The 53297-nt window shown below is 32.4% G+C and overlaps 4 protein-coding genes across 6 annotated transcripts; 2 read left to right on the forward strand and 2 right to left on the reverse strand.

Moving 5' to 3' along the window:
* Positions 1-1999: 1999 nt before the first annotated feature.
* On the reverse strand, positions 2000-4836 carry LOC118042459 (uncharacterized). Its single transcript, XM_035050143.2, has 6 exons — positions 3875-4836; positions 3535-3697; positions 3178-3354; positions 3004-3087; positions 2834-2915; positions 2000-2723 (listed from the first exon to the last, which is right to left on the reverse strand). Exons 1-6 carry the CDS (start codon positions 4231-4233, stop codon positions 2281-2283), a joined length of 1308 nt encoding a protein of 435 aa, XP_034906034.1. The 5' UTR covers positions 4234-4836; the 3' UTR covers positions 2000-2280.
* A 16746-nt stretch (positions 4837-21582) lies between these two features.
* LOC118042465 (beta-1,6-galactosyltransferase GALT31A) lies at positions 21583-25788 on the reverse strand. The gene is made up of 11 exons (XM_035050148.2): positions 25317-25788; positions 24108-24210; positions 23961-24022; positions 23531-23742; positions 23368-23431; positions 23194-23266; positions 22681-22801; positions 22506-22593; positions 22297-22422; positions 22104-22213; positions 21583-21884 (listed from the first exon to the last, which is right to left on the reverse strand). Exons 1-11 carry the CDS (start codon positions 25418-25420, stop codon positions 21736-21738), a joined length of 1212 nt encoding a protein of 403 aa, XP_034906039.1. The 5' UTR covers positions 25421-25788; the 3' UTR covers positions 21583-21735.
* An 8024-nt stretch (positions 25789-33812) lies between these two features.
* On the forward strand, positions 33813-34724 carry LOC118042461 (uncharacterized). The gene is made up of 4 exons (XM_073407710.1): positions 33813-33877; positions 33966-34086; positions 34208-34425; positions 34505-34724. The coding sequence occupies exons 1-4, from the start codon at positions 33813-33815 to the stop codon at positions 34722-34724; spliced, it is 624 nt and encodes a 207-aa protein (XP_073263811.1).
* Positions 34725-41105: 6381 nt separating this feature from the next.
* LOC118042481 (subtilisin-like protease SBT3.6) lies at positions 41106-44945 on the forward strand. Of its 3 annotated transcripts, XM_035050172.2 has the most exons (10): positions 41106-41413; positions 41524-41615; positions 41697-41794; positions 41952-42107; positions 42187-42860; positions 43014-43099; positions 43185-43427; positions 43511-43625; positions 43996-44188; positions 44303-44945. In XM_035050172.2, the coding sequence occupies exons 1-10, from the start codon at positions 41315-41317 to the stop codon at positions 44872-44874; spliced, it is 2328 nt and encodes a 775-aa protein (XP_034906063.1). In that variant the 5' UTR covers positions 41106-41314; the 3' UTR covers positions 44875-44945. The 3 variants fall into 3 exon arrangements, with proteins under 3 accessions (XP_034906063.1, XP_073267832.1, XP_034906064.1); XM_073411731.1 differs by lacking the exon at positions 41106-41413 and having other exon boundaries at positions 41524-41620; XM_035050173.2 differs by lacking the exons at positions 41106-41413; positions 41524-41615; positions 41697-41794; ... (2 more) ...; positions 43014-43099; positions 43185-43427 and having other exon boundaries at positions 43513-43625; positions 44006-44188.
* The last annotated feature ends 8352 nt before the right edge of the window (positions 44946-53297 follow it).

Raw genomic sequence — 53297 nt, forward strand, 5'->3', positions numbered from 1 at the left:
GTATAGTATAATATTGTTGGGATCTATAAGCATTTTCAAGGAGAGATTATTTGTAGAAGAGGAAACTAGTAATATGATTTTTTAATAATTTAAATATAGTTTTTTTTATTTATGTGCATTGTTTTGGTAAAAATTCATTTAGAAAAGCAAATTATATTTTAATATATTTAATCGACAACTATTTTAACAACTAGATATGATCTGATTGACTTGAGAGATTTAAAAACAAATCGGAAAATTCTAAATTAACTTAATATTAAATGAAAAAAAAAATCTAAGTCAATTCAGGTGAATTTGCTAAACCCATGAAACAAATATTAAGACCAAGGATAATCTCTTAAAAAAACATAGATTAAAAAAAAAAAAAAAAAAACGCCATTGCAATAAATAGTAATTTGATATTTTTATAAAAATATGTAGAAATATCATTTTATTAAAAAAATGTTAAAATAATATTTTATTTAGCACTCCATTCAAAAAATGTAAAATAAGTATTGAAAAATCAAAATAATAATATTAGATGATCTAAGGGGGTGTGGTACCTCTAGGAACCACAACTTTTATCAATTCCACATGTGTTTGTTTTTGTTTTTGTGGTTGAGGTTATGGTTGGGTACAATCTATTTATGCATAAACCTCAACCACAAAAAACTATTTTTACTTGCTTTTTTTTTTTTTTTTAATGGGTCCAACACCTAAACCTCAACCTCCACCTCAAATACAAACACATACGGGAATGTGGAAAAGCAAATTTAGTACAGCAAATGCACAGTGGGGGACCTGTAAATGTCAAGCTCTCTCTCTCTCTCTCTCTCTCTCTCTCTCCCGGTGGACAAACGGAAAATGTCAAACTCGTGCAAGGGCAGAAATTCGTTTAAAATAATGCTTCAACTAATCAAACAGAGTTACTGTAGAATTGTTGACCCAATGAAAGTATATTTATTTATATACAGCACTGGTAGGACCTAATCCCCTTAGTTCAAAGAGTACATGCCTCCACCTACCGAGAGGAGAATGATCATTTCTAGGGCCAGAAAAACAACGCATGGGCAGTGAAGAGTGAAGACCAGTTTAAACGCTTGACATCCAAAATTCTAGCTCAGACATTACAGATTCTTTGATGAGGAATCTCGAGTGAGCTGCATCACTTGCCTGGAAAAGACATCATAGAATTATAGAACTCTTGCCTGATATTATTCACTTAGGAATCCGAATATGTCCTTTGAGCCCTCGAAAGGTAATCTGACTATGAGTTGCCTGTGTTTTTAACATCTGCCATGCATCCACAACCACCATTTCTCTCCGAGGCTTAAATTATTTCTGATGAGAGCATGTCGAACCTTGCTCTTCTAAGCAGAGGATTATCACCGACTCTGTATTCTTTTTATTTAAACGAAAAGGCATTGATCAAAATGTCTTGTCTCTTCAAAAACAACATGGACGGATGTGTGAACTCATTTTGGTCCACAATTAAAAAGTCAAAGCAGCTGTTGGCAGGGTTTTGCTGACTTGTCTATCATAGAAAATTGCTTTCTGCAATGCCTTGTCTGTTTCAGTCGTAAGACTTGCCGAGAACCTCCATGTTTGTTGAATTCTGGGCAAAGAACGTCTCCAGATTGTCATACATGCAATGACAACCATGCTAGTTATGCAGGAGGATTTTGTTTTTGGCCTGGTTATTAGCAAAACTTCTCCTTGAACTAAGTTGTGTTAGCAGAAGAGGTACAGCTTATTTGAAGTTGCGGTATTTTTTGTTTTTGAATTAGTTTTTAAAAATATATTTTACTTTAAAAATGTATGTAAACAATAAACAAATCTACACAACCAAATGATTTTAATATATTTTCATGCAGGAAAGCATTTTTACACCACATTACTAATTTCCGAACATAAAATATAGCATGGAGGGTCAATTACTTTTGGCCCTACATACGGAAAAATGGAACCAAAAATGAAAAATAAAAATAAAAATAACAGCATTACTGAATGAATCATGGCATTTTAAATGAACATGAAAACCACCTTGAATCTTGTTATTTCTGCAGCTTGAGATTCTTTGATGACATTGAATTGCTAAACTTAGTGAATACAACAGTTTAAAGAACTTTACTCGTTTTCCGTAATGAAGCTGCGCTTAAGCTCAAATAGGGAAAAAAGAATGGAAGTTTATATTCCTTCTGAAAGGGTAAGGAGATCAGCAATGGACTATTTCTCACTTCACTGCTTCAGCAATCATCTATGTCCAGTGCTTTCGGAATGAAGTTAGAAAAAAATCATGCATCACATCCTCCTCCCAATTGCAAACCTTCTGGCGACTCCAAATATAAGTGCCTTAGTTGCGAGCCCCCGGTCAAGAGTACAAGCAAGAGCGACAGCCCCACCAATGACTAAAAACTTTGGTATATTATTCCCAACACGTTTCTCAGGTGTTTCCTGAGATTCAATCTCTAACATATCACCACTAGTCCTGCTCTCCAAAGATCTCAGGTAGTCTGCACTCACTTTGGTGTTGATCTGAGCCATGAAAGCACTACGTGAAAGTGGAGCTGCAGATGCTCTATGCTTCTGATATGCACGTAGACCAGGCTCAATCTTCTTCACAGCTCCCCACATACCCTGCCGGACTCCAAGCTTTGCAATTTCCCAAGGAATACCCATGTCTTCATGGTGGAACAGCATCACCTCACAAGCAGTCAGCTGGCCATCCCCTCTTTTTGATTCAACTGGTTCACATCCAACAGAGACATCCCAATCACACAAGGAACATGCTAGGCGACTCATATAAAGAGAAATGTACATACGTGTATAATTTGGAAAACTGAGGATAAGTTACCTGCACGAATGCACCAGCTTGAATAGTACAAATCAACACGCCTTGGTTTGTTGCGCCTTGGCACAGAGGAGCAAGGAACTCCCTGGAACATGAAGAGACATGCTATTAAGTTTCTAAAATGAATAGAAGCAATTAGATTGGAGAGCAACCGGTTTTATCTTTTTTCATACCTTTGTAACACAGTAGTACATTCGACCTGACTCCCAAATTCGACGGCCTATGATGTATTCTCTGTCACTACAAAAGAAAGGAAACTGTGCCAGAAAAACCATAAATTCAGTAAACAAGCCAACACAAACAGAATGCTTCAAAGAAACAAATGATAAAGCGGATGCTCTTCCCACCTTGCGCACCCACTGGACCAACATGGTTCCTGTGGTAGGGCAATCCTCCAAAGTTTCAGCATGTAAGAGCATGTCGTCCCACTTTGCTCGAAATTCATCATCCCAAAAGAAGTCCCTCATCAGTTCAGGTGTGACATCCTCGTAAACAGTTCTGCTCCGATATTGTGGAGGGCCAGTCTAGAAAATTCATTGAAACATAATCCATATCAATCACAAGGGTTGCACAAGTCTAACAAACAGCAACATTGTAAAGCAAGAACTAGCATTGATAACTAAAGGTTTATTACCAAGACAGCACTAACAAGTCCCGTTACGCTAATTCACAAAACAACACCAATTTGACAAAAGGAGACCTACCTCAGGATCTCTGCGCCAAGCTTGATAGCTCATAGTAGGTGTTGAGCGATCCATCATCTGAATCCAAGCAGGACCTCCATCTGTCACTTCCACCAGCTTACTCAAATGCTCCAAATCATCTTCCATCACAAGATCTGGTTTTTCCTTTTTCATTTTTGATGAACTGCCCAGTTAAAGTCAACCATATCAGTTTCTCCCTTCTTTTTCAATTCAATCAAATGCCACAAATTCTAATCATAATCCATAGCTAAGAGCATCATACTAAACACGCAGGCTTAAAATGCAAGTAATCGCAAACAAAAGTCATAAAGACATTTACTTTGAAGCGAAAACAACTGACCTGCATTCAGAATTGAGGGTAGGTGGCACAGAGAGAGAGTCCTTTTGAAACCCACCATCATCAGCAACCCAAGAAACGCAACTTGGCAACTGAAACTTCAAAATATTGAAACTTGGAATCACAGAACTTCTTGTTGTTGCTGAAAATTCTCCTTCTTTTTTAGCCTCCTTTGAAACCTTGGAATCCAACAACATTTCTCTACTCAAATTTCTAGCCCAATTAGGCTTCCATGCCCACCCCACAAGAACCCCAACAGCAACAGCAACCCACAAAGGAATCACAAAAATCAAAATCTCACTCAACACATCCCCAATTGTAGGTCTTTGCAAAATCTCCAATAAAACTGAACCTAAAGCCATCTTTAACCAACAAAAGCAAAAAGCAAAAACAACCCAGAAATCTCCAATTAAACCCTTGAAAATAAAAACCAAACAACAGAAACCCTCGATTTAATCCAAAAGAATAAACCTTTAAAGCACAGGATTATTCAAGGGTTTTCAAAATAAATAAAAAAACCCACAAACCCTCTCCAAAACAACCTCCACGATCCTAAAGAAGATATGGGTTTGCAGAGAAAATGTCAGGGAATTGAAAAAACAAGTTAAAACTCCGCTCTTGTTGTTGGAAAAAGGATAAGGATTCAGAGATAAGCGGTAGAGAGACGTGCTGTTTAGATTATTGTAGGGCCAGCATGATTTTCTTTGTTTTTTTCTACCTTGCACCACACAAACTGTGTTCTTGTAATAATACAAGCAGTTACAACTTACAAAATATCAGGGTTTTTCTCTCCTCTTTCTGGACAAATTAATTTGGAGCAAATGTTGAGAGATAAATGGGCACAGAATGGATAAAATTTTGGAGGCTCTTATCACTAAGCTAGAGAAAGAATGACGAGGATTGGTGTCTTCTGTGTCGTTGTAATGTGTGCGGAGTTTATATGGCCAAGTCTCTACGGAAAGGCCAACGAGTTCCCGTGCTTTGTTTGTTGAAGAGGATATGTGAAGTGGGTGTCGTTTTATATATGTGGAGAAGTGGTCTGTGGTCTGTGGTCTGTGGTCTGTGGGCACGCTGCTAGCTACCGCGTCTGGTTTTTCCACGTCTCATTTATCACGTTTTACTGTTCGTTTTTATGTGGTGTTTTTAGGAAATGTTTTTTATTTTGTAAATATATTAAAATAATTTTTTTATATTTTAAAATTTATTTTTAAATTTCAGTATATCAAAATAATTTAAAATTAAAAAAAATAATTCAAAATATAAAAATTCAAAAACTCTTAAAAACTAGATAGATAAATGGATAATTTTATTCTAAAATTTGGATGAATTTTTGCGTGCTTTTATTATTGAAAGATTGATGTAAATGGATAATATTAAGAGACTTTTGCGTACAACTTAGCCAAAATCCAAAAAACTAGATAGATAAATGGATAATATTGAGAGATTATCATTTGATGCATTAGGATTATGGATCATGGCTTTGATTTGTTGATTTATAATTAAGGTAATTATCTATTAGGTAGTTTGATGGTAAAAGTTTGGGGTCAAAAAATTTATTTTTTTTATAATTTCAAGTTCAAATCATGTGGTTGCTAATATGTTGGTTACTAAAAGTTTATATAATTGTTAATTTTATGGTCCATGAGATTAATCGAGTTGTATGCAAGTTGGTCTGGATATCCATATTAATAAAAAAAAAAATTAGGTAACGTTTGTTTTTATATAGAATTAGTTTAGTATCTTGTATATAATATTTCTTTTCAATTTATAATAATATATGTTACTAAATATAAGCACGATGTTCAAACATATCATGTTATTAAAATTCTCTACCTAAAGTAGTGGATTTTAACATGCGACATAAATATTGCTTCTACAAAACTTTTCTTCCTTTACCGGTCCCTGCATCTCTCATCATGTAAAATAATAATATCAATATAAACAAAAAAAGCTTGGCCTTTCCTTAGCTATTCATCATAGATTGCATTATTCACTGCATCGCAATAAAAAGTTTTTAAAAAGTACAGTCAGGTCCTTCAAGTCTTTTATTTTTACATTATTTGGTCCATTTAGTTTTATATGTTCACGTCTCCCATCCTAAAACTTTTTCTTTTTTTTTTTTAACGTTTTAGTCCTTGCATATTGATCATTAAAAAAAATCAATTTTTCTGTTAATAGGCTCGTCTTGGAAAGTGAAGTTCAATTCTTTACATTATTTGGTCCATTTAGTTTTATATATTTGGATCTCAGTTCTAAACCTTTATTTTTTTATATATATTTTAGTCCTTTTATATTATTCACGAAAAAGATCAATTTTGATTTTAATAAACTTTTTTTGAAAAAAGAAGTTCAATATAAGAGTTTTTGTTTATTTTGTTTGGTTTTTGTTTTATAAAGTTATTAGATGTGTTTTTTTTTAAGCTTGAAATGAATTTATTGAAGGTTTTTATAAATTGTTTTTTTAGCATTTTTCAAGTGAAAATAAATTTAAATTTATATATATAATTGCATAATTTTATGAATAGTTATATATTAACCTAATATATATAATTGTGCTTTAAAAATTTTCTTAAGAATATTTAACGAGAAAAAAATATTTATTTTGTTATTTTTTATTATTAATTTTTTTATATAAATTTAAAATTAATTGTTCTTTTATTTTTTATACATGTAAAAATTACCAAGAACAAATATTTTTTTTAATTACTGCAAAACATGGTCTTGAGGCGTAAGTATGTAAAAACTAGTTATATCCAAGTTTGAAATTTCACATATTCTTAAAAACAAGATGGATCATATTCGCAAGATCTTAACTACCAAATCAATTTATTTTAAAATCAAATAACTTCCTAATTATATTTTTGAATAACTATCAAATATCCATGTATGAATGCAAATCCTATCCAGTGATATGATTTCAAGAATTTGATTTGAAAAAACATACTCAATCATGTTCCAAATAAATCATGATCTCTACAAACATTTAAGAAAGTGTTAAACTCATTAATTCATAAAATATAACCAGAAAATATTCATAAATTTAAAATTTAAGAAAAGCTACAATGAGTGTATATGAGGGTGATTATTTTTTGTTCGATTTAGGTTTTTATAAAAAAAATAACCAAATTGGATTTTTGTTTTTTTTTAAACCGAAACTGGTTCAAACCGACCAGTTTTGATTCGGTTCGGTTTTTAGGATAAAACCCGGTTCAAATTGATTTGGCTCGATTTGACTTGGTTTTGGCTTAGTTTTTTTCCAGTTTGAATTGTTTTTTTTTTTTGTTTTTTTCGGTTTGGGTTCGGTTCAGTTCATTTTTTTTCAGTTTCAGTCTTATAAAACTAAAATCGAAACCGGCCGAACATATGGTTTTTTTAAATTTTAATCGGTTTAATCAGGTTTTTTTCACGTTTTGTTTTTTCAGTTTTTTTGTTTTTATTTTTTTCAATTTAATTATTTTTTTGATTTTTGCTTGCCTAACTGGGAATGTTATATGTGAAAAAAAATATTAAAAATATATTTACAAACAATCATACACATAAATATCCCATAAAGCTACTGGTAATTTTTTGCTGAATACAAAAGCACCTGTTGCCATCAAGATGCAAATTGCATACTGATCAATTGGGTATTTGATTAACTTAGAGAAACACTTTACACTGATTGACGGAGACTAGGATTTAACTTGATCATACTTGTTAGAATGTCTTATTTGACTAATCTGGCTACTCATAAAAGAACGAATCATTAAGCATTTTTGGCGATGAATTGTTCTTGGTCATGGCAATACTGTTCAACGATTTTGACCTGAATGTTTTCATAAGGATTGCTATGGAACATGTTCCATGACTTTTTTTTTTTTTTTGAAAGGGTATTGTAAGATAATTTTTGTGGTTGTAGTTTAAAAAATATAAGTTTAAAAACAGTGTGGTTAATTGTATTTAGATATGTGTTTGTAAAAAATATGGTTAGGTTTATTTGTAGTAAAAAAATATATGTAAAAAGTTTGGTTAGTTGTGTGGTTGTGGTTGTTTTTCAAAGTGTTTTTTACTTGGAAATGCATTAAAATAATATATTTTTATTTTTTAAAAATTATTTTTGATATCAATACATTAAAATAATCAAAAATACTAAAAAAAAACATATTAATTTGAAGTAAAAAAAAAAAAAAAATTATTAAATTTTTTCAAAAATTCTTTTGAAACACAAAAACAAACAGTGTTTTATGAAACGTAATTAAAAAAACATGTAAAAATTACTTCACAAAAATTACGTTTCAAACTCAATATTTTAGTAGGCATTACAGTATAGAAACATAATTTTTTATGGTTATCAAATATTTTATTGTGTTTTTTACACCGCAAATGTAAAAGTAGATAGAAACAAACACCCTAAGTTAGTTTTCACGTGGTAAAAGGATTCAAACTTGAAATTTGAAAGAAAACAAGTCCTCGATTAATAAATCAACCCTCTAAAGTTAAAAAAATATAAAAAAAACTAAGTAACGTGACAATATAATAAATGTTCTTTGATTATCTTTAGTTTAACAAGAGTAACGATGAGTTTTAAATTATTCAATAGGGATAGCTATTTCCTCCTCGTACCTAACTTTCATTCAACTCTTTCAAAAATTTAAACCTAAAATCTTCATGTAGAAATATCAAACTTTAATGGTGATCTTTTCTTGAATGTTCACATGGATAACAATTTAGTTTGAACCCGATGGGATGATGAAGGTAAAATTTAAAGGCAAAATATTGGTTTTTACGTTGATTATGGATATTAATCTATACAACCTGACCTGATCTGAAATAAATAAATAATCATAAAGTTTTTAGAAAAACTACATGCATATCAAATTATAACATTTGAATCTGAATCATATAAATTCTTGATGAGTATCCAAAAACTGTTCAGGCTAAAAAGAGAGAGGTAGGGATTTCATCCGAAGCACGGTGAAAGGTAAAAAAGTTAGATAATAATAAAAACATTAAAAATATATTAATTTTAAGTTAATAAAAAAATAAAAAAAAATTTTAATTTTTTTTAAAAAACATATTTGAAACATATAAACAAAATTAAATCTGAATGAAGACATCGTCAACCGAAGTATTTAAGAAAGACCAGGACAAGCACTTATTTTTCATAGAAAAAAGCTAAGATGATGTGATGATATTGATGATGGGGACATATCTTGCATCTCCGCCGGAAGCCCACCTAATATTCTTTATGTAAAATAAAGAAGTCCATGCCTGAAACCATCGTTCCCAATATCAGAAACACTGAAACCAATACATGGGGTTGTGATCTAGTGGTTGAAGGGACTTGTTCATTTCCTCTACACCAGGGTTCAAGCCCCATTTATATATGTCTGTCACCCCCGCGGTGCCTTACATGCTCACTGGACTTGCAAGATGTTCAGTGAGTCCGGGGATTAGTTGTGGTGCGCGCAAGCTGGCACGGATACCCCAGGTTACCAAAAAAAAAGAAAAAAGAAACACTGAAACCAAAACACGGTGCGTTTTAATTTGTTCTTTAGTGCAAGCTTTTTTACTATATGTTGTGAGAAATTTGAGGAAGATTTCTGGTTTTATTTATTCTCCAATCCATATGCTGGTTCAACTTTATCGTGGCGTGCTGCGGTTCTCATGCAAAGTCTTTTATTACGAGTCCAACATCCTTTTTTTCCTTGTTCAAAGCCATCTATGGGTCAATATAAAACTAGATTTATATTAGATTTCATCTCGCTAGTTTTCTATGTCAACTGCATGGTAAAAATCAAGTTGACTAATTATGTTCTTGGGAGAGACATCACATAAGATGACCATTGAAAAAAAAAAAATTGATTCTTGAAATTTAAGCATATTTTCATATTGTATACTTGGAAATTATTACTAAGCCCTCAAAATATTTCATAATGTTAGTAAAGCCTCGTGATATTTTTGCCTTGGCCCTCCAAGTAATTCAATCCACCCTCTGCCCCTGCGAGGAAGTTGCGTGATAAGAGAAAATTATGTTCATAACTTGGATTCAAATCCAGGTCTCGTAATTTGAATTCTTGGGGTATTAATTACCTAAAGATTGAGTATACGTATTTATTATCTTATTATGTGAATTATATAATTTCAACTTATCTTTTCCAAATTAAACAAGTGATCAACATATACAAGCAATGTTGTGTTCAACCCAAGTAGTAAAAGACGTATGAAGCAGTAGCTAGCACCGTGGCATGGTTCTCTCCCAAGCTTGCTAGGAGACTTTTCTAAGAAACACAAGATATGAACATGGAATAAAAATCAAAGTTGTTAAACTCGAAATCACCTATCACAATATTCAAGTCCCAAATCACAGGTTAGATAAATTAATTAAAATTGATTTAGATCACTCAAAATTAAAGTCAAAGCTAGAAAATAAAATTACAGAGGACCAAGATTTCATTTATTTTACTATTTTAACTAAAACTATACATATTGTTAAGAAAAAAATTGGAAAAACAATTTTCTTATAAAGGTCAGGCCTGCCACCCCCTATCTCCACCACTGCGCCTCAAAACAACATGGTTTACCTGGGGCAGAGTGAGCCGTGCCTAAAAACGTTAAAAATACTTCGTTTTGAAAACAGGTTTTGACCAATTTGCATATTAACTTACTACATTAATTTTTATATTGTTTAATTTAAAATTTTATCTAAACCAGTAAGTCGGGCAGATTTAATATTAATGATAAAAACTGCATCTATCCCGTCACAAAATTAACTAGGGATCTTGCAGAAAATCTCTTGATAGCTACATACATAAAAAAAAAAAAGAAAAAAAAAAGAAAAAAAAAAAAAAGAACTGGCCAGAGACTCAATACATGTGTTCATCATGTAATTAAATTTATGTGTTTGTGATACCGATGTCGTAGTGCTCCTTCAACATGGCTGGAATCTAGAAGAACCTTTTTCCCTTAGTGGAGTTCAACACTTTTATTGCAGCAACATAGTTTTTCTTGTCAGGAATTCCTCATGCTTGCAATGGTCTTCTTCATGCGCTGCTGCTAATGGAGGTTGGGACCCAAAAAGGAAAAAACGGGAGCGTATGTGGACGGTCCCTTAGCCTAACATGCTAATTGAATTGATATGTCCAATGGAAACAGTCTTCTTCTAGGGCTGCCAATCTCCCATTGGAGGCTAATGGAAGCTGAGTTGACATCCAGCGATAGGCCTAACAAGCTCTATGCAAATGATATTAGAGTGTACGCAGATGGTCCCTTGGCCTCCATAGGGAAATCAACCATGGATTTATAATCATTTAGATTCTCAGGAAATGGACAAGAAATATGAAAAAAGTAGGTGTATGAAAAAGATGGTACATAAATGATGCTGAAATTATGGTAAAGGTCGGTTTCGTGATTGTTTTTATTTTTAAAAATATATTAATATATTTTTTTATTTTTAATATTAATACATCAAAATTATTAAAAAAATATTAATTTAATATTTTTTAAAAAATAAAACCAACCCAGAAAACAAGAATATAAATTGCAACATTTAATGGCCTCAATTTATAATCTCCATCATTTCATCGAAGATACATTTCCTAGGATATATAAAGGTGTTGGTTTTTGGTGGGTAATATCCCTAGCTCATCGCTTGATTGAATTTAGAGTGGGATCTCATCACTAGAAAAGCATGTTCAATTAATGAGATTTTCATTCAATTGGTAAGAAATTTAGAAACTTGAATTTGGAGATTTGTTGAATTTTTGTTTTCCTGAATTTCCTTGACAAGTTTTAAACGAGAGTGTATTCAACACTTCTCCTCTCTTAAGATCCAATTTTCATACCCATGAGTGCCTCACCAGAGATCTGGCTTAGAACATTTTTTAAGTTCCATTGATTTTAAACGTGAATATTTTTTTAACATATATATTTTTTTATTTTTATTCGGGTATTCTCACATCCTTTTAAGAAGTGAGACAAGTCTCGTTCGGGGTTCGTAGCTGCCCCTCCCAACAAGTATATTTTTTAAGGATTGAACTTGAATTTTCATCCTTGCAAAGATATAGTAATGCCTTAAACGCTAGACCAACACTTTATTGATATATATTAACACAATCTAATAACAAATAAAATACAACAAATGTATTATTTTTTTTTGTGTTGTCATCTGTGTTTTACTAAAAATATGGGCTATGTCACATGAGTTCATAGAATTTGAGAATGCATACCGTCTTTACAAATGCTCACACACAATGTAAATAAAATAGTTGCATGCCTAAAAAATGTTGATGGAATGAAAGGAGGGATGACGATGAGTATATGTACTATATTCATATTTTATTTATTATTTAACGGGTTAAAGATTTAGATATTTATATTTCATAGTATTCATTATCTAGGTATTGTTGGGTTTCACATATTCGTATAAATATTTATTATCTATATTTATTAGGTTAAGTTTAAATTAAATTTAACAATATTTATATCTTATCCATCACTCATTAAATAAAATAATATTCATTAAATTCTAATAAAATTATCATGATTACTAGAACTTATAAATATTAATATTTTTATTTATTGAGTTTTGCATATTCATGTGTGCATCTATTATTTAAGTATTTTTTATTATTTAACATAAAACATACACACACACATAATTGGAGGAACCAAATAGAAAGATTTGAATATTTTATGGTGTGATGAAAACAAAAAAGCCAAGAATGGCTATGATATATGTTTTATAGGAAAAAAGCATTAAACCATGCATGTTGATAATTTCAGTATGTATATGAAGTATTGAAATCCTAATAGGTCATGCGGAGATGGATTGGGAAGGATATTGGTTGATGTAAGAGTTGTCCCCAATCCAAAGAATGTATGATTTTTTGGATGATGCATGTGGAATATGCTAGTTCGGAGTGTGTTGTATGTAGTTTAAAGTGTTTGAATTTAACAGAGTTTGTAATATCAAGGATGGTGGCCTAGTAGGATTGAAGTTTGGCTAAATTTTGGTATCAGAGTCTATTGAGATCTAAGTAGAAATAATGATTTAATTTATAGAAACCCAAGTTAGAAGAAAGAAACTTAGTTAATAGGTGAATGCTACTGAATGGTGCAAGGCTGGTTGAGCAATTGGGTGTATAGGGCAATAAATCCATATAACTTGTAGCCTATTTTTTAAATTATCTTTTAAATTATGGATTCTGTTTTTTATAGATCTACTTCTATTTTGGCTTCTTATACATATGATACCTCTAAGAATAAAAGGATTGTAAAAAGTGAAGAAATATCAATTATAGATTTAATAAAAAATATTGATGATTGGAAAATTCTAAAGATTTCTCAAACACAGATTTATCAAAAATCCAAATATGATATTTTCAAAACGGATTTCACAATTAAAATTGAAGAAAGAGATATTAAGCTTACAAAACCTTTTAAGACTATCCAACTCCTTTCCTAAAAATCCCTACAAAAACACCTAGCCAGAAATTACAAATACATCCATGTTGGCTTTGTCTAAGTTGGGATAAAACCTCTTACAAAAAAAGGCTTGAACACCTCCATTCTAGTTGTCCTCCAAAATGCTAGATTCCACAACTTCCAAGACTCATTCCTAAGTTCCGTTGAGTCTAGCTTCTACAACAATCCAATATCTTTTGACTATTATCCAAACCTTATTATATCCCCCAAAGGCAAAAACATCTTACAAATCATGTTATTACAGCTCAAGACCCAAATTAGAATATACTTGAAGGATTTATCTTCGTTGCTCTTATATTCAAAATCCATTATAAAGCTATGTTCTTAACTTTTTCCAATAAACATAAATACCAATCCCAAAAAGGAGAAACACTTCTTCTCCAAAAAAATTTATCTCGATCAAACACAATTGTTCCTAAAGCTATCCAATGGAAAGATATAATTCTTCCAGATGATTGGATCCTTGAAGGAACAACCCATCTAGAAATACCACAACCACAACAACCAAATATCCAAATTAAAAACATAACCCAATAAACTGATGGTAAAATCAAGTTGTCTTTCCATCGTCATTCTACAAATTCTAAATTCTCAAAAGAATTTTCTACTTCCAGTACAATAAATCTAGGAAGAATTTCCAAAATACCTTTTGTCATCAACATCCCATACCATGCAAACCCTTCTAGACACTTTACATCAGATATACCATCTACAAGCTTTCAAAATGCATATTACACTATAAATATACCAAAACCAGTGTACATCAACATTGAATAACAATCTCCTCCAACTTCTCCAACCTTTTCTGCAGTCACTGAAAACATCCAAAATGAGCTGAATGTTTTGACTTCAGAAAAACATTTTGTTCTAGATAAAACTCATTTAAAAAATGATTTTTATAGTGATCAAAATTATGAAAAACAATCTTGGTTTTTCAAACACTTCCTCTTACAAAGACATGATATTCAAAACCAGTTTTATGATTACATTAAGATACATAAAGTATGAATTATATTATTCGATTGGTTCGAATTACATTATGAATCTGCACATTATGTTGCATATCCGTTTGCATCATCAAACATGAATGCCCTATTATAACCCGTTCCAAAACACCAGTATGGAACCTTACTAGTGGACTATCAGTTAAGTTTGACCATTTACCTCTAAGAAACATTCAAATAACCCACAAAAACCAGACTATTGATGCAGCTCCCTACAAAATACCCGGTGATGACACCTTTTTAACCACCAAAAACATCATCCACCAAAACAACTTTACAAATACCAACCTCAATACCTTAGGTAAACAACTTACCAGACTGTAAAAATAAATACAAAGATCCAATACTAGTTCAACTGACACCAAAACCTCGGTTGATCTCAAACTAAAAAAAACCTTGTTTGTAAACCATACCAAGTGAAAAAAACTAGTCAAACACATATACAGGAAAATCAAATAGATTTCTTCAAAGCTATCAAGACACATTTACAAAACCTTGATAGTTCCTCTTTAACTATCCCAGACACACCATAAACAACCAACCCTTCCATATTTACAAACCAAGTAAATGCCCTCCAAAATAGCCTTGTACAAACTTCTGATGCAGAAGCGTTTCAAGATCCACCTCTTGAGCTAAACAGACTTACCTGACAACATCCTAAAACAACCATTGCTCTAGATATTACCATATTTTTTGAGCCATCTATCCTAAACCAATATAAATACAATGCCTCTTCCCTCTATAAATGGAACATAAATGGAATATCCAAATACAACATTCTAAACACCTTTCAACAAATGATTATGGCAACTAATGCCTATAAAACCCAAACTGGAACCCTAGACAAAGCAATCCCCGAACTCCTTATCGCTGGTTTCTCTAACCAGTTAACAAGATTGTGGGATTACTGTCTCATCAAAACCGATCACCGACATATCTTAAATTCCTTCCAAATATATGAAGACCAAACACCCATTCTTGACCCATCAGGAAACACCATCAAAGATGATGTGTCACTTTTATCCTCACAATCTCCTTATATTTTGTTGGAGACCCTTCCCATTTGAAAGACAAAAATGTCAAACTTATTTTCAACCTTAGATATAAGAAGCTTAGTGACTTTCAATGGTACAAAAACACATTCCTCACCCACATCATGCTTAAAGAGGATTCAAACCAACCTTTTTAGAAAGAAAAGTTTCTTGCAAGCTTACATATTCTTCTAGGAGAAAAGGTTTGAAACAAAATCAAAGAAACCTTTACAACAAAAATCATACCATATGACCAGCTTACATATAGTAAACTTGTGAGCTTTACCTAAAAAGAAGGTCTCAAGATCTGCCAAGATCTTAAACTTCAAAAACATTTTAAATGGGAAATGAAACGTACTAGATAAGAACTTGGTAGTTCATGTCACCTGTTTGACCTTTCCACCAAAAAACCCTCATGCAGTGGTAACTACTCAAAACCCAAAACTTATCCAAGCCATCACAAACCTCCATACAAAAGGTCATCCCACAAAAACCATAAATAGTTTTACTCCAAACAGGAACAACCCTACTACAAAAAACCTTCCAAGAAATTTACCAAATCTCACAAACCTTCACATTTTCAACCTAAAAAATCATTTGACCTTAAAACCATTACCTGTTTCAAGTGTGGTCAGATATGACATACATCCGCTTTTGTAAGATCAATACCAAACTCCATGAACTCTAAATAGATGAAGACATCATAAACCAAATACAAAACCTCTAAATTGAAGTCTCAAACACAGACTCCTCTACTTTAGACGTTTCTAAAGAAGAATTCCAAATTGATGAAATAACAATTTTCAATTCTAATTCAGATATCTCTACAAACTCCAAACAGATCAATGTCATAACCAGAGATCAAGAATTCATTCTTAAGGCTATTAAAAGATTTGATGATCCTTAGTTACAAAAAGCTACTTAGACAAATTGTTAAACAATTTCAACAAACTACAAACTCCTCAAAACCATCCTTAAAACACATTCTATCTTGCCTACAACCAACACCAACACCTATGTCGTTACAAAAATCCTTAATAAAAAGAAATCCAAAACTATAGCCATCATCCCTAATCTATAAGCTGAAATTAAAACCCTCAAATCCGAGTTACAAACTCTTAAACAACCCCAACAAAAAGATACTGCCATCTTACAACATCTTCTATCTAAAGTTGAGAGTCAGTCTGATATTAAGTCTGACTTGGAAGACTAAACCAATGAATCTCATACACAACATCATGCACTTACAAACATTAAGCATATCCATGATGATTTCTTAAATGTATTAACTCAAATATCTTTAAAAAACTATTTAATTAAAATTATCTTAGTCTTTTTAGATAATTTCAAACTAAACACTATTGTCTTATTTGACACAAGTGCATATCTAAACTGCATAAAAAAAGGTACAGTTCCAAAATGATTTTTACAAACTACCTATGAAAAACTCTCTACTACTAACAATTTAAAATTGCATATTACAGGAAAAAACCAAGCCTCTGTCCTCTGTTTTCAACAAAGGCATTTCTCTTAAAAGATTCTTTGTTGTTACAAAAGATATTAATCATACCATTTTTTTTGGCACTCCATTCATTGACATGATTACTCCATACAAGGCACATCATGATAGTATTACCTTCAAAATCAATAGCATCAAACTTGTTTTCCCATTCTTAGAAAAATATAAGACCATGAATTTAAATTTGATTAAAACATGCTCTATACATACCTATCATATTAATGCATTGATTCATGGAAAACAATTTCATTTACATGATTTACAAAACCATGTTTCTTTTTTTCGTATCGACAAACAATTGCAAGATCCAGTTTTATAATAGAAAATCACTTATTTACAAAGTAAGATTGAACAACAAATCTGTTCAGACTTACCCAATGCCTTTTAGAAAAGAAAACAACATTTTGTTAATCTTTCTTATGAAGATATTTTTTCAGAAAAACATATACCTACAAAAGCAAGACCTATTCAAATGAATGATGATCTCGAATAGCATTACCAACTTGAAATCCAAGATCTTGAGTCTAAAGGTCTTATTCAAAAGTCCAGATATCAACATGGTCGTGTGCAGCCTTCTATGTGAATAAAAACTCCGAAGATTGAAAGATGCACACTAAGACTTGTGATTAACTACAAACCCTTAAATTCTACTTTAAAATGGATTAGATATCCAATCCCAAACAAAAAATATTTATTACAAACATTACATTTTGCATTTATATTTTTCAAATTTGATATGAAATCTAGATTTTGGCAAATCTAGATTGATCCTAAGGACCGATACCAAACTGCATTCACAGTTCCCTTCAGCCAATATGAATGGAATGTCATGCCTTTTGGCTTGAAAATTATACCTTCTGAATTCCAGCGCATTATGAATGACATTTTCAACGCACATTCCAAATTTTTCATTGTTTACATTGATGATGTTCTTATTCTATCTAAACAATTTAAGCATTCCCAATCAATAGATCAACATTTTAAGCATATGCTTACATTCTTTTATGCTGCAAAACAAAATGGATTAATTATTTCAAAATCCAAAATTTCTATGTTTCAAACTCGTGTCCATTTGCTAGGCCATTATATCTGCCAAGGTACTATGACACCTATAGAGAGATATTTATCCTTCACAAAAACATTCCCTGATAAAATTACCAACAAAACCCAATTACAAAGGTTTTTAGGAAGTCTTAACTATGTCTTTAATTGCTATCCAAACATTAGTCGTCTTGCCAAACCTTTACATGATAGGTTAAAGATAAATCCAGTCCAATGGTCTGACCTTCATACCAGCATTGTTAGACAAATTAAACAAGAAGTTCAAGCTATTTCACTTCTCCATTTAGTTAACCTGTTAGCTCCAAAGATAGTCGAGACTGATGCCTCTAACTTAGGTTATGAGGGATTCTTAAAACAGTCCAAAACAACAAAGAACAAATTCTCCAGTACATATCTGCTCATTTGAATGATTGTCAGAAAAACTACTCCACTATAAAAAAGGAGATTCTTTTAATTGTTATTTGCATTACAAAATTTCAAAGTGATTTATTAAATCAAAAATTCCTTCTACGTGTTGATTGCAAATCCACAAAAGAAATTTTACATAAAGATGTACAAAATCTTTATTTGGTGTTGGTTTCAGTTTCACAAGAACCGCAAGAAGGTGAGACAAGAGGTGTGAGCATGTGAGGATGTTTGAGTGTTTGAGTGAAACACGAGTGATGTGAGGATTTTTTTTACCACTAACCAATTTTTACAGGTACTATCATGTTAGATCAAAACAACACACCACGCCCTCCCAATGTAGAACTTAAATTCCAAATGTAAGCCATGCCGAAGATGATGGAAAGAATGAATTTCATGATGGGGAACATGTGTGACAGACTTGAGAAGGTGGAAAAACATGGTAATGTGGCTGGAACATATACCCAAGATGTGAGAAAGGTTGGGGCTGAATTGAAATCAAACCATGATAGTTGGGCTGAAAGGCTAAAGTGGGATGATTATGAGGATTTTGAGGACGACGTTGATGATAATGGTGATGGTGGTTTTAAGGATGAGACCATAGGCTATCGGGAAGGTTTTCGGCAGCCTAGAAAACAAAGAAATTTCATGTATTTTGATGAGGTGTTATGGAAAAAGAAAAGGAGGATTCAAAAGGAAATGTGGTATCAAAGGGAGATAAATAAAGAGATTAATGTTCTAAAAAAAGAATCCATGAGTGTATCTCGTATTCTAAGGGAGATGAAGCAAGAAGTTGATGTGTTAACGACAACAATCAATGTGCAGCAAGCTTTAGAATGAGAGGATAAAAAATGTTGCAATGATGAAATACGAAAGAGAATGGTTGCTACTTTCATCCAAAGTTGTTGGCGACGACACTTGGCAAGAAAAGAACTCCAAAGGCTTCAAAATGAGGCTAAGGAATTTTCCATTCAACTTGTTGGTGATTCGAGGATGAATCATTTTGAAGAGAGAGGGAATGATACGATCTAGGTAAGGTCAAATTCAGATTTTGACGTAAAATATGCAATTATCCAGTTTTACGGCAATAGGCATAATTCTCAATCCTACTGTTGGATCGGGTTGAAATTTTACGTGGAGTCTCCTGGCATGTTGTCATACGTTCGGTTAAAATATCATGTTAATCGGAGTTCAGAAAGGCATCCAAACACGGGTCAACATAGGTTGTACGAGTTTTGTTATTTACTTCCTTTTGACTTGTGGACTTCTTATTTCGCTAGGATTCTTTTCCTAAAAGGATGTGACAGCTTATTTTGGAAATCTCTTAATTCTACAAAAATCTTTAATGGGCTGCAAAATAGTTTTCAAGTTTGGCAAGGATTCATAAATGTTTCAAAATCCTTTTCTTACAAGAATTCCTTATTCATCCTAGCTACAAAAAGGAAAGAAGATTTTAAAATTAATTCCACCTTCAGATTTGATTCTCCTAAAGCATATGAAACTTCTAAAGGGCAACAACTCTGATCCTATCATATTTAGGATATTAAATTCGGATTTATTTATTTTATTATTATTTTCTTCTTATTTTAGGATTTATTTATATTTGTGTTTAATTGTAAACGAGCATCATATAAGTCAACATAAGGGGTCCATTAGGGTTTATTTTAGTTTGGAGTCACTATAAATAAGGGCATAACCAGACAAGTAAGGTTAGACAATTCAGATTAATAAAACTTCTTGTTTGCCGCACTTTATGTGTGTGTGTGTGTGTGTTGGTGAGATAATCTCCCTTTCATGGTTCTCTAAGGAACTGAAAAATGACTTATTGAAGAACAACTGTCTTCGTGGCGTCATCACAAATCAATATTCATTGGGTGGGGGTCTCTGTTTTCAACAGTGCTGGTGCCTAGGTACAAGTTATCTTTGTGTCACACTCCTATTAAACCTAATTTACTTAGCTTTCCGGGAATTGCTGTTTTTGCTTGTGGGTTGTGTGATCACATATACAGACTAGGATTACCAACATGCATGGTTTAATGCCTTTTTCCTACAAAACATAAATCATAGCCATTCTAGCTCTTTTATTTTCATCACGCCATGAAATTTACAAATCTCCCTATTTGGTTCCTTCAATGGTTGGATTATTTTGATTGTCATACCGACTTCCTCAAAGACCATCCCTTGGTTGAAAACAAATATCTCCATTTTAAACAAAATTTTCAACCTTCTCATTCAGAAAGGAAGTTTTCTTCCCTTCTTATTTTTTGTACAAAATTTTTTGTTCCATGGGTATGCTCAAACTGCAGCTCTCCTTGCTTCTGCAATAATTCAAGATGAATATCTCCAGCTCTTGCTGGGAATCATACAAAGCCAAGACCCTAAAACGGTCTTGTCCAAATCTAGCTCCTCTGGCTCGTAATTCTTGCCATATCCCTTGGTGACGATAATAAAGATGACTATTATGGCATTCTGCCACCTATCAAAAGGCATTAAAGATTCTTCAAAACTATCAACAAAAGACAAAAATACTTTCGGTGCAGATTCCTCTTTTCAAAAAGGTGGTCCCCGCCACTACAAAAAGGTGTCTCCCATTTCCAAAAAGTGTTTTCTACTTGGAGTCCACTCATACAAAATGATAAACAACCTTTCAGTGCAAAGACAAACCTCTCGAGGATGTCTCTTCTATATAAAAAGACTCCTTTCCATTGAAAGAGGCAGAACGATATACAACCACATTAAGTTTCTCTGCAGAAGAATCATATAATTCCTCTATATCCACAAATTGTATCAATTTATATTTTCATTTCCAAAAGTGTAACCTCTATCTCTTGCAAATTATCTCCTACTTTTGTTTCAATACAAACTTCAAGATTCATTTCTTTTAAAACTTCTTGTATCTTTACATGTTTGTATTTACATTTTTTTAAATTATTTTACAAATTAAGTATACTCTGTGTTTGATCAAGAATTATAAAATTGATGGTCTCGCCTTATTCATTCGCATCAAAAATTTGTTATTTAAATTTCTTTTTATTTTTCATTCACCTTTGTTTCTTGTTTTGGTATATATATATATATATATATATATAAGATCATGCATCCTGGAGAATATCAGGCTACATTTTATCGTGTTTCATCCACGTCTTGGTAGAATTTGGATATAGTAAGTAATTTTATTTACGTCTGGGTTAGAAGCAAGCTGTGAATCTTTGGAACTACACCATATTTCTTTTCCTGACTTGATAATCTGTATGTGAAGTAATTAATTTAATCATGCACCAAATGTCCGAGGCATCGAAAGCAAAAATCGGGCAGATGGTGTTGTCTAAACCAACAGCTTAAATCACACACAAAAACTATATTACAAGAGGAAAAGTTTCAGAAACTTGTATGCCAGATTGCTCCCTCACCTTCCCCACATCGCTGGTGTACTTCCTCCATTCTTTCCACTGACTTACAAATGCCACTGCAGCTCCAATCAAACGATGCAGCACAAGGATTACCTGCCTGGGCTTTCCACTCACAATCTATCACAATATTTCAACAACATTAGTGAAAAATCTTTTATTCAACTTCGAAGGGACACCATTTTGTGTAACATGCAAGAGTTTTTTGTACAAGGGGTAAACAATCATGCTTGGTATAACAATTTGCTACAGTTAATGTGCGGTAACTGAGGCTATCAAAATATTAAAAGCATGCCATGAAGGAGGGGAACAAAGAATACATATTTGCATTTATCTTACCAGGTGCAGTCCCACAGCAGAGGCTTCGATCATCAATGTGCTCTACGTCAAGACCAATAAACCAAGAACCTAGAGAAACATCTTCATTTGCATATCTATGAAGCATGTGTCTGCAGATTAAAATGTCGTATATCAGCAATATAGAAGGAGGATATTATCTAAATAGAACTGATGGTGCAAAACTCAGGCTTACCGATTCACTGAGATATAGGTGGCTAAGTCTTTAGAAATTGCATATATTTGCCCAGTTGCATGCCGAAAATACTTGTTCCCCTCCTCACCAAATTTCCAATATTCTGGCTCATGGTACTTGACTCCTCTGCAAATAGAATGCAGAAGTAAACGAGTAAAAAGACTTGAACATCATACGGTCAGAAAATTTGCTTCCATTTGAATGCTTACGTCTGTGCTAGTACAGGTCCAGACTTCATACAACCCATATAAACACGAGGCTTTGATCTATGACGGGCCAAGGTAGATCCGACCATGCCTGCCAGATATTAAAATCAGATGAATGCCAGAAGATATCCTTCTGTGCTCCATTTTTGTGAGGTGTAAAGCATTCAAGTAAACTAACCAAGATTTATGTGCACATCATCGTCAACTTTAATATAGAAGTCAGCATCCCACTTAGCAACAGCTGTTGAAAAATATATTTGTGTTTTCGACGATAATTCATGGTAACCTTCTACATGATTCTGCAACAAAGATTACAGTAACTCTGCATAAGCAATTGAAAACTTGTTGCGATTATCATACACCGCCTCCAAATACATTTCAGAAGCTTCTCTCTCCCAAACCAGTAGCTCTGGCTTTTGAAAGGGACCAGCTTCTTCAATAATGTCAAATTTTTTATTTTATTTTTCATCCAAGTGTAGAAAGATTTTTTATCCTTAAATGGGACAGGAACTTGAAGACTAGACAAATGTTTCTGCTTGGTGTTCAAGATACGTAAGGCAAAAAAGGCAATTAACAAAATGATTTTGCAAATAGTTTCATAGCCTTTACTTGGTAGCTGGTTACAAAACATATTATCCTGCATAATGCCTGGTTATCAAACAGGCCCCGCAGAGTTCTAACCATAACATACCAGTCTCAGGAAATCCTTGTGTTGATCATCTTCTGCTTCAATAGCACGGTCCAAAACACCACCAGGAGATGCACTGTCAAATACATAAAAACATTAATCATGCCAGACAGATATATATTGTCAAACTGTTAACACTGAGCTACTAATAACCACATGCCCTTTGAATAAACATACCTGTGTCCTATAACAAACCGTATTATAATACCCTTCTCTGTTTCCAACTTTTTTAACTCCTCTCCTAGAATAAAAAATAATCAATTAAGTGTAAGCATCTACTGACTCGTAACAGCTACTAATGGTTTAGTTCAGACAAGGGTTGGTATGATTTGGATTTAACCTTTGGGCATCCAGGTTTCTCTAATCGAGTCCCTTCGCTTCCTGCTGCTGAATGCAGTCATTATTCCCATAACAAAGAAAACCTTTGGTCGCTCCTTCAAGTGCTCGGTTCCTGATTTTGTGACCATCGGAGATCCATCCTCATTGATAACTTTTGCAGCTCTTGCTGAAGCTAGCTGCATCTCCAATGAGGAAATTGTTTTGTCTAGTGTCCTGTAATAATCATAGTGAGGGTATTATATGAAATGATACTTCAATGCTTCTCTTGAAGATTCCATTCCAAATGTACAATACCTATTAAAGTAGATAGCCTCTTATATATATATATATATATATATATATATATATACAAACAATACATATTTATTGAATTATATAAGTGATTCCAGAGCTCTTTTTAAAGCATAATACACCGGGTTTTAGAATCTCACATGATCACATCATGAGTTTGAGAAACCCGAGAAAGGATATCTCCTGCCTGAACAGCAGTTTCCTGCAATATCATAAACATTATCATCTACACGAGTTTACTGCAGGAAACAGAGCTTATGAAACACTATTTTAGTAACTAGACTTGCCTGCTTCTCACAATTAACTGTGGGATGATCTGCAGTTAATTGATCCTTCTTCACAGATGAAGCTTCCTCATCAATTTTTGCTGGATCAGGAAAATCCCAAAACCTATAAAATACATGTTAGTGGCCCACCAGACTTGAGCAAAGTTGCTGGAGGGCTTAAAGATGAAGAAGACTGAAGAAAAAGTGAAATACAGTAATAGCTTACAAGCCATCCAATATATAATCAATAGAATGCACCCGATTAAACTATCATACTACATTACGGCAAGCTGCTAGAGATACGGTGTTAATTGATGTGCTCTTAACACAAATGCTGGCTGTTGATGAAATGCTAGTAAAATGGCAGCACAAGTTGGACTCCATTTCACTGGTTTATTCGAAGTAGAATCACTTGGCAAGTCTCATCTAATATTTTGCCTTTTTTCCACAACATAACTTGATTCAGCTTTTTGGCTTTACACGCCAATTCTCATCGTTTAATTGATATTTAATAAATAAACCCAAAATTTGGTATTCAAATATCGTAGCTGATTTCTCTCAACAGACAACTTGGAAGCATCTCTACGCATCAAAAATTTAAGAAACAGCTCGGTTTCCAACTTGGCAGATATTCATTCGGTACTTGCCTGTTCAAGGCATCAAACGACCGGAAATATTTCTGCACCTGTTCCACCACCAATATCCAATCAATACCTCTTCAGCAACTTGACATTAGCCTATTCACCAACCCAATGACCTTCCATTTGAAACACATACTTAACCATCCAAATCAATACTTAACATATTCTCCTTACTGGGAATTCATCTCCGCGATGAGAACTAAGCTCATCCTTCACTTCAAGCATTTCAAAAGCATTCAATCAGTCTCCACCACTCCACCTATAACTTGAAATTCTGTAGACCCAGAAGGCCAGAACTGCAAAAAGTCTCAATATTTTACATGGATTCCAAGAAAAAAGCCCTCAATTTCATAAAATAACGGCCAAAATCTACACAAAAGGATTACATTTTGCATATGATTTCATAAGAGAGACCATGTAAGATTCTCCATCCTATACATAAAGCAACGAAAGCACAAAAACAGAACCACCACCAAAGTAAAGCTTTCCAAATCCTACTAAGATAGGCAACAAATCTAAACGCTGATCACTTCAAAAAGACAAGATCTTTAAAAATTCCACACAAGAGAAAAGGAGAGAGAAACAGAACCTGTTAACAACAAGAACCCCCAAGAAGAAACTGGCAATGCAGAAGAGATAAACCCATCTGGTGGGAATTCCATTACTGGACTTTTGAGGTCTGCTTATACCCATTTCAATCTAACAAGCTTCAGCTTTAAGAAAGCTTCCTTCTTTCTTCTTTAAAACCTTTGGGGAATGGTACTACGCTACAAGGACAAAAGAAGTGACCGCATTTCCTACAAAGACCGAGGAAGATAAGAGAGCACAACAAAACCAATGCCTGAACTTAAATGTTGTCTTAAACAATAGGAAACTGAAGAACTAATGTTACTTTCGTTTTGCTTTCTTTCATTTTTCTTTTCAAATCCAATGAAAATGGACAACAACAAGATGTAAAATTTTATGCTTGCCTTTACTGTTTTGTTACAGAGAAATATTCTATATAAAATAATGCAATGACAAAAGTCACATCTACCTAAAACTGTCCTTGGTGTGCCTTCCTAGCCTGTGTGCTTTTTTGTTTTTATATTGCTTTTCTACTTGGAGTCACGCATGGACCACTAGCTAATTCCTTTGTTAAACTACTTTACATTAACCTTGAAGGAAGCTTAAGGTTCAAAGGATCTATTATTTTGGTGAAATATGTAATTCATGAGAGATTATGTGTAGATTTCTTGTTAATGTCTCTTGTTATCTGATGTCATGTGATGTAATTACTCTAACCCATCTTGTTCGTCCCTGTCCAAACATGTTTATGATATCCAATTAATGTGCATGAATCTATTTGTTTAATAGTTTATTAATAGATTCGATAATAATCCTGTTAAAAAAATTTATGGTGCTCAGAACATCTTATTAATTATTACTTGGGTTCATTTAAAAAAAAAATAAACATTTAAAAAAGAGAAAATAAAATCTACAACTCACAAAAAATAATAAAAATAGTCCATTTAAAATTTCTCAATTCTATTTATTTCTATTTTAAAAAAAAAACTAATATAATCATTAATTATTCTCTGAATACTATACAAAATTTTCATGCTCTCCTGTTTTGATATCTAAAAAAACAAAATTAGAAGAATCATTTAAAATTGATGTAGATTGTTGCCGTGGATATTGTTGAAAAAGAGTGATTGTCTTATAACATGCATTACTATTAATAGATCATTAGGGAAAGATGCTAGTTTTTGATATTTCGGATGGATTTGTGCTTTGATGATGAAAATGATGATACTAAGTGTTTTTAACTTTTGAAGTGCAACAACCTTACTTAATATATTTATAATATTTTTTATTTTTTAAAAATTATTTTTGAGATTAGCACATCAAAATAATTTAAAAATATAAAATATATATTAATTTAAAATAAAAAAAATTAAATTCTTTTAAAAAAATACTTTTGAAACGCAATTTCAAACATATAATTAAAAATGAAACACAAATGAAATCAAGAGACAAGAAATCTAGTTATATGGATTAATGTACAAAAAAGATTATTACATCTACTAAGTAAATCATATCATATTATAAGCAAATTATTTCCTTATTGTTGAGCCAGCTTGATCCTTTCCAGATTTAGGGGCTCGATGGGCTCCGTGTGCTTAAAATGACCGAAATCTTCTGATATACAAATATTACAACTTGCTGCTTGAACCATTTGTTTAGTAATTAACTTGCCTTGTGATATCAAGACTATTAGACTTTTGTTTTGTTGGTTTTGACAAGTAAATATATATATTTTTTTTTGCCTTGCTACTCTTCTTCGAATTGTATGCTACTAGTAATTAAAACATCATGTTTCTTTAAATTTAAAATTTTTTTATTTAAATTTTTTTTATGTTATTAGATCGTCTTAATATGTTGATATCGAGATTTTAGTAAACTAATTTGACATTAGTAAACTAATTTGTATTTTAGCAAAGTTAAACACAGGAGGTTACAAGTAAAATGATTTTAAAGTAAGAGCAATAAAAGGAGATAATATTGTTGTTATCTTCAAGGAACAAGATGGTAATGACACGACCAGAATACATGGTAAAACTATAGAGTTTCTTTGGTTTAGAGAAACATTAGACCAAAACATGAAGAAATTAAGGAGGCATGGGAATATGCTCACATGGGGCTCACAATTCTGTCTAATAACAGGACTCTTTCGGTGTAAAGTTGTGAGATTTAATTAGTCTAATGATAATACTAACATGGGTATTTCATTTTTTTTATCAACATGCAAGGGAGCCAAATTTTGCAATGCTTTAAAGTTAGTTTGGAAGTATAATAACAGTTATTTTTTTTAAAAAAATATATTAAAATTATTTTTTAAATTTTTTTTATTAGTACATTAAAATTATTCAAAAATAAGTGATCGACCAAACTTCTAATGTGATTTGAATTTCTAAAAAAACACATCATTTTAGAATTGATTTGGCAGGTTAATCAATGACCCAATTCCGATAATGGACCAAACTCCTAGTATAAGTTGAATTTTTTTAAAAAATCATCTTAAAATTAATTTGATAAGTTAATTAATAACCCAATTAAAACCTGATTTAATTTTTTTTTTATAATGTTATTTTGATTAATCTGGGTTAATTATTTAACTCATCATCTAGATCTTGAGTAGGCTGGTGTTTAATAATTTTAATTTCAAGTTAAAACAATGTACTTAAACTTAGAAGGGAATAATAAAACACAAACAGTTAAAAAAAATGTCATTATTTATTTGCATGATTAAGAAAAAGAAAAGTGCAAAGACGAAAAGGAAAAGGGGGAGATTCCCGTTACAGATGTCAACTCGAATCAACAGAGAATTTGAATTTAAATGAAAAAAAAAAATGTTATTAATGAGGAAGTAGCTAGCTGGATTCAAACGTTCGAAAAAAAAAAAATAAATAAATTGTTTCCTTCGTTTGAAATGCGAAGCTAGCTAGGCTCTCATTCTACATGCCTGATTGGAATCACAATTGAATTATATTTTAGAAAAAAATTTAAATTTCTTTTAATTTTATTTTAATATATTTTTAAATAAAAAACACTTTAAAATATCATATCCATGACCCTACAAAACAGTCCGAAACCTTATTTGCCAAATTTCAAAAATTCGAAGAGAAAGTCAATGAAAGGAGTTTGTGGAGGTGGTAAAAGTGAAGAAGGACAAGATGGGTCCACGGGGGAGGATAGCGAGTGCACATCTTCTATCACTAGTCATCTTCTTCATCCAGGCATGAAAACTATACAGTAAGTTGAAAATTAATGTGTCCTAACTTGAGACAAGAAGACGTGAAGACATCAAGAAGATCACTTATGATGGGATTTGGCCATCTTACCTTCTTTTATTACATTACACCTTCTCTCACGGGATCTGATTTTTATTTGGGCTTATGCACGCAACTCTCTCTAACATGCCCCCCACTAGCCTCTCTCCTTTTTTTTTTTTTTTTTTTTCTTTTTTTAAATAATATTATTGTTGATATGGGCTTACTCTAATGCCATGCTTGTTGTCCAAGAGGTCAAGGCTGGCACATGAAAGGAATTTCTGTTTTTTCTCGGTCAAATTGAAAAAAAAAATGTTTGGTTATAGTACATCTCATATCATATATAATTACATGATAGCGTTGGAAGCTTTATTTTTATAAATGTTAAAATAATTTATTTTATGTTTTAATCAATTTTATAATAGTTTTAATTAAATATATATTTTTTAAAGTCTAAATTTTTAAAATTACAATTAATTTTTTTTCTTAAATCAAAACCACAAAAACTAGCGTACTGTGAAATATATATTTAATAATATACTATGTATGTCTTTATTATAGTTGTTAAGCTCAATTTAGGAATTGACATGATGTTAATTTATACATTATCGGGTTAATAAGTTAATAGTGACCTACATGTCAATCATAAGTTATTCAGTCCATCATTTTAATGAAATGAGGTTGTTTCATTCTTTTAATCTTTTATAAAGTTTGCCTAACCAAGTTTGAATTAGATTTGATTGGGTTAATTAAATCATTAAGAATCTTGTTGAGTCAACCAAGTTTTATTAGGTTGTTAATGTATTTATTAAATAGTAATTATGCATTTATAAATATGTAAAATCTTATATCTCGAACTATATATTGATTTTTTTGCACATAACGCTTAATATATAATAACAGATTTCCAATTTAGCCATAATTCTATCGTTGAGAGAAGAATGTAAAAAAGGTCATTGTTTTTAATGGTAATTAGAGTCATATTACCCATGGCATTTTGAAGATAATAAAGTATATAGAACTATATTCTAATTAATTAAAAGAGGATAAATAAGGTAACTTAATCCATGGTTAAAAAATATTTTATATCAAATATTATAATTGAGATGAATCGATGGTTAAAAAATCATGTAAAACTTTTAATTTTGCATGTAGATAAATGGATTTCGCATCTTTATTAATTGAGTTTCTCTTCTCTTTATTTATTAGTCGAGAGATTATTAGTCACGCTTATTATAGTGATCTCTCGCCTATATAGAAAAAGGTTCCAAGAAAAGCTATCGTGGTAAATCCCATTTTTAATAATATGATCTATGATCCATTATCTCCTCGTATGATTCCATTAGCAAGGGGTCATGTATTTGTTCTTGAATTTTTTCTTAATATATATAATTTCTCTCTGTTTTTTTTTTTTTTTTTTTTTTTTTTTAATTTGGATAGAGAATGATATTAAAAATTTTATAGAGCAGAGAGAACAACAAGAAATGAAGTAGAGAAGCTACATTTAAGATTGTATACAAGGCAAGATATTCACAGGCTGTGGTGAGGATAGGATGAACTTGGCCATCTAATATGGCATATGACTATTGGCAGAGTTTTTTTTTTTCAAGAAAAGCATAGTGAAAAAAATATAAAAAAGCCTCAATTAACAAAGTTAAAAAAATATTTTCCAAAATAATACAGTTTAATAGGTGACACGAGTTATATTTGTTAATATCTACAAGTCTCACCTACGAAGTCTCAAGTGCAAATTTCTTACCACATGATTTTTCTTTTCTTTTTTATTTGTTTTTTTCCTTAATTTTTATATTTAGTTAATTTTAGTTTTATTATTATGATCATTTCATCCGTTGTTTTTGTGTAATTTTTTTTATAACTGAAGTTAATATTTATTTTCAAATGAGATTGCTAAAATAAAAAAAAATTCTTATTTTTCGCCCAACTTAAATAAAAACAAGCTTACATGATCATAATTATGGAACTAAGGGTAACTAAATATAAAACTTGGGGGACCAAATGGATAGTTTGGTAGAGAAGAAATAAGAAGAGATGGGCTGGTATAATAACCAAAATAGGAGACATTAAAACAAACAAAAAAGAAAGAAAGAAAGAAATAATGAGACGCCGGGAAACATTGAATGATAACTATTTTTTCAAGTCGCATATATACAACCAGTGCAACACACTATGTTAGTTTGTAAAATTGTATTTAATTGTGTTAGTTTTTAAAATATTTTTTTTTATTATGCTATTTTTGAAAAGAAAACTCACTATTGGCACCAGATTATTTAATTATAAATAATGTTTTTTAAATATTTAAAAACTATATATATATATATATATATATATATGTATATATGACAAGTGAGCTTTGTTATCCCTATGGTATTCAAGTCAACATCAAGACCATGCCGTCTTCCCCATGCTACTATTTTTGCACTTCTAGGATTCTCTTTCTATGCCTTTCCATTACTTTAAGTGGCTACAGATCCAACGTATTTAGGAATAATCAACGAAAGGACAGAACTCAAGGTACATAGTTGCTACCCACCTCCCTTTTTGTTTCCTTTAACTTTTGATTTTTCTCTTTCCATTTATGTCAAACACCCAATCAGCAAATAGTGCACTCACTATTCCTATCATCATTTATATTTTGCTTGCCCTCAATTATGAGCCCAATTATTGTATGATTGGATTTAAAGTTGCTTCATGCTCACATATTATATAGTTTTTCGTATTATTCCATTCTATCCCCTCTTTAATTTTAAAGCTTAGATGCTAACTTGGCCATCATATCTGATTTATCAAAGTTTTTAAACCACCTGATTAATGTTCTGTTTAAAACTTGAGTTACATGTTGGATGAGTTAGGGTAAGTTAGTAAAAAAGACGTTAATTTAAGATTAAAAAAAATAAATTTACAACAACCTCATCTTGATTTTTAGAATTTGATTGAATCGATCAGGTAACATGTTAATTTACTGAGTTAATTAAGGGTCATATAAATATTCAAGGACTCAATTGATATTCACATGTGATTGAGTTTAATAACATTAATTATTAGTGAGTCAGCTTGGAATAATTACAACAAGAAACAATAATAATAAATATTGATGTATTAATTTATTTTGCTTAATTTAGAAGTATTAAACATAAGAAAACTGAATGATTTGATCAAATCTAAACTTCTTCATTTAATACTTATCTAACCTCAGCATCTTTTATTTCTATATTAGACTAATGCTACTAATTACGTTATTGTCTTTGGCTACATTTTGGCTTTAGAAAGTGAAATCCATTTCTGGGTTCTTTTCATGTTTTCTAGGACTGGTTAATATAGCAAAAGTGTGACAGTGGTAAGGGACAATTATGTCTATGGGAGTGAGAGGGATGAGCTTGCAGTGCCATCTCAAGGACTGGTAGAGGCTGCTTTGAGTGGTGATGTAGAGTTTGTGACAGAGAGTTTGAAGTCTAAAACAGTAGATGTGAATTATACAAGAACAATAAGCTTGAAAGTGGTGTGTGTTGAGAGAGGAAGAGGCTGATGAGATTGAGATTCATTACAGGGATTTTGTCACTGATGTCACTCCACTTTTTGCTGCCTGCTCATTCAGGTCATGTTGAAGTTTCCAGGAAATTGCTTGTAATATGCTGTGAAAATTATGGATTGGAAAAGGCATTTATACCCTTTGACGAGTAATTAAGGGTATAAATATTTGAAGGTTATTTTGAGTATTTTCTTATTATCTTTTGATAAATATAAAAAAAAATAAAAAAAAAAAAGAAAAAAAAAAAAAAGAAGATCAGTTCTCTTGAGATAGAGAACCGAAAGAAAAGAAGAGGGGAAGAAGTAAAAAGGAGAGAAGGGAGGAAGAAGAAAGGGAAGAAGAAGTAAAAGTTAGAAATAAAGGTTTCTAAAACTAGATCTTGATGTTTTTATGCTTTAATATGTTGATTAAGTTTGATTTTAGATTTTGAATGATTTAAGATGTTTAATGGCATTAGTTTGACTTAAATCATTTGATATGAGATATGAAATTATAAGTTTTTGAGGAACATGTCGCATATTTTAGGATTTGTAATTTGAGAGACTGACAAATCATGATTCTGAAATCTCCATGAACCTGGCTGGCCTGATGGCCCTCGCTAATCAATTGATTAATTTTGGTCGAGCGGTTTGTCTAATGGTTGACCGAGCAATACTGATTGTTTGATTCTTTTAGGTTCGATTAATTTGAGATATGTTTTGAGATTGATTGAGTGGATCTGTATTAGTTCCATAATATGTTTTGGTCTATAATCTAGGAGTTGTAATCTTATATGTTATCTTTTACAGGTTGTTTTTAGGTTCTGCTGACATTCCTCTTAATGATTCTCAGTAGTTTCCAATTCTACATATATTTGTCTTTTGACTTTGTATTTCGAGTGAATGAGATAATCTTTCATATGCATGCAAAATATATATATATATATATATATATATATATATATATATATATATATAATGAGTACAATTGATTAAATCTAGAATATTTATATATGTTGTTTTATTTTTCAAGTACTCATCCATTCTTGAATTTATACTCTTATTATGTTGAATTAAATTCTATTCGATATGATATTCATTTGCTTTGATAATTATACAAATATCTGTTATATCTTGATATTATATACTTGTTAGAAACTCCATATTAATAGAGTAGTTCATCTACAACAGTCTGTATATCTAGTTGGTGAGATAGATTCTTAACTTGTATTAGCATGTTGACTTTATTGAGAGTTATTGCTTTATCATTTTTTGTTGGTATGCCTTTCTTGTTTTCATGAGGTTTTCCTTTTCAACTTGATTTGATGTCTTAGAATGCTTTACTATTACATTGTTTTTTTAAAGTTTGGATTTTTATAGTGTAATAAATATTCTTTGATTTTATTGATTTTGAAGAATATTTTAAAAGCTTACGAAATGTTGTGAAATTTTATCTAATTTGTTTTATGAGGAGCATGTTTGAGGCTTAACATGGGTGGACTGTTCTCATAGTATTGCTAGTCATGGACCCATAATTTGGGTCATGACATTGTTGATATGATTTTATTTTTATTTGGTTTTCAAATTTTATGAATGGTTTTCTTCTTCATTTTTTGGGACTTCTCCTCTCTGTTTAATGGTTAATTATCACCTAAATATTCGAAGTTTGTGTAATTTACGCTGCTATAATTACGAAATGCGTTTTCGTGCTTAATTGGAGGCCAAACAAGGGTACATACAAAACAAAAATGGCAGAATTTAGCTGCCGCGGATTTGTTGATGTTGCCACCACCTTAATCCAGGTGCAAATTGAGTATTTTGGCTAGCATAATTCTCAACTGGAAGCATCTGATTAACCCAATTCTCCATTGTTTGTTGTCTGGTTATCAAGTTGATTCAAGGACCGAAACTGGTGACACAGCCTTGATGTTGGCTGCCAAAGCTGATCAAGCTGGGTACTTCCCTGAGCTTATTGTTTCGGGAGCTGAATTGGATCTCGTCAACAACAATGGGGAGACTGCAGTACAATTGGCAAAAAGAAGTGTGTTTGGGTCCTCTTTGGCAGATATTTTTCGACAGGCTATTACCACCGGAAGAAAAGTGTACTCCAATCTTGAGGTGTTTTCTTTGCTGCACTTTGTAGCTGGAATCGGAATTCGGAAATACAGAGCTTTTACAGATGATCCTTCAATATTCAACGGAAGATATAATTAAACATGATGGTCTTGGTTTGACACCAACTATGGTTTCAGTAAAAGCTGGCCATACCGAGGCCTTCCGGCTCCTGATTGATGGTCGAGCTGACATCAGTGAGAAGAGCAGAGATTGTCAGCCAGTGGTGTCTCTTTTTCAGAATCGCCGGTTCAGTTTGAGATCGATTTGAAGAGATATTGCTCGATACTGTGCTTATTCACAAAGTGACATGTTATTCTGAATCTAGAGCTTTGCACTTTGCGGCACGTGTTGGCAACTTGCCTGCGATAGTTCAGCTTTTGGAAATGGGATTCCCCATAAATTCTGTGGATGACAGTGGGCATTCACCCCTCATGCTTGCTTCCAGGGAAGGCCACGCTTATGCCTGTAAGCTCTTGTTGCAAAGAGGTGTTGATTGCAGGATTGTCAATCTGAGAGGAGAGACAGCAATATCTCTAGCTAGGTAAGGCTGCAGTGGGAGTGATATTCGAATATTTGGCTCGTTCACATGTGATACTCGGTGAGGAGCTATGGAAGCACACTTGCGAGGCAAGGGGTTCCCCGCATGTGAAGGTTGTTGTATAGATTTAAAAGAAATTTATTGGTCATTTTTATTTTCTTGTTCTTAGATATTGTTTTAGTATTACTTCAATTACTAAAACCAAAGAGATATTTTATAACACAAACATCTTTATAAATTTTATCAAGTTAATTTAAAGAGTCAAAGATAAAAAGAAAAGAAAAAAAAATCATTATCTTTCAAAGTAAAAACTACATCTTAATATGAGTTATGTCCCTATATATATACCTAGAAGAAGAGGTTACTTCTTTAAGTAACTCCTCAAAACATTTGGATTAGGTCCATTCCTCATGGATGGACCAGGCGTGACCCAATAACCAACATCTCCAACTCGCTTATGAAGGACAAGATCTATCAAATACATTATATTTCAAACTGGCACAAGAATTTCATACTAGATAAACAGACCGTGCAACCTGAAGCACATAGTGAAATGAGCTCTAATATAGAAACTTAATATAGGCCATATAGGAGATATCAACCTCATAATTAGTTACTCCTTAAAGTATACTATGATACCCCAAATATTTTTAGTTATACATGACTAAATATAATTCAATTCCTCAAAAATTTCATACTCAATCCATCCTTATAATTACAAGCATTCTAAATCATATTAAATTTATTCGAGTGATATGATCCCGGCTGCTGGTGAATACAAGTAATAGGTGTAGAACTAAAATTACATTTTCTTTCGCTCTTATATTAATCAGATCTGAATTAACTCATTTTCATAGGAGTATTTTTTTAAGTCGAATCATTCCATGACTATAGAATATACTTCTAAAGTAGCGATCATTTACACATCACCTCATAATTTAGTTAAAAGTCACAAAGGGTAAGATATTGAGATCTTATACATGATCTCCAGGACCCATATAATAAAAAAGCAGGAATCCATTTTTTATTTCTGTAATGGTCGTCAACACATGAATTATGAAATACATTCTATAGTGGAGCTTACTCTTTTCTTATATGAAGACAAAGAGTGTATGTCGTTGCTCTCTTTATTAAAGAAAATATATCATACGAGTCTTAGTTTTGTCGCTAAAAAAATACAGACTTCAAATCAGAAATTCTCATTTGCTCACTGTCATTAGTGGTAGATGAATAATTTCATACTTGACTTCAATCATAATAGACATATGAATAGTGAGAATAATTCTTATTTAAGAACCTCATCTTGGTCCCACCCAAGGTGACTTTTTAATAATTAATTTGAGTTAAAATTCCTTCCACTATGCTCAAGTTGCTTATTGAGCATTAAAACTCAAATAGTCTCATCTCTACCTACTTTACAAGTGCTAGAGGTGATTGCTCATGTGAGTGAGCCAATCTATGTCTATCGATATACTTTAACAAATTTTACTATACAATAATCATAATATATTCCATAAAACAAATAATGAATAACATGAGATCACTATTATTAGCAGTGCCGGAACTTTGAACAACATAAATAGAAGCATCATCTTTAATAGATACATTAATGGTGTCTAACACCATAAAACTATTTAATACAAAATCAAAACCATAAAAAATATTATCCAGATATATTTTTCACACAACAACCAACAAATACAATATAAAAGCCCAATTATAGTAAAGCAATAACAAATACAAGATTTTGTTAAACTTCTGTACATCATAAAGATAAAGTGTGCGATCGCCCCGCAAATCCAGTTTGCAGGTATCGATCCCAAGCACAACAGTGAAAAGCATTATTCCTTATGTATATATATGTAATTCCCTTTGAAATTCAACAAAATACCACAAAGGTTGTTCGATCCCTTGCTATATGATCGATTGCTTCTGAGTCTACAGTCCAAAAGGGAACAAATTCAACAAGCTTTAGACAACTACATATGAGTTAGATGTATGATTGTCGTTAAACATTACCTTTGGCTCAGTGCAATCATGAGCAAAGTAACTAGATTTACCACAATTGAAACAATTCATATTCTTGCCTTTTTTACCGTCGTGTTTCCCATAATTAGGCTTATATCCTTCACCCTTGCCCTTTTTATGTTCAAAGCAATATGCTCCTCGCATCTTAGTCTCAGATATGAAAGCCTAATTTACAAGCTTCTTAGCGTGAAGTTGATTTTATTCAAGCTCATTATAACAATCAACATTATCATATATCTTGATTTTGTCATTATAGGTAAGGTTAACACACATGTGTTTTCAATTGCTTGGCAAAAAGCGGATCACAACTTGGACTTGTTGTTCATCAATCATCTTATACCCAACATCCCTTAATTCATTGATCATGTTAGACATGATTGTAAGATGCTGCCTCATCATCTGATTTTTGTGCTTCTTATAACCATCAAATTTGAGGGTTAATTGACAAAGTCTAGTAGTAGAGGTTCCCTAAACTAAATTTTCATAGCGTCCTAAACTGCTTGGGCTAAATGATGCATTTCAAAACACAACATTCTTTCATTTCTCATACTGCTCAACATCAAAATACGAGCTACATGATCCTTGATCTTATAGGTTTGTAGGTTTGATATGCTTCCATATCAAGCCTGTGCTACACAGTGTTTCCTTGCTCAGGTTCAACCATCTGTTGTGTGATTGTTTTCAACATTTCTTGCTTTTCTAGGAGATACTCAATGTTATGATGCCAATCATCGTAATTCTTTTCATATAATTTGTCTCCATGGTTCAAATAAGTAATAATACTCTTAGATGTAGCCATATCAAAGGCTATTAATACCAATTACAAATATTAGTATCTAGTACAATTTAAATGATATTTATTGCTACTCTATTCTAAATTAAATAAATAATAATCTAACACATATAATAAAAATGAAAATAATGTTAAACATTTAATCAATTTCTATTTGTATAGTCTAATTATTATTAGAAATTTAAATGAGTGCAAAAATTATAGTTATTAGTTTCAATTAACAACTCTCACTGATCAAATTGTAGATATTTTCATATACATGGATATAATGTAATTAAACCTTAAATTACAAAAAATTATGCAGTTCAACAAAAAAAATTAACCAATTATCTTAACAAAAAATACTGAAAAAAAAATACTAAAAATATAAAATTAAGAATAATAAATTTTAGAATTATTTTATATTGTAGGTATATAATTAGAGTCTCTAATTATGTCATTTACTTCATCAAATTCATCTCCTCCAAGTTCATTCTACTCGAACCATGGAATAAATTTAGTAGCAGTATCCAAACAACTTGTGCTTCTTCTAGTGCATCATATATCCCTTTTTTGGTATGCTGATGTTCCCTCTTAAGTAGCATTTCATCAGCGAGATTGTTGAAACTTAAGGACTCCAGCCTATATTCTAATAATAGTCGCACTGACATTCGTTCTTTAGGTAGAGAATTGAGAATGATTAACATTTGATGTTCTATGTAGAACTTGTAAACACCTCTCACAGCTAGTCTACTCATCCAATGACACATATAATCAATGTGCTCTTGAATTTTGTGAACATGATTAATGGTATAACCTAATAAATGTTTAATTTGTTGTTACATGTCCACTATAACAAAAAATATTCCAAAAGCATATAGATATAATAATCAAGAGTATAACAAATAGGTTTTGAAATGTGAAAATCACTATCTTTAAGGTATTAATTGCCCTCACTATATTTGCTGCAGGGTTAAAGCAATATACCTTCAGGATACAACAAAGCCTTGAACTTATAGATAGAAACTTCTATAATTTTATTAAGAAGTTTTGTTTTGTTTATGATCGATAAACATAAACAAAGAGTTTGTAGAGAAAAATTAAGGAGAGAAGAAGGTTTTTTTTTTTTTTTCTGTCAACATCAAACTGATATTTATAAATAAAATAACATCCTTTTAGATAATGTATCTATAAAATTTAGAGGCACATCTGTTCAGACCAATGCATCTGCAGAGTTTAAAGATATACATTTTCATACTAATATGTTGCAAAGTTTAAAATGCAACTCTTTATTCAAATTATTTAAACAATTTGGCAAAAGGTGTAATGCATAATTATTAGATTAATTATTTTTAAAAATTTAATTAATTATCTTAAATTAGGTTCTTTGACATGATATCAGAGCTTTGAATGATCCAAGCGTCATGGTTCAAATCTCACCATCCTTATTTATGTGATAAAAATTAAGCACAAGGTAGTGTAAACTTGTATAAGTTTCAAGCCAAAATGAGCTTTCACTTGAGGGGGTGTATTAGAGAATAATATAAATCATATCTTAGGAACTTTACCTAACAGCTTTAAGCTTTTGAGTTGAATTGGTTCTTTAACATAATATTAGAGCTTTAATGATCAAGCGGTTACGGGTTCAAATCTCATCATCCTTATTTATTTGATAAAAAATAAGTACAAGGTAGTGTGGATTTAATAATATGAAATCATATATTTAAGGGCCTCACTTAATAATTTAAGCTTTTGTGTTGAATTGGTTCTTTAACATAGTATCAGAGCCTTGATGACTAAGCGGTCACGAGTTTAAATCTCATCATCCTCGTTTATTTGATAAAAATTAAACATAAGGTATTATAAACCTGTATAAGTTTTAAATCTAAAGAGCTTTTACTTGAGAGAGTGTATTAAAAAATAATATAAATTATATCTTGAAACTTTATCAAAAATTTATAAATTATATGTTAACCAATAATATAAATTTTTATATTAAATTAATTATGTAACCGAGATAAAAAGTTTTGTCAGGACGGATAGATGAGTCATGGGATACCCAACTTTTTGCAAGGTTGGAGAGGAATCTTGGAGAGCCATTGAGTACACAAGCCCCTGTAGAGAGGGGTGTTTCAAGAAATGGACTTGGGGAGTCACACACTGCACTTAAAAGTGAAAATCTTTGTCAGGTTCAGTCCCTCACTTAGCCATGCTTTTCTTTTTTAAAGTAACAGAACATCAGGTGTTAAAAAGAGGCATTCATTTATCATTATTATTCTCCAATTATTGCATGATAAAAAAAAAAAAAGATACGAAAGCTTTAAAAAGTATAAAACAGACCTTTATATATATATATATATAAAATCAGAATCTCTAGACAGAAATAAAATAGAATATAAAATTAAAGATGAAAAATTCAAAATTAAACATGAAAATAACAGAAGTACTTTCGAATTAAAATATAATATTCCAAGCATTTTCTGACGGTCTTCTCTACCTAATTTAGCATGCACAAATTTGTTTTGGGCTTCAGGATGTAAACTTTTCACATGATACAATTGGAACAATCTATTTTCACAAATGTTCTGTACTCTTGCATCACATACCCATGCCTAACTCGATTATTATTTTTTTTTTTTGGCATTTTTTCATGTTATTGGAATATCCAAGTATCCTTCAAGACAAACAATCTTGAAAATTAGGAAAAAATTTGGTAAAGAACATGCTTGTTGCCTAACTATCATGTGGTTCCCAACTAGATCCCAAACAAAAACAATTTCCAATTGGATCCCCCATTGAACCCCGCTATCTGGGTTATTTTAAGACAAATATGTTCTTATGTCTTATGATTTAAATCAGAAAAGTCCTAAGGTGAGGGTTAGCTGGGAAATGTCTGATAGATGAAAGAGTTGACTGGAAATTGTTTTTGTTTGGGGACCTAATAGAGAATTGGATGATAATTGGAGGATGAATATGTACTTTTACCCAAGAGTTTTTAAGAAGGATGTGATAAATTCAAAGTATCACGTTGGATGTTCATAACTATCTTCAAGAATTTCTCTTCTCAATCCATCACAGAAAACAAAACCATGAGCTATATTGGAACCAAAATGTCCAATCTCCTAAGCTTTTCACTTGTCTTCATTTTTTGAGAATGACCATTCACATGTTGAGAAATAAAAAGGTTTCTTGGTATAATTGCACTTCTATACTAAAAACTAATCCAAGAGGCACATGAATTGTCACGCTATAAAAAGACAGCTACTTTGTTAGGCTTACCTCCTTAGCCAATTCATGACTAATCTAGGAGATTAACTCTCTTGAAGGTTCTGATCAATCCATCGAGCTAGACTGAGTTTACGTAATACATGTTTTTGCCTTTGTATTGGTGTGGAAGACTTTGGCTTTTGGTGTCCAAAATAAACCAATACTTAAGTAGATACTGTTTCAAATTCCGTAACAACACAAGAAGTGGTTAGCTTCAAGTTAAAAAAAAAAGTGAGTGGTGTGCACTCGTTTTGCTTTTTACCCCATATAAAAGCTTGCCGCTCTCCCACTAGCAGGGCTTAAAAGGTAAGTGATGTTAACTTCTGCTCATAGACTATTCATCTTGATAGAATATAGCTAGCTGGTCTACCAACTCTGATTCCATTTCTTGCAAAATTGCATTGAAGTTTCATTATTTTTGGTATTTAGCTTAAGGTGCAATGCAAGATATTTCTATTTTTTTCTAGTTCCAAGTTCTATATCTTTTAGCAGCTTGAGTCTTCCCCTTTCAGAAACTTTGGCAGAAAAAAATGGGAAAACCAAGACTAATATGTGCTCTGGTTTGTCTTCTTCTCTTTCTCTGTGGCCAAGTCATCTTGATGATCACGAAGGTGGAGGCCACTAGCAATGTAAGTAAGCCCTTCAAGAATCTGCAGGAGATTTCTGTTCCTCCATGTTAAATTTAATTTTCAAAGACAATGAACAAGTTAATCCATAAAATCTCGTGTTATTCAAGCAGGTTCATATTGTTTATCTAGGAGGAAAGCAGCATGATGATCCTATGCTAAAAACAGATTCACATCATGATTTGCTTGCTAGTGTTGTGGGGAGGTATGGTAAGCTTTATTTGATAGTTGTGAATCAAAATCATAGTGAACTGCTTGTGTTTTACTAGTCAATGTTATTCTGCAGCAAGGAAATCGCCTCAGAATTGATGGTGTACAGCTACAAACATGGTTTCTCTGGGTTTGCAGCCAAGTTGTCAGAGTCCCAGGCTCAAAAAGTTGCCGGTAGCTGCACAAACAAACATTACCTTTTGTCTCATTTATGTTTCCCCACTTTGATTTAATGCAATCAATAATGATATGATCGTGTTCTAGTGCTAGCGAGCCATTAGATTGTCATTTGTTATATAAGCCTATGTTTTGATATACTGAACCTTTTCAGAATTGCCCGGCGTTGTTCGAGTTATACCAAACAGTCTTCACAGGTTACAAACAACCAGGAGTTGGGATTTCCTAGGCCTATCTGCTCATTCTCCTGTCAATACTCTTCATAACAGCAGCATGGGTGATGGAGTTATCATAGGTGTTCTTGACACAGGTAATTCTCTCTGATGTTTCTTAATCTGTCTATCACATGTTCATTAAAGGTATATTCTGAAGTAATCTGCTGCAAACAGGAATATGGCCGGAGGCTAAAGCGTTTAGTGACAAAGGACTTGGACCAATCCCATCCCACTGGAAAGGTGTTTGTGAATCCGGAAAGCGCTTTAAGGCTAAAAGCCACTGCAACAAGAAAATTATCGGAGCCCGATGGTTTGTTGAAGGATTTCTTGCTGAATATGGTCAGCCATTGAACACATCTGGGAACAGGGAGTTCTTTTCCCCAAGAGATGCAAGTGGTCATGGGACTCACACAGCTAGCACTGCAGCTGGTACTTTTATAGACAATGTTAGCTACAAAGGCCTTGCACTTGGAACTATAAGAGGTGGTGCACCTCGTGCTCGGTTGGCAATATACAAGGTTTGCTGGAATGTTCTTGGAGGACAATGCTCTTCTGCAGATATATTGAAAGCTTTCGATGAAGCCATACATGATGGGGTTGATGTGTTATCACTGTCCATTGGGTCTTCAATTCCTTTATTTTCAGATATTGATGAACGTGATGGCATAGCTACAGGTTCCTTTCATGCTGTGGCCAAGGGAATCACTGTAGTTTGTGGAGCTGCGAATGATGGACCGTTTGCTCAGACAGTGCAGAATACAGCTCCTTGGATTTTAACCGTTGCAGCCAGCAGCATGGATCGAGCCTTTCCTACTCCTATAACACTTGGGAACAATAAGACTTTCCTGGTATGGAGCTTTTCCTACTTCTTAGATTTTAACCATTTCAACCAGCACCTTGGATCGAGCTTAAAACCGTTGCTTTCAAAGTTCAATTGTTAACTGTAGAACCGATGATTTCAGAACAGGCTACAACATTGAATTTTCACACAAATCTTGCAGGGCCAAGCCATATATTCTGGAAAGGAAATTGGTTTCAGAAGCTTAATTTATCCAGAGGCCAAGGGACTGGACCCCAACTCTGCAGGGTATTTTGATTCATTGGCTCATAACAAAATGCAATGTCTTTTTTGACAGAAGTAAATTTCATTGTCCAACCTGGTTTCCTTGCAGTGTCTGTCAATTTCTCTCAGTTGATAATTCTATGGTGGCCGGAAAGGTGGTTCTCTGCTTCACCTCAATGAATCCTGGCGCTGTAAGAAGTGCTTCAGAAGTTGTGAAGGAAGCAGGTGGAGTGGGGTTGATTGTTGCTAAGAATCCCAGTGAAGCCTTGTACCCCTGCACTGATGGTTTCCCATGCGTTGAAGTCGACTATGAGATTGGAACACGGATTCTGTTTTACATCCGGTCTACGAGGTAACATCGCCATCATTCATGATTACCATAACTAGGATCTCTTTTGATCCTTAGACCCTGTCTGTTTGATTGGCAATATGCAGGTCCCCTGTTGTAAAGTTGAGCCCTTCTAAAACAATTGTGGGCAAGCCTGTGTTGGCAAAGGTGGCACATTTCTCATCTAGAGGGCCTAATTCAATTGCTCCTGCAATTCTGAAGGTAACATTACTTCAATCAATGACCTGCAGAATGTTTTCCATCGTAACTTAACTGAGCTTAAAGATAATGACTAATCATTTGGGAACAAGTTTCATAAAAATTCATTCCTTTTAAGCATGAAATTAGAAATAATCAGGAGAATTCATAACCTTTTTCTTCAAATTAAAGGGTGTCGGTATCCTAAAAACAAATTAAAATGAATGCAGCTTGTCTTATTTATCCTTCTATTCAAGTTAGATAAGTCCTATGTCTTCAGTCATATGTCCATGTTACCTGCAAGTTGCAGGTTACAACTTGGGCCATGTTTAAGGTATTTGACCATAATTCGAAAGCATTGTGTTGCATAATCTGATAATTTCTGTGTGGCAAGCCTGATATAGCTGCACCTGGGGTGAACATTTTAGCTGCTACTTCGCCTCTAGATCGATTCCAGGATGGTGGATATGTCATGCATTCAGGAACATCAATGGCAACTCCTCATGTCTCAGGCATCGCGGCTCTTCTTAAAGCAATACATCCTGATTGGTCGCCAGCAGCAATTAAATCTGCAATTGTCACAACTGGTATCCATTCTGTTACCCTTGGCAGTCTGAATTGTCTTAGTAATCTGATCACAATTACGACACTATCTACGCAGGTTTCTCTGACTGTATTTAATCTTCGAAATCTTGATGCAGCATGGATAAATAATCCTTCAGGTTTTCCAATATTTGCTGAAGGATCTCCCCAAAAGTTGGCCGATCCATTTGACTATGGAGGAGGCATTGCAAATCCAAATGGCGCAGCAGACCCAGGCCTGGTTTATGACATGGGCACAGATGACTACGTGAATTACCTCTGTGCCATGGACTACAACAACACTGCTATCTCTAGGCTCACAGGAAAGCCCACAGTATGCCCCACTGAAGGACCATCCATTTTGAACATTAACCTGCCTTCCATAACCATACCAAATCTTAGAAATTCCGTCGTCCTCACCAGAACTGTTACCAATGTAGGAGCCTCCAACTCCATTTATAGAGTTGTGATTGAGGTTCCATTTTGCTGCAGTGTGTCAGTAGAACCTCATGTCTTGGTCTTCAACCATACAACTAAGAAGATCACCTTCAGCGTGACGGTCAGCACAACCTACGAGGTGAACACAGGATACTTTTTTGGGAGCATCACATGGATTGATGGAGTGCATACTGTGAGAAGTCCCTTGTCTGTCAGAACTGAAATCTCACAACCTTACATTCATGATAAATAAGAAATACTTGTTTCTATGAGGCTCATCACTTCATGAATCCAAAGTCAATTTAAATAACAGCTTTTTTAGTGTTTTTTTTATGTGCATTCATTCAATGTTTCCATATTCTGTGTGCTCCCTAGGTCACAAGTGTAGCTTCAAAGAAGTTAGGCCTTTACACACCCTGTATCCCTCTAGTTTACTCTGTTGATGGTCCAATTTTCAGCACAAAGGTTTAGCAATGGACAGAGAACCGAATTGTCAAGATGAATTACATTAATTCCATCCCTTCAAACCATAGTTATTAAACTGGCTGGCTCAGTGAGTTGATCATAGGAAACCTCTGTCCCAAAGCTCGATCCAGACCGAGTTTCAAGTTGAGAAAAAAAATACATTGACTTGGTAAAACCTGGTGGACACGGCCAGGTTTGTAGTGACTCGATTAATTTGTTCAAACTCAATTCAAATCTGGTCAAGTCATCTAGGTTCTTTTCCAAGTTGGTCCCCAAGCTGGCAACTATGTTTTAAACGGATAATGGAAGCAGAATAGTGAACAGAATTCCAAATTCTGATAGTTGATAATTAATTGCCTACTTCTAGTCTCTGAAATGTTTTAATAATGTTGGGATTCTTGATTTCTGATGTATTTCATACATTAAAATGCAGTTAAATAGAGGAGAAACGACTGTTTTCTGCATGATTTATTTGATCATGTGTTCTACAATAACTAGGATCTGAAGGAGGTGAGTAGTCAAGGAGCAAGGGTGTGGATAATTTGTATGAAATCATATCAAGAAAAAACCAAGAACATTATCCAGCATTTTTTCCGATTTAAACCTCCCGTTTTATCATTTTAAGGCAGAAAGCATTCTGTCACACTTAAAAATAGAAGAAAAAGAAAGTGAAAAAGTCTTCAGGCATATTGTTGACCAAGAATGACTCTAGAAGCAAAATCTCAACACTGTTGCTATTCTAATAGCTATCCTTTATGTAACAGAAAATCAGATATGCTTGGAGAATATCTTGCAATTCTGTTTTTCCTTATTGTATAAATAAACATATTGAAATTCAATAAAGTAGGTGTTTTGTTGCATCTGCAATAAAAAAAAGTTTTGTTTTCTCTTCAATATAAACAACAAATTGATACCAGAGCTGATTTTCTTAAGGAACTTGTGAGATTGAGAGAGCCTAAACACAATCTTCAAATACTTATCATCTAAAAACAACATAACCAATATGAACTCAAAAATGCCATTTATTGTAGTTGCACCTTCATTATTTGATGAGATCAATTATCAAGTATGGATTGTTAGAATGGAAGCCTATGTTGATGCTAATGATCTGATCTATGGGAAGCAGTTGAACAAATATATGAAGTGTCAATCCTGTTAAACAATCCAACTTTAGCACAAATAAAAAATCACAGAGAGAAGAAGCAAAGAACAAAAAAAACAAAAGCAACTATGTTTGCAACAATTTTACCCATCATTTTTTACAGAATAATGACTCTGAAAACAACAAAGGAAATTTGGAATTTTCTAAAAGGAGAATATGAAGGAAACGATAGAATCAAAGGGATGCAAGTGTTGAACTTAATCCAAGGATTGGAGTTACAAAAGATGAAATAATCAGAAACAATCTAGGAATATTCTAACAAACTTCTTATTATTGTTAACAATATAAGACTCCTTGGCATTGATTTTTCTAATTCTAGAATTGTTCAAAAAATTCTAGTAACAATTCCAAAGAAGTTGGAGACAACAACCCCATCTTTAGAAAACTCCAAAGATCTTTCAAGCATTACCTTGGCAGAGTTGTTGAATGCACTACAAGCACAGGAGCAAAGGAAGCTGATGAGGTAAGAAAGAACTGTAGAGGATGCATTTTTGGTCAAATCCCAAAATAACCATAATGGTATAAACATAAAAAAGAAAAAACAGAACAACAAGTTTGGAGGCTATTCATTCAACACCAGAAGCAATAAGACCAGCAATACTCAAAGCTTTCCTCCTTGCTCTCCCTGCAAAAAAAAAAAAACAATCATCCTCAGAATAAATGCTGGTGGAGACTTGATGCACGTTGTTTTAAGTATGGTTAGTTAGGGCACATAGAAAAGATATGCAAGACTCAACAACAACAAATTGAAGCCAAGGTTGCCAATGATCAACATCAGGAGGAGCATTTGTTTGTGGTATCATGTTTAGCCACAAATAAATTCATAGAAAACTGGCTCATCAACAACGGTTGTACAAATCATATGACTCATAATGGAAAGCTCTTAACAGAGCTTGATAGAAACAAAGGATGGTTCATGGGTGAAATTTCAGTATGGTTATGTATTTACAGTTTGGTCCTCTAATTTTCATAAAATCATCCTCAACAAGACTAAACCTAGTTTTCTTTTATACATTGGAATCTTTTATTTGTGTTGTTTTGGGTTGCTTTTTTAGTATATTTTGTATATTTGTTTTAGATTCTCCTAATGATTCTCAATAGGATTTTCAGGTCTTTCATTTGATATTCCGTTTAGTTCTATATTTTTTGAGTGAATGGGATAATTTTCAATATACATGTAATATAAATAAATATGTATGTTGATTATATGATGAGTACAACTAGTTAATTTCTTGAATATTTATATATGTTCATTTATTTTTTGAGTATTCATTTATCATTGAATTTGCACTCGCATTCTGATGAACTAAATTCTATTCAATATAATATACATTGCTTTGATAATCATTTAAATATCTATTATGCCTTGAAATAGAACTTGTAAGTAACTTCATGCTAATGGATAATAGTTAGCTTATGTGAACATAATATTTTGTTTAACTAGTTGGTGAGAGAGATATCAGCTTGTGGTGACTGATCCTTCCACAGTGATCATCTTCGGGTATCATCTGGTCACTTATAAGTGTCATTTGATCACCTTCGGGTGTGATATGATCTCTGACATGTATTCCACTATTTTATAATAATATGTTTAATATGTATATGTATATTAAGATAAATTGGCTTGCAAACTATTAATATCTAAATGTATATTAAATTTTCATTCAACTTGAAAATTTGCAAGAGAATTGTTTTTCTCTCTTCTAATTCTTGTGGCCACTATGATCCTCCCATCATCAAACCAAGGATTTCAGTTTTTGATCTTGAGTTTTTGGGTTTAGGAAAGGTGAAAGTAGCAAGTGGTTCCCTCTCATATTACTTTCGATTATGATTTGTTTTGAAAGGATTAAAGAAGAGATTAGAGTTTATAAGGATTTGAAGTTTATGTTGTTATAATTGATTCATGATTATTAGAGATTTAATGTCACGTGATTGATTTTGGGTGTGCTGTTAGAAATAAAAATTTGTGAGTTAAGTTGTTTAATTGATTTGTTATGAGTTAAGAAATTCATTTTAGCTTTGCTAGAAAATCTGGACAGAATGGTATTGAGGTTGAAGATAATAAAATCTTATTTTGGTCCTTGATTTATGAAAATTATAGTTTAGTCCCTAAATTTTGGACAATTATAATTTGACTCCTAAATGTATTTTGGGATTTTGGGCAGTTTGATTATGAGGTTAAGGATGATAAATCTTATTTTGATAATTGATTTGGAATATTTTTAGTTTGGTCCCTTAGTTTTAAGAATTTATATTTTAGTCCTTGAAATTTAAAAAAATTATAGTTCGGTACCTGGTTCATTTCTAAACAGAATTATGGATGGTTTAGGGGTGAAATTTCAGCATGGTTATGTATTTATAGTTTGGTCCACTAATTTTGATAAAAATTTGTTTTGGTCCTTATTTTGAAAAATAGTTGTCTTAGTCCCTAAACTTAGGAGACTAAACCTGATTTTCTTTTATGTATTGAAATATTTTATTTTGTGCTGTTTTAGGTTGTTTTTCAATATATTTCGTATATTTGTTATAGATTCTCCTAACAATCTTTAATAGGATCCTCCTAATCTTTTATGTATTTCAAGTCTTTCTTTGATATTCCTTTTAGTTCTATATTTTTTGAATGAGTGGAATAATCTTTAATATGCATGTAATATAAATAAATATGTACATTGATTAGATGATGAGCATGACTAGTTAATTTCTTGAACATTTATACATGTTTTTATTTTTTATTTTTTGAGTATTCATCTGTTCTTGAATTTGTACTCGCATTTTGTTAAACTAAATTCTATTCAATATGATATACATTACTTTGATAATTATGCAAATATTTATTATGCCTTGATATAGGACTTGTTAGTAACTCCATGATAATATATATTAGTCAGCTTATGTGAACATAATATTTTGTATACTTAACTGGCGAGAGAGGCACTAGCTTGTGGCGACTGATCCTCCCACGGTGATCATCTTCAAGTATCATTTGGTCATTTTTTAGTGTCATATGGTCACTTTCGGATGAGATCTGATCTTTGACATGTATTCCACTACTTTATGATAATATATTTAATATGTATATGTATATCAAGATAAATTAACTTGCAAACTAATAATGTTTAAATTTATATTAAATATTATTCCCTCATTATGCTATGTATTTTTAAATAATTTATTTATTTAATATGTCCATTATGAGGCTTAATATAAGTAGAGTTTCCTTTTGACATTGTTTTTACGTTTCATAGACCCAGGATTCAGGTTTTTGACAATGAAAGACGCCATCATATGTAATTCTTGTAATAGTGTTATTGAACCTGCCATGGTAGATTAGGCAATGTTCTTCCCAACAATCTTCAATAAAATTCTTAAATTGTGGGCGAAAGGCCCAATAATTTATGAAACGAAACAGTCTCCAACCCTAATTCTAAAAAGTAGGTCTAGTGACTATCTATAGTGATCAGACAAACCTCTCGAGTAACGAGTCAAAGATAGAGATGGAAACTAAAACTGACAGTATGGAGAAGCAAACACACGATCAATTTGACTCATTAAACTTCCACGGAACCGAGTGTCGCGATACTCATTGAGAGGATATTCCATCAAATCACAAGAATTAAGGAAGAACTTCAAAGCTTTGGAGAATTATAGTATTTACTGCTTCTTTCACATACATGTAAAGTATCATTGAAATCTCCTACTATAAACAGAGGGACATGAACAACTAGCTTTAGAATTATAAGTTCATCCCATAGAATACTATGTTTGGCGACAGAGGTTTCAACATAAACCCCTATTATTGCATAGATATGCATTGTGGCAACATGAAAACCAAAGATTGCTATTCACTGATTTCCTTTCTGAGTTAATAGAATACCCCTTAATATTTGATTCATTCCATAGAGTTCTAACAAAACTATTTGAACAACACCTTGTAGTTTCAAACAAGAAACAGATTTCGATCTCATGCTGAACAAGTATCATTTTAACAGAAGTAAACATGCCTAACCCGCGACAATCCCAAAAAAAGATCTTCATTAAAGCTGATTCAAAACCTTACCAAACAACTCACAGTGCAACAACTACTATGTGGTTGTCCAATTCTCAACCCTCTTTTTAGTTGTCCCTGAATGTCTTCAGAAAAGTCAATCAAAGTCTGCATATCACCAAAGCAGTTGGCATCTTGTGGACCTTTTCTTCTATATTAAAGCTTGACAAGGAAGACAAAACTTTCCTGTGAAGATGAAAATTTCCTTGCTTTATAGCAGACTCCAATGAATCCTTCCTTTTCTTCTTCTTGCACTGTATGTAGGACAGTGGACACTACCATTATCTGATAAGATCTTTGCCTTCCTTTGTCTTCTTCTAAGAACCACTGGGTGTTTCTGTGTTTGGGATATAGGAAAGTCCTTAAACTTCCCCGTTCTGTTTAGATGCAGGGGATAACATGGTAAAGAACAGGTTTGTTGGGCCTCTTAAAGGCCAAAAGCACATAGTGATAGAGTGGTTTGGGCTCGATCAGAAGCTGGAACAATGACAAGGGCCTTCTCCACCTCATGATTCGTAAGACTGCTCTCTTCTCCCAAAAACTGACCGTTACTTGGAAACATATGTAGTAGAAGTTGCTTTTCATATTTTTTTTTAATTTAAAAATATATTAAAATAATATATTTTTTAAAGATTTATTTTATATCAACATGTCAAAACAATCTTAAAATATAGAAAAAAATAATTCAAAAAAAAAATTCAAAATCTTTATCATTGTTGAAGATTGCTTCAAGAACTATCAAGATTCTGTTAAATTAATCTTTATTTTCAGCAACAATAAATGGTTATCCTAGTCTTTAGGAGTTGTTAGTTTGTTAATAGATCATAGCATGACTTAGTGCTATAAGTTAGCATTTTAGTTTGTTTTTGTTTCTTATATATTTGTAAGCATGGCTTTGAATTCGTAAGCAATCAATTCATTTTAGTTCAAATAAAACAGTACACATCTCTTTGTTGTGTTTAACTTTTTTTCTTCACTTAAGTACTTCAATTGGTATCAAAGCAATTTTTTTAAGGGACTTTTAATGAAAGTTGAAGAATTTTTTTCCCATATAACCTCTCGTATCTTTGATGAAAAGAATTATTTGGAGGCCTAGCAATGAAGGAGGAGATATCAATGATCCACAAAAACTACACCTAGGAACTAGGAACCAACAAAGTTAATGAAGAGAAGTTCATAAGCTTAAATGGTTGTTTATGTATCGAATGCCATCTAGACCTAATATACTTTATGTGATAAGTCTTCTACCTCGTTTCATGCAATGTCTAAGTGAAATACATTTGAGAGTAGCTAAATGAATTCTAAGATACATCAAAGGAATAATCAGTTTTGGTGTTCAATTTCAAAGGAGTTAGATGTTAAGATTGCATGGCTTCTTTTTTTTTTTTTTTTTTTTATAGTGATTGGGGTGAATTTATTAATGGCATGAATAGTACTTTTGGATTCTGTTTTAACCTAGGATCAAGAATGTTTTCATGGTCTTCCAAAAAACATGACATTGTAGCATAATCCACTACAGAAGCAAAGTTTATTGCAGCAACAACAGTGGTGAATGAAGCATTATAGCTTCAAAAGATTCTATATGATTTGCACATGGAGGAGAAAGAAATATCAAAGATAGTGGACAATCAAGCAGTCATAACAATTTCTCATAATCTAGTGTTTAATGGAAAAACTAAACACTTTAACACCAAACTCTATTTTTTTACGAGACGTGTAGAAAAATGGTGATGTTATATTGATCTATTGTTAGTCTGAAGATCAACTAGCTGATTTGTTTACTAAACCTCTTCCAGTAAGTAGGTTTGAGTCTAAGACAAAAGATTGGAATTTGAAGCTCTTAAAGCAAGAAGGAGTGTTGACGATTGTTTCAAGAGCTATCAAGATTCTGTTAAGTTAATCTTTATTTTCAGCAACAATAAATGGTTGTTCTAGTCTTTAGGAGTTGTTAGTCTGTTAGCAGATCATAGCATGACTTAGTACTATAAGTTAGCAATTCAGTTTGTTTTTGTTTACTATCTATTTGAAAGGATTGCTTTGAATTTGTAAGCAATCACTTCATTTCAGTTCAAATAAAATAACACACATCTTTTTGTTGTCTTTAACTTTCTTTCTTCACTTAAATACTTTCAGTCATCACTCCCAAACATACTCTTTATCCTCAAACATGATAGAGAAGAATGACCCTTCATGATTTTGGGAAAAAAAAATCTTTTATGGAAAAACTGCTTTATTAATATCTTTGTCCCAACTATCACAGCAAAAGTCACTATAAGCATCCATTTTAGCATTAAATTTATCCATTTTTGTGTCCCGTGCATGACTTTTAGTGTCACGACCCAATTTCCAGATCCATGACCGTCACATAAGCAAGGTTCCCATCTAAGGTCTCATACCTATGCGAATCCAAACTTACATACAAATTTATCCTTTAAATAACTCAATCAGAGTTCAACGCAACACTAATAACAAAAAAAACTTCATAATAATTTGATTGTCTTAATACAAGAGTTAATACCTATTCATAGTTGTGGAGCACTAACTAGACATAAAGAAAAAGGTAAAAATTACAACCAAAAGAGTAGGTTTCGAAGGTCAACAAAGGTGACTTGCTATCAAGCTATAAGCTTAAAAATGATAAATAATGAGATGGTGAGTTCAACAACTCGGTGAGTAGATAACATTCAATATACATACATAATAAGGAATACATATATAAGTATGGCTTTAGGTCCTTATAGAAAAGCTTCTCAAATAGGCCATAACAAGAATATTATATGGTAAAACTCGTTAGAAAATCTAAATATAATGAGCATGAGGCTTCATACTGTGGGATGATCAGTTCACATAGGTTGGTGACTCCCCCGACCAACTAGGGTTCAGATACAATGTGCACAAAGACTAACACTACCATTTAGCATGGGTATTCTTACTAGCATACCATAGGTTCATAATCATAATTAAATAGACATATTCATATCTCAAGGCTCAACTCATGACATCA

Source organism: Populus alba, chromosome 1 (genome assembly GCF_005239225.2).
Source record: "Populus alba chromosome 1, ASM523922v2, whole genome shotgun sequence".
In the NCBI taxonomy this organism is placed as follows: domain Eukaryota; kingdom Viridiplantae; phylum Streptophyta; class Magnoliopsida; order Malpighiales; family Salicaceae; genus Populus; species Populus alba.

Excerpts from the sequence above, each read along its gene's own strand:
- LOC118042459 (XM_035050143.2), bottom strand. The coding sequence starts at position 4,233 with ATGGCTTTAGGTTCAGTTTTATTGGAGATTTTGCAAAGACCTACAATT. Across the intron at positions 3,088-3,177 it reads TGGTCCAGTGGGTGCGCAAG|TTTCCTTTCTTTTGTAGTGA; the intron begins GTGGGAAGAGCA and ends TTTCTGGCACAG. Across the intron at positions 2,916-3,003 it reads TGTACTACTGTGTTACAAAG|GGAGTTCCTTGCTCCTCTGT; the intron begins GTATGAAAAAAG and ends TTCATGTTCCAG.
- LOC118042465 (XM_035050148.2), bottom strand. The coding sequence starts at position 25,420 with ATGGGTATAAGCAGACCTCAAAAGTCCAGTAATGGAATTCCCACCAGA. Across the intron at positions 23,743-23,960 it reads CAAACTCATGATGTGATCAT|GACACTAGACAAAACAATTT; the intron begins GTGAGATTCTAA and ends TGATTATTACAG. Across the intron at positions 22,214-22,296 it reads ACCTATATCTCAGTGAATCG|ACACATGCTTCATAGATATG; the intron begins GTAAGCCTGAGT and ends TTTAATCTGCAG.
- LOC118042461 (XM_073407710.1), top strand. The coding sequence starts at position 33,813 with ATGGCAGAATTTAGCTGCCGCGGATTTGTTGATGTTGCCACCACCTTA. Across the intron at positions 34,087-34,207 it reads ACAACAATGGGGAGACTGCA|CTGGAATCGGAATTCGGAAA; the intron begins GTACAATTGGCA and ends TGCACTTTGTAG. Across the intron at positions 34,426-34,504 it reads TCTCTTTTTCAGAATCGCCG|AGCTTTGCACTTTGCGGCAC; the intron begins GTTCAGTTTGAG and ends TTCTGAATCTAG.
- LOC118042481 (XM_035050172.2), top strand. The coding sequence starts at position 41,315 with ATGGGAAAACCAAGACTAATATGTGCTCTGGTTTGTCTTCTTCTCTTT. Across the intron at positions 43,428-43,510 it reads TTTTACATCCGGTCTACGAG|GTCCCCTGTTGTAAAGTTGA; the intron begins GTAACATCGCCA and ends GGCAATATGCAG. Across the intron at positions 43,626-43,995 it reads TTGCTCCTGCAATTCTGAAG|CCTGATATAGCTGCACCTGG; the intron begins GTAACATTACTT and ends CTGTGTGGCAAG.